A 63,800-nucleotide genomic window follows, 5' to 3' on the forward strand; every position below is an offset into this window, starting at 1 on the left:
ACCCACCCACAGTGGCTTGGCTGAGTCACTGGGGCAGAGACATTACAGTCTACCAGGCTTAAAGTACTTACTATCCAGGCTTAAGTTACTTAGTAGCCAGGCTTAAGGTATTTACTAGCTGGCCTGGCACAGAAAACTTGCTGACCCCTGCTTGATATTATGAACACAAACAGCTTTATAGACAATGAGGAAAAAAAAGGAATACTGCCCTCTTTAGGTCACTTTCAATACACTTTGAAATCTGAACACTTTTCTCAGTGTCACCCTACTCTTCTCTAGTCCCCTTGCTATCGTTCCCGTTCAACACTATCGCTCAGCTGTCTGCTCTGGCACTCATAACTGTCAGATACGACTGGTGTTTCTCAACTCCTGTGGCCTTGCCACTCATGGGCTCCCAAAAGGTTCAAAGCTTCCAGGGTTCTCTTCTCTTCTTGAGACACACATGGAGCTCTCCGCCTACTGAGGCCAGGTACGAGGACAAGGTCTTAGCTACAAAGAGAGTGGCTGTTACTTAGTCTCTTCTCAGTTACACCTCTGTGGTTCTTTGCTTGGTGTCTTATGAATACAATCCTGCTGCTCTTTCAAGTGACCCATAAGAAGCCACATTGCCCATGTCAGTGCCTGATGTGAGGGGTTCTAAAAAGTACATGTCTCTGGCCTGAAGCTCTACTTTCCAGAAAAGCTGTTACAAATGTGGGGAGCCTGCTAGCACCCAGAGAAATGTTTTCTCTTCTTGCAAAGTCCTAAGGGTGGATGTTACCATTTGTGTCTAGATGTTCCCCTAAAGCTTCAAGCAGTCAGATGGTTTTTTGGAGGTGGCCGAATCTAGAGTGTGTGACCAATTCATACTGCAATTCACAATGCTGGGATTAAGACTAGATTGACACCGCCCTAATCCAGGTAGACTGAATACAATATAAGTGATAGAACTCTTTCTGTCTCTTTCTCATGGCTTTTGCTATCTTCTGCTGCCATGAACTGCTGCCATTCTGCCATGTTCCACCCGGCCTCAGAACTGGCCAGTTATGGACTGAAACTTACACAAACTGAGCTAAATAAACCTTTCTCCCCTTAACTTTGGGTGTCAGGTATTTTGTTCCAGCAATGAGAGAAAAGTAATTTCAAGACAGTGGGCTTAACTGCCTCTAGTTTATTTTGGGGGCTGAGGGATCACATCTAGAGCCTTAAGTGTGCCAAATATACCCTGCTCCACTCAGTTTAGTTCAGAGATTTCTACAGAAACATGCTGGGCATAGCTATGGACGCACGTTCTGAAGAGACACCTTGAGGTCACAGTCTGTCTCAGAGATATAAGAAAAAGGAACCCAAGGCTTGCTCACCTGAGGGGTGGTGACGATCACTGCCCCATCGATGTGTGCTGCGGCCAGATACTGGACAACTGAGAGGTGCTCATCGGATGTGCCGGGCGGTGTGTCCACAAGGAGGTAGTCCACATCCCCCCAGTCCACATCACGGAGGAACTGCTTGATCATGCCTGGAATGGAATCAAAGCTGCTGCCTGCCTCCCTTCCTTTTCGGTACCATGGAAGGATACGTGGAAGCAGTACGTGGCCTGTCTAGGCCTGCTCTACGCTCCATGCTACCAGTTCTCACCTATGAAAGACACTGTCTCCAGGGACATGAGGTGATATATAGAGCCACGTTTGGCTGCCATGACTAGCTGAGGAGTGCTACTGGCAGCAGGCTGGGGACACCAGCAAACCTCTTCCCCACGTGGCATGGCTATGTACCACCCCAGTGAAGACTCAAGTGGCCCACAGTGCCAGTGATGTGAGGTGAGTGACGTGGCACCTGTGCAACCTAGAAGCACACCTCACACATCTCTCCCTGACCCAAATAAGCCAATTCAAAGCCCAAACAAAACAATTTCAAGACTGTATAAATATAAAGAGAAAAATTCAGAGCAGACATTAAAATTCTAAAAATAGAAGCAGGTATTTTTCATAATTTCTTCACTTTCTTCTTCAGTGAAGACAGGTTACCAGATGGTTGGGAAGAATGAATCACAGTGGCTGGGATATAACTGTGTGAAGGAACACTTGCTAACGTGCCTCCCAACACTGTAAAACAATGAGAGCAGCACACTCCTAAGCCTGGCAGGATGACTGCTGCTACTTGACAGGACAGGATGCAACCACACAAGAATGGGAGCAGAGAAATGGGGTAACAAACCGTTTTTCTTTGGTCCCCTCCAGATCACAGCATCGTCAGGGCTGCTGAGCAGGAAGCCCACGGACATCACCCCCAAGTTATCTTCCACATACTGGAGAAGGAACAGGGATGACGGTGAGATGCACTTTACCCAAGGCCACACAGAGAGGTGCTTCTCTACTATTGTCTGGGGCCTAGCTAAAAAAGTTACTTGGGGGGCAAAGTCATAGTGTGACTTGTGAGTAGTTTCACTCTGTTTCCTCCACCCATACTGAGAGGACCTGAAAGCCTGTGCTGCAATAGCAATCAACCGAGCTGCAATAACTACACGTCGTTTCCTTAACTGTCTCAATCAGGAGTGAGCACATGAAGGCTCTTGGGGACAAAGCTGGCCACTGTCTGCTTTTGTGAATATATTTTTTACTGGCACACAGTCGTGGTCATTTGGTCACATATTACTACTTTCCAGACATAATGACAGAGTACAAAGGTCCATAAGCTGAAACTATTTACTGTTTGCCCCTTGACAAACTTTGCTAAACTCCGCTCTTGCTGCATCCTCCCTGCCTGGGAAAGTATGCTAGTTAATATCTACAGGAAGGTTGGGGAAAATGTTGCCGATGCCTTACAAAGCTACGTGGTGCACCTGTCCACACGTACTACCTGCACCGTACGGCAAAGAGGCGAACACTCACCACTGGAGACCAGCCTGAGGCACTCTGGTGAACCTGTGCGAACACGAGCATTATCAGTTCATGAGAAACTATGTACCCCAGTCACACTCTCACACAAAGCACACACAAGCAGCTATAGAAAACACACACTACCACTGCACACGACAGCTCTGAATTCTTGATGGGACATGAACAGCTGGGGCACAGGGTGAGGAATAAAGGTATAGTTTGCTCCCCACGTTGGGCTGTTTTGACACTCAGCTTGGTCAGAAGTCAGGAACCAAAATGAGTCCAGTTCAAATATGACTTGGGTCTGGGGTATTTTAAAAGAGACAGTGAGCAAAATAGTCTAGAAGTTCTTGAGAAAATACAGTTCACTGTGAGCAACAGCTTGCATTTGTAAAAGTCTAGGAGTAAAAGTTCTTTTTAGTGACATGGAGGGTCCAAACCTGGCCTGGGGAATAGTCTGAGCTTTAGCCCAGGGCAAGTACCAGGGCCGTAGGAGCTCCTTGGGTCAAGTGTGAACCTCAGATCCCACCTCTGACGTGGTGTCCACGATCTGACTCTGTGGCTCCTTTATGGAGCCAGGGCTGAGCAGCCTGCAGGTATACAGCAGCCTTAGCAATCCGGCTTCTTTAGAGTGATGCGTAGCAGCCCAAAATCAAAGGACTGCTTCTTGATTAAGTCTTACCTTTGCCAACAGCTTTGCTGAAATACAGTTCAGAGACTGTATGGTTCACTCATTGAAAGTGTGCACATTTTAGGGGCCTTGTTCACATCAGCAGGGCTGTGCACCCCCACAATGAACTCCAGGACATCTGCATGAGCCCAAGAAGCCCTGTGCTCCTGGCTGTCATCTCCCAGCTCCCCACTGTCCCCAGCCTTAGGACCTAACCTACTTCTCGTCTCTATGGATTTGACTATTTTATAATTTCATATAAATGAAAACATAATACATGGTCCTCTGTAGTATTTTCTTTTAGCTATTCAATCCTTGTTATTCACTTAGCCATTGGTCTTAAAAGTGATAAACATGATGGTCCAATAGCACAGAAGAAAATACTAACATTTTATTTTTATCTCAACATTAATTTTGTTGTTGGTGTTCCTGAGATAGGATTGCATTACACTGCCCAGTCTGGCTTCAAATTCCAGAGCTCAAGTGATCCTTCTCTTCAGCCCCTTGAATAGCTAGGACTCTTAATAGGTGTCCACCACTCCTGGTTAAATTTTCACTCTCATGAACTATTTCTGTATGGTCACAGTGAGTTCCTAAAGCACGTCACTGCTCAGGGCAGGTGGTCTAGAACACCTACATGTGGCTCACTCTGGAGTGGGTCACCCCCTTGGAGATCCTTCCATGCAAACACAAGGCTTCTGCAGAGCCATCAGGACTGGTCCACAAGCCTCAGTGACTCCCCAGTCCATGGAGGACACAAGGACACAGAGGCTCAAGTTCCTACCCTTTCCCTCAGCCCACAATGCACCTCTCCGTTCTCCTATCTGCCACATCAGCCACTGCTCTCTTCGCCATCTGCTTTAAAAGGTCACTCCTTAGTGAGGGTCCTTTTAAAGGCAAGCAAACAACCCTACTGCTGTTTGCTGTCACTTGTCCTCTTCCATGCGGCTTTACTCACCTCACTATTTCCTGAGAATAGGGCCTAGCACTAAGGAGACAGTCTTAAAAGCCCAAGGACAGTGGGGCCCCATTTTTACCTCCTGTCACTAATAGAAGGGAAACCTGGCATCTGCTCTACTGTGGTAGTCCTGCCCCCATCACTCAATGCCTCACCTCAAAGTCTCACTTTTCCAGGGTGACCACAAGGGCAGAAAGATTCCCTGGCTTTCAGGGCACAGACCCCAAGCAAGTCCCAGCCCCAAGGTCCCAGCCAGAACTAAGCTTCTGTGTCTCACTTCTGCATTTCAATGTTTCCCTTTCCCTTTGAGAAGGCATCCAAACCTATGCTTCTTAAATAGTGCAGATGCATTTTATATATAATCCCACCCTTCATATAAAGAGCTGCTGCTCAAGCAGACAGGCCATGGAACACATTTCTGAGCTCACAGTGCCTACACAGACAAGCACAGCCTCTGTTTGCCTCCTTGCTTGCCCTAAAAGAACAGTGCCCGAGTTCTGAAATGCAGCTCTTACCTGTTCTCCTTCCAATCCCATGATCTTGGGAATAGAGGGCCCACATATATCGATGTCCAGCAGGGCAACCTGGAGGTTGAACCAAGACCTGGCAGTTACGTGCCAAACATATAGAAGAAAGGATGGGGAATGGAGGAGATGGCAGCAAAAAACGAGGTCAGATGTGAAGCGGGCAGGTTCTCATGGGGCTGAGTGATAACACTGACCCCCCCCCCAGGCAGCCAAGCACTGCTCAAACTCCCAGGATAAAGCTCATCAACACTGTCCCCTGCCCTGATTCTGGCTTGGCTCCAAGGCTGCCTTATGGACTGGTGTCAGGGCATCTGCTAACTCAGGCTTGGCCAAGATTTACTCTGCCCTAGGTAGGAAGCCTCATCTCTCCTTCACAGAAAAAACAGGTTCAGGGAGGCCAGGTGACATGTTCAATGAGCAAAGATCAGAGCTGAGAAATAAAGCGCAGTCTCCTACCTCCTAAGCTACAGTTCTAGAAAGGAACCTAGAGTTCGCCAAAAGCAGGCTTTCTAGCTGAGTTCTGGCCAAGTCTGCTTTCCTGAGATCCTAAAGGTTATCAACAAACTTTCAAGACACTTAAAATACGAATGAAACCTAGAAAACATGGCTAGTGATCTGATATGGTCTCAGATGATTCTTCTCATGCCCCAACCTCTTCTGCCCTGCAGTCTGAAGAATGTGAAGGTCTGGGCTGGTCTTCAGGAACCTGGGGAAGGGCAGGCCTGACACTCATCTTGAGAGCTGGGAGGTCACAGTTGCAACGTGCAGCACCTCTGGGTAACTTGGAACTTGCCTCAGGCTGCTTCTGGCTTCCTAGTTCAATCTTTTTTAACAAACCCAACCTCCTGCTTCCTCAGAACCACAGCAAGCCTCACCCCAGGGTGCTGTTTGCCTCTTGGGCCCCCTGCTGGACAAGCCCAGTAGTGCAGCAGAGCGACGCATCTGCCTTCTTTCCCTTCATCCAGACGCTTGGGTCAGCACCAGTGATGATGGTCCGGACATTTCACATCAGTGCCTCATGAGTCAGGAGAGGTCACCATCACTGCATCCCAGCAGGCTCTCCTCAGGCAACTCGGGCTGCTAGCTGCCCTGTCTCCATGCCATTTCTTCTGGGAACAACTCCACTAGCTACTTTTTGAGAAGCCACACTCCCAGGGCCAAAGGCGGGAACTGAGTAAAACCAAGCCAGGATTCAGTAGTTGGGGGAGGGCACTGACATCACCAGGGTACCCTAAGGCTGTAAGCCAGTTTCGGGTTCTTGGCGGCCCAGCCAGTCCCTTCAGACGTGCTAATGAATGTATCACTACTCCAACAGCTGGGATTACTTCCCTTTGTGCCTAGGTTCAGATGGAGCTGAACCCAGCACCTGTGCCTCTGTGGCCAGCTGGCAGGAGCTGGAGGTGAGGGGTGATCTCCTGCAGCAAGAGCGAGCAGGACCCCGTAGGGCTGTCAGAACCCTGCACCCTACTGCTCCCCTTGAGGGGCAGGAGAGGAGCGTTCTAGCCCTTGCTCTGAGTCTTCCCAGGCCGTGTCACCTCACACAGGTTTCTTCTTTCTCTGCCCTATCTGTCTGGGATTCTGGTGCATGAAACAAATGCCCCAAGTCCTTCAAGCTCTGGGCTTTCTCAGTGCCAGGGAGAGGCCTCAAACACTCCGGTTCCCAAACACCTCATGCCACTTCTTCAGTGATGCAGTTCACCTTCCAGATTATAATGTTAGATTATAAATACATAGCTGGTGACATTCACAGCAGAAAGCTGGTGCGTGACTCTTTGATGTCCCTTAGCTCTAGCTTACACTACAAAGGCTTCTCTGGCTTTCACATCTTATACATTCCCTTGCTTGCTGGCAGTCACTCACAGCTATCCTCCAATTCTGCTCTCTCCTGGTCCAAGGTTTTTCCAAATGGAATGACAGAGGGTCCATTTTGTGCAGCAAGTGAGGAGCTCCCACCATACCATGGGCAGAGCAAACACAGGGCATTCCCCAACCTTCTGCTGGATTTAGGGACAAAGGACTTAAAGAAGTCATGTTAGTCCACTCCAATCAACACAACCTATTTAGAGCCTACCCCATGGACACTTTGCACACCACACAGTAACATCTGCGGTGTCCTGAGTAGATATGCCCCAGGAAAACACACTTTCCTGCATGCATCTTTCTTTTAAGCCACCACTGCAAATAGAAGTGCAGCACACTTAGCCATATCTCCACACTAGATGGTAGATTTCCTTCAGTACACTGCTACTTGTGGCAATGAGGACTTCAGAACAGAATGCTATGGAAGGGAGTGATGGAAACAGCTGACTACTCACGAGTAGTCAGAGCACAACTTGTCTTTAGACAGCTATATAAGGATATCTTTGACAATTTCTAAAAGCAAACATTATTTCACACAATCTGAACTAAATAGATTAAAAAAAATTTTTTTTTGTGGTATTGGGAATTGAACCCAGTGCTGTGGCACGGAGCCACACTCCCAGCACACTACTGTTTTACTGAGCTAAGGTTTCACTAAATCATCCAGGCTGGCCTTGAGCTTGAGATTCCTGCCTCAGGCTCCCAAGTAGCTGAGATTACAGGCATACGCCACTACACACTTCTTGACAAGCCCACTAGGCAGTGGAAGTCTGACCTTCTGATGGCAAGACTGTTGCCCTGTAGAACAATGAACGAACAAGTATATTTTCACCAGCTCAACGCTGTGCTTTGTGTAGCCTACTAACACACCTCTAATGCAGAAATCATTATCCCTTCAACTTCCAGGTAGTACAGTAAAGCAGTAATGATTGCCGTCATGGACACTCACTGTGCACTAGCAGTTCACATGCCTCATCTCACTCAGTCCTGAGTCCTACTTCACAGATGAGAAAACCAAAGCAGACAGAGCCTGCTACCTGCCCCAGGCCACTGCAGTAGTGTGTATGTACTGGGAGGAAAACCTGGGCTGTCCTACTCTTGTGCTTTTAGTCTTGACTACCTACCACACCTTTGTTAAAGTTGATACCTAAAGAATCACAGTGAGTGATTTGTGTTTTCAAGCTCATCCATGCACTTGGGTAGAAATGAACAATTCAGGACCAAAGTCAGCAAAGACTCCCACAAAGACCAAAAGGGAAATATTTTATGTCTTAAAATGTAGGCACCACTCATAGCTCAGTGACTACAGTTTGTAGACACAGGGCTTAGAGGAAAGCTGAGAGTTTAATGAAGAGGGGAAAAAAAGCCTCACCATACTGTAATAAATTATCAGCATGCAAGAAAAGACTGCTATCCAACAATTTCTGCCCTAGGGAGCTGAGTGAAATACCTCAGGCAACTACCAGGCAGTTCCCTGTTCTCTCTGCAGGATTCAAGATGCCCAACAGACCAATTTAATTTAGTCTAAATGATCGGTTGTCTAAGAGCCATCGCCTAGGTTTCCAAGGGTCCCACCTGTGTGTTTTCATCCTCTGCTAGGCCGTGGGCGAGGTGGGCACTGAAAGTGCTCTTCCCAACGCCGCCTTTCCCAGACAACACCAAGATTTTGTGTTTCACGGTCTTCATTTTCTCTTTGATTTCCTCTATGGCTGCAAAGGAAGCAGTTCAGGTAATGAACTCCCTGCCCAAACCCTGAGGGTTGCTCTTCCAATGGGCTAGGTGAAGCTAACTTTGGGGCTGTTTTAAAGGAATCTGTTGAGACACCACCATTCCTACATCAATGGTAGGAATAGGTACTAACACACACACACAGAGCTATGATCACAATTTAACGTGGCTTATTTATTGGTTTATGTGTTTGTTTTCTCCTCTAGAATATAAATTCAATGAGCACAGGCAGTGTTTGAGGTATCTGCTGCTGTAGTCTCAGCTCCCTGACACAATTTGCAGGTTCAAAACCTGGGTAAAATCCTCCAGGGCAATGTTTGGAGACATTCTGCACGCCACAATGAAAGAGTGCTACTAAGATCTAATGAGTAGAAGACAGAGACGCTGGTAAACGTCTTGACAACACACAGGACTGCCACAGAAGAAAGATCTGGCCCCAAGTGTCAGTAGCTTATGAAGAGAAATTCTGCTTAAATAGCAGGCTGGTAATAAATATCTGTCACAGCTATTATTTACTGTGCTTTAGATGTTTCATCCTATTTCAAATTCTTAAAATGATACTAGGAGGTAACTATTTTCCTCTCTAGTTTTGATGAGGAAGAGATGTTAAAAGTCTTGCTCAAGGTCACAGTTGGAAGTGAGTTCAGGAATCAGACCCAGTCTCTCTTTGAATTCCTACAAGACTCTTCTCCCAGACTCTTGCTTTTCAAGATCTTTCTAAGTGGGTGTTAAAGAGTCCTCCCCACCTTGGAATTTGTCCTTCACAGTAGTTACCGCGGCAGTAATTTATGTATTTGCTTGCTCATCTGTTTGTCTTCCCTATTGAACTAAGCTCCACTAGGGCTGGGGCCACGCCTGTCTCGTTCACAGCTGTCTGTCCAGCACAGTGCACTGTGCCTAGGAGGTGATAACATATATTTCTAACGAATGGGTGGAAGACTCACTCCTCAAATAAAATTCTGCTCAGCTGGCAGAGCTACAATTTAAGTCCGAGGACTCTGAGTTTTCTAACGCTTAGCCCTTCAGCCCTTCCACGTTGGCTACAGTCTCTCAAATCTCAGTCCCGCATTTTTCCGAGCTCAGCCGTCCTCGGGCCCTGTCTTTCTTTAGTAGTCCTTTTGAGGCCACGCCTGTTACTGATGCTTCTGGATCACTTCCCATTCGCTCCCCCTTCTCGCCACCGCCCACCGCTCACCTTTAGGTCACGCCCTCCCCTCCGCTACTTCACCACGCCCCGCCCTCTGTCTACCTAAGCCCCGCCTCTTCCGGGCCCGAGCTTTTCACTTCCCGTCTAAGCTTTGCCCCCTTCTCACCCGGGTCCGGAGCGGCGCCGGCTCCAGAAGCACACAGCCGCTGGTTGGGGCATCCCTGACACGAGGTCCCTCGGCCCGCCTGGGCGCTGTCGGCCCCGGGACAGTCTGCGCGGAGGCAAGAGCACAGTTAGAAGAGCTCGCGCTCCTTCAGCCCTGCCACTCACGCCCACTTCGCGAGCTCACCGTGCGGCACCTCCTCCATCCCGTCGCTCTGGTAGTCGACGCAGTCGCCGGAACTAGCGGTGGCGCATTTCCGCCTCGCGGGCCTAATCTGACTCTCCAGCGCGCCAAATAAGTCTCCGGAGTGGAAATACACTGCGTCGTGACTCTGGCGCCGGAAGGGCGAGGCTGTTACAGTTTTGCTTCCTAGACAAGTGAGCTGCGGCTATCTTTAATAAATACTTGTGCATGTATCGCCTAAGAACCTTCTCTGTAGCCTAAATGACGTTTTGTGCCCAAGAAATTTCATATTGATGCAAGCACTTTTAGGTAATACACAATCTGTATTCAGATTTTATAATGTTCGAAATAACCCCTGTGCCGCTCCTGTCCTCGATTCAACGGAAAAGCATACAGTACCCGCTAAGTCTCTTCACTACTTTTTAATTCAGAAGAGCCCTCTTTTTCTTCGTTTTTGGTCTTTGATCAGCCTGACAGGTTTTGAAGACTTTTATGCAGTACCCCATAATCCTGATCTATCTGCTCTTCTTGCCCCATTATTGGACTCAAGTTTTTATTTTCTCTCCTCAGAACAGATTTGAGTGTGTATTTGCCGTTGAATATGTGGTACGTAATTTCAATTTGTCCTGCCATTGAGAATGTGAGGTTTGATGCTTTGGTGAAGGTGCTCTATGCCTCCTTTCTCCAGGGAATGGGACCCGTCTCCGTTTGCAGGTAACAAAGACTTTCTGGGATAATGCCCCGAGATCATGTGAATACCCATTGCCTCAGTCAGTTACGTTGGTATTTCCGGTCTGTGATTGTTCTGTGTCCTATCATAATTGTTATCTTTACATTTATTTATTTAATGTATTTGGTTGATATAGGGTTTCATTACGTAGCTCGGACTCATAGTGATCCTCCTGTTTTCAGCTTCCCCGGCTCCGGGATAATAGGTGTGCGCCATCAGGCTGAGCTCTAGGGGCGGGGATGGCCCGGCATGTGGTGCCCGGGATTGAACCCTGGTCCCAGCGCTTGCCTAAGCTTGCCTAAACAGGCGCTTTAGTCCATTGAGGTATCTTGCCGACCCCCGTCTTTACATTTATTAACTGGAACTTTGTTTTGGGGAGGGGGATTTTATTATGGACTTGTGGATTTTTAAAAATTATGTGTTAAAAAATAAAAAATAAAAATTCTGTGTTTTACAGTCAACCATTATTTCTGGTCATCCCCAACTTGACCAGTAATGCTTTTTAAGCCTAGTGTCATGTCCTTTGGCCCTGAGCCATATCTCCAAGGACCCTGGTTACTTTCAGTGCTAGTATTTAGGAACTCAGGTTGGGTGCTACATGTGGTCATTGCTTTTCCAGTATCGTTACTTCTAGGCTTGGCATAAATTCTAATGTGCATACACACTTTACCTGCCCCAGGCACTAAGGACATAGAAATCATTTATTGAACAGTAACACTGGGGCTAGGGAGATGGCTCAATAAATAAACACTTGCCTGGAAGGGCCTGAGTTCAATCCCCAGTTCCACAAAAAAAAAGGCTCTAAACAGTAACATTATCAGTTGCCTGTCACTACCACTGTCCAGCCCTCTGTGGGGCCAGGCCACCGGTGGCTCATGCCTCCAGACTGACATGTCCCCTGCCGTCCTGGAGCCCAGTGTCATTGGGATAACATAATTAGTCATGTAATTATAGATAAATGCTATGACCGATGAAGGCCAGGTGCAGAGGGCAGGGAGGTTCCTCGAGGGGCCACATGTGAGTCAGAGCCTGCAGGCTGAGTGGGACACACTGGCTGGGGATGGGTGGCAGATGGTGTTTCATGCTGACCAGGCAGCAGCAGCTACAGTCTGGAGGGAGGGAGGGAGTCTCCTGTCAGGTTGAGACTGTTAGTGAGCAGTGTTTCCGAGGAGTACTAGCCCATAAAACCAGTATGTGGCAGGACAAGAATATGAACAAATTCTAATATACAGCCTAAGTTTCTCACACTATGCCCTATATGCAAAGATGGATGTAAATTATTTGTCTTTATGGCAGAAGGTGGAGCTCAGAGAGGTTGGGATCACAGCCATCAGGTCCCACTGGAGCTCTTCCAACCAGGGGATCTTTTTCTCTGGCACGCTGCTGGGGCCTGAAACAGGACAACGTGGGTTCTTTCTTCCTTCTGACGCTCAAGGGACATTTCCTTGTGGGTTCCTCTAAGCTGTTTTCAGCAGTGACCCTACTTCCCATCACTTGGGTGCTGATTGCACAGGGACCTGGCCACTCAGCTCACAGCCAGCCTTTGTGTGGTGGTGGGAAGAAATGCCTCTTTTTCTAGGTTCTCTCAGCTCACCCCATCTTGTTCTTTTTCTTTTTTTCCATCTCATTCTTAACCAGAGTAATTATGCCTGCTTGCTGCAGGGATCCCCTTTTGGCTTTTTTTTTTCTACTGGGACTAGAGATTGAACTGAGGGCCTTCACACTGAGCTACATCTCCAGCCCTTTTTCAATTTTTGAAGCAAGATCTCCCTACATGGCCTGGGCTGGGCTTGAACTTTCAGTCTTCCTGCCTTGGCCTCCTAGAGTGATGGGATTACAGGTGTGGGCTGCCATGCCCAGCAATGGTCATACTTAAGGTGAGTGCCCCTGGAGACTACTCACGGGCTCCTTCTAGTCATACTTGCCACATCCTCCCTGGGCGAGCAGCTGCGCATCTTGGCATCATCCAGTCAGAGCCATTCCTTAATGTCCGCCTCTGGCCCCTATTTCTCCTCAGCTCAGATCTCTTAGGTCCCAGGCCATGCTGTGTATCAGAAATATCCAGACTTCTCGGAGCATTTCCAGTTCTGGACTTCTTACCTCTATTAATGCCCACTTGGTTAAGATCTTAAGCTGCAGATCTGACCCTGTGGCATCCCTCATTCTCCACCTCTCTCCTGTATCACTTACTATGTGCTGTATAATACGCAGCTGTTTAGGCCCACAGTGGCTTGTTCTTCATGACTCTTCTCGTTTACCTGAGCTCACTCATGTGGCTTTACTTAGCCATTAGCGCGGCAATTACTTTTATTTTTATAGGTCAGGATTACTCACGTGATTAAACCAGAAGGCGTATAGGAAGTACAGTATTCTCAGCCCAGCCATGTGCTCATCAGCTGGAGGTAGAGGAAAATGCCCGGTCATGGTGATGTCTCTCCCAGGCTACTTCTTTCGCACCCTTTTCTCACACAAAGCACTGTCGCTCTGCTGCCCCCTAATCTTCAGTGACTCCCATGGCCCATTGTCTGTGTTCAGTGGGCTCCTTTCTACCCTCCAGCTCCATTTTCACTGAGTACCAGTGTGAAGTCCGGGCTCTGCTGAGGAGTGGTTGGGTCTGCCAGGAGTGTCCTTCTCCCAGGCCTCTGCCCATCCAGCCTTGCTGGTATGGTCAGGTACTGCAGCAGCTCCTTCCCGGTGCCATTATTCCTGCCGTGGAGTTTGCTGTTTTCTCTCCCCCTGAGTGCAGTGTGCTCTAAAAGTTTTGAGCACCATGCTCTGTTCTAAAAACATCCGAAGCATGAATGTTACAAATATTCGAAATCAGCATTCCAGATTTGTGAGTTTCTTTTACATTTATGTAGTTCTATGTGTTTGAAAGGCTAGATTTAAATATTTTAAAAAAATTCAGTCCTTTTGATTAAGACAACAGAATTAGAGTTAAATGATACAGTGTTTTAAATTCACAAAAATTAGGTACCAAAGACATTTTAAAAATAAGGCTACAAAACTATGAAGATCATGAAAGGAACAGGAGTTGAGGGGTGGGAGGAAGATAGGAGTTGGGGGTGGCGGAGAAGGGGGCAGAGTGTGTTTTAGGGCAGGAACACTGCTGTAATGTCACGTATCATTGCACATGTGCTGAGTCCCATAGAATGTGAACCATGATGTAACCTGGACACTTCAGTAATGACATTTTCACACAGGAGCCACACTAAAGCAAGATGTTTAATAGTCAGGGGAGCTGGGGGCAAAGGGGAAATTGTGGGAATTCTCTGATCTCTTGCTCAGTTTTTCTCTTACACCTAAAACTACTCCCAAGGTCTGTTAAGTCTTTGAATATGTGTCTGTACAGCTAAAGGTAGGACGCCGTGTGCACCTGCTCTGAGGCCCAGCCACGCACTACAGTCACCTGGGAACTTTCCAAAAACCCTTGTGCTGGGGGCCAAACCCCCACCGTTTGGTCAGGATCAGGGGCTTGGGGCATGGGCATGTTTAGACAGCCCTTGAGGCTTTTAGCAGTGGGATCACAGACTTCCAGCAGGAAGCGGCGAGGCAGGTGATGACACAGGACTGAGAGTGCGTGGCTACGGTCAGATGTGTGCAAATCCTGACCCCTCCTGAGCTGGATGACAGTGGACAAACCACTTCCCTAAGCCTCAGTTTGCTTCTCTGTAAAACAGTCATAATAGAAACATTTGCTTCACAGGGTTCCTGGGGACAAAGTAGTGCACACACAAAGAACAAGCGATGTGGAGAGCAAGGGCCCTACATTTATGTTTAAGGAAATTTAGGGCTGTAGATTAGAGTGGCAGAGATGGGGTTCTGCACCCTCATTTACAGAGTGGGGAACTGAGGCTGAGGCACAATAGATAAGAGGGTGAAATGAGCCCAGAGTCTGGGTCAGACCAGCTACAACTTAGCTGCTGCTTCATAGTGTTTCCAGCAGGGTAGTCGGTCAGCAAGCACCCTTTGAAAACGCATTTCTGGATGCACCCGAGGTGCCTGCAGTTCCCCAAATGCACCAGTAGGTGGAGATATTCTACCTAGGATCAAGATGACACGGAAATGGAAAAAAAAAAATCTAGTGCAGGATTTTCTACCCATTTCTTGAGGTCCAGCAAAAATATCTTCTGTGTGTTCTCTTAGTATGTTAATCTTTCTTTTAGTTTCTCCAGCATGTAGAATACAGTTATGATAACTTAAAATGCCTTCATTGACTATTATGTACTATGTATTATGTCTGGTTTGATTTAAATTGATTTCCCTCTCATGGGTTGTAGTTTTCTGCTTCTTTGTACACCCGCTGAATTTTTATTCGATGATATTGCGGATTTTAATTTATTGACTCTTGAAAATTTTTATACTCTTACAAATACAGTATTCTTGATATTTGTTCTAGGGCATAGCTAATTTACTTAAAAATATTTTTATTATTTTGGGACTTAACTTTTAAACGTTATTAAATGAGACCAAAGTGGTATGAGTCTAGAGCTATTTTTGTCTTAAAATTGAGGGAAAAATCTATGTGGTTATTTGACTTGCTACTAACATGAACTATAGAAATTTCTCCTGTGGTCAGTGGGATCTAGAGCTGTTCCCAGCTGCGTGTGAGCTCCTGAGATTGTTCTCCTGGATCGTTTCGGGAGGTTCACTTCACAGCTTGCTCATGTACATGCTCTACTCAGCACCCAGCTGATGACTAGGCGGCCCTGCGCAGGCCCACTGCGGCTCTTCCCACGTTGCTCTCTGCTCCTGCACGCTGTCCTTTGCCCTCCCACCTTCCCATCTCCATCTCCTTGAGAAGGCTGCGTTGCTGGTCTCTCTTTGCTGCACTGTTCTCATGCCTCGGACAGGAGCCTCCTCCAGTCTTTGGAGAGATCATGGGGTTCGCCTCAGCTGTTTCCCATTTCATGCCATCACTGTCCTGTCTGATGCCCATGGTCTCAAAAAATCTTTATGTATTTGGGGCATTTCTTGAGTTGTAGAATATAGAATAGAAAAATTTATCCTTATTCCATCATGTCAGGAAGTAGAAAACCTTTCTAGCTTTTTGCTGCTGCATACACATATATGTGTGTATCTGTTGGTGTTTTATATATAGTATTATATGACATACGGTATGCATAAAATATATATGTGCTCTTATGTTGTTTGAGGAATAAACTTGAAATCTTTAAAAATATATAAGCTATTATATGTGTATTTTGTAGGTTTATATGAATATACATGAAACGGCATGGAAGACTTTGAAAAGTCCCTCTCTGGCTCCACCCACTCCAACCCCACCATGACTTTATCACCCTGGCATTGTTCCTCGTGTGTGTGTGTGTGTGTGTGTGTGTGTGTGTGTCTCCCTGTGTCTCTACTTCAGTGCGCACACACACATTTCTTAATGTACCTTGTAAAGCACGTTTTATCACAGACCTAGGTCTGATGTCTTTTTATGCTACAGCATGTGCCGAGGAACGGATGTTCTGTATTTTATTTAACTACTGCCTACCGGAGGACATTTTGGTGGGCTTGCTGAACACAGCTCTGCAGGAATTTTAGCATGCGTAGACGCATGCATCTGCAGGCAGCTTTCCAGAAGATTGCTGGGTGCCAGCCTACGCTGGTGTTCTAAGCACCAAAAAGATATTTTCTGAAATTCAAAGTGGAAAAAAATATTACTGTAGAATACGATTTTAGTTTCTAAGTGATACAAATGGACATGGATGTCTGATATGAAAACCAGACACCTCCCTCTGGATTTTCTCTCTTCCTTATGTGTGAGCAAGTGTGTGTCCCTGTTTTGTGGGTCTGCTCTGCCCTGCTGGGGGCCTGCTTCCAGTACCAAATATCTCAGGAAAACAAAGGTAATGAACAGACTCCCGCTGTGCTTGGGGTGTGCAGGGTGTGCTGCTGGCCGAGTCGGGGTAGAGCCTGTGCTGTCCGCAGCATCCTGCCCTTCCTGTCTTCATCCTTTCTTCCTGGTTTAGCACAGTGATCTGGTGTGGTGCTCACAGGGTGCCCAGGCCCACTGCTGCGAGCATGTGTAATGCCTGTGTACCCACGCCTGGGCAGGGGTCAGGAGTGTGTGGGGTGTTTCTCCCCGAAGGATGCTCTGCTGCGAGCTAGGACAGACCCAAATGCATCTGAGCCACCGTTGGCACTTTTTGGCTGCTCTGAGGCTCCCCACAGCCCAGAAGATGCCTCTCCAACTCCAGGCAGTGTCCTGAGCCCAAGCCGTATGAGCAGTTCCATCTTGTTACAGAGCCCCCAGTGTCTGCTGGGCCCATGGGTCAGCCTCACAGGGTCAGTCACAGTGAGTCTCCTTTGTGTTCCCAGTGTCCTCTCATACCTGACCTCACACACCACACACGCAGGCTTTCACACCCTCACCACCCCTCCATTCGCATACACACAGCTTGCACACTCTCACAAGGCACACTCTCAGCCACATAAACACATTTACACGTTCACATTTGCTCACTCGTGTGCTCTTACACATCATCTTATAAACACATGCATATACGTACGACTGTTACACAAACCCATGTATCAGCATACACAAGTGTGTACATGCTCATGCTCCTGTTCACTCACACATGCGTAGTCTCACACACTCAAACTCATTCTCCCAGAAGCTCATTGTCTTCCCTGCACCCCTGCACACACAGCCTGTGCTCTGGCACTCACGCGTGCACACTGCTGGCCCGGCTGGACCCCCAGTGACTGCAGTGATGTTACTTGTGTTGAGAGAACAAGGACACGCTAACACTCAGTGCTCTGCTACTTCTCCTGCAGCGGGCAGCAATGCTAGTAAGCTGAGCAGGGTTTGGAGGTGGTGGTCCACTGCCACTGTTTCCGATACAGAATGTACAGAAGAGCACACCCAGAAGCCCCTCTGGCCTATCCCAGCTCTTCTGCCTAGAAGCCGCCATACTGCCCGGGCCTCTGCAAACCTGTGCCACCCCCAACCCGATATCTCCCCCATGGACTGTATCAGTCCCTTGCCACTCCCTGGGTGACTATGGTCTCTTCACTGGCCATCAAGCTTCAAGATCATTCCATATCAGCACCCACAGCATTCCCAGCCCTGCACTGCAACACAACACAACACAATACAATACAATACAATACAATACAATACAATAGGCCCTAGACACATGAGTCTATTTAAATTTAAATTTAAATTTAAATAAAATGAGATGAACTTAAAACTTTGTTATTCTACTGATGAGCCATGCGTGATTCACAGCTACCAAACCTGGCATGCAGAACAGCACAGGTTCGCCATCACTGCAGAAATTAGCAGCAGCAGCAGCGGTGCCACTCCGGCCATACCTGGTGGCAGCCTCCAGGCCTTCCTCCTACAGATAGGAGGCTTTCTCCTGGAGTGACCTGGATTGACTCTTCTTAGCCAGAGAGTTCAAGACAGACCCAGTCAGGTCCCAGGCAAAGACTGAAAGGAAGTAAGGTCCCCTAAACATTGGCCTGGGGTCTCCAAAGGGTAGGTGTAAGAGTAGGCGAGAGGACAAGAAATCAAATTCCTGGAGACACAGAGCCCCCCTCCAGTGTCACCAACCCTCTGCCACCTCCATGGAGATGGGGATTCTGCCAACCACACGGCATTTTTTTTAAGTGTTTTTTGTTTTTGTTTTTGTTTTTTTCCGGAACCGGGGATTGAACTCAGGTCCTTGTGCTTGCCAGGGAAGTGCTTATTCCACTGAGCCATCTCCCCTTTTAGGGAAGGGTCTACAGGATATTCAGGGTCTCACTACTAGAGCAGACTCATAGTGATCCGCCTGTTTACAGCCTTCCAAGAGCTGGGATTACAGGTGTGCACTACCATGCCCAGTCTCAATTGCCATCTCAGAGAGCGGCACAGCAGGCCTGGGGATTGAACACCCCCCTACACACACACGGGCCTGCTTGCAAGAGCTTTAACCCGCTGAGCTATTTGGCTGGCCCTCACATGGCATTTCTTAAAGAGTTTTTCTTCCACATGATTTAAGAGAGATGGAAAACCATCTTCTGCAGGTGACAGAGTCTCCAAGCAGCAGAGCACCTGGGGCATTTAAAGTCCTAGCTAGGCATGGAGACACATGCCTGTGATCCCAGCTCTTGAGAGACTGAGGCCGGATGGTTGCTGCAAGTTCAAGGCCACACTGGACCACTTAGTGAGTTCAAGGCAGCTTGAACTGCAAAGGGAGACCCTGCTTCAAGATAAAAATCAATAAAACCTCCTCCTCTTCTGGGGGCTCCATGTGCAGTGTCGAGGGACTAAATGGCATCAAGTAAGTCACCAAATAGTTTCACGGCAGACATTTCTCCTCAGGAAGAATAAGGAAGGAAGATAAATGGCAAGCACTGCTTCTTGGACTAAAATACAGACTAATCATAAAGTCTCAAACCAAGAAACTGATTCTTATTTCAAGCCAAAATGGGTTAGTTTTCTAGCTCAGAAAATTAACCAAAAATGTGTTTCAATTTTGAGGATATTGTTTGAATTCAGCTAAAGATTTCATATAAGAACTAAAATAATCGCTTTCCAAATAAAAATTCTACTGCTTGCAGCTTGCACTCTATTTTGCTACTTGACCATGGCTTAGATTATTGTTTTTCTTTATAGCAGGAAAAAATGCAAGCTCAAATATGCATACACATATGTAACAGCTGGCCAAAAATATGCAATGGGTGCAAAGCCAAACATCAAAACTTCTGACATTCTTTCCTGTAAGGAGTCCCATCTTGCTGAGGAAAGTGAAACCAGATTCCTGAATGGCCAACAGGCAGCCCAGTTGGCTTCTTGGGTGACTCACTTTCCTTCTGTGGGGACAGACTCCCAGTGTGTCTCACTTTCACATAGCTCTCTAGGTCCTTTAAGCAAGTGACTAGCAGCCCAGGTGAGTGAGTCTTGGACGCTTCCACCCTGTGGAGAGCCATCCACCCTGGGAGTGTCCCCATGGGGCATGCTTTGCGCCCTCTTGGGCTAGTCTAAGATTCCTCCCCCTCCCCCAGAAGCCTGATGGGATAGGTCTCAGGGAGCCCCTCCCCAGCCCTGGTGTTCACGCGTGTTCATGCCTGAGCTCTCCCATAGCTAGCACTGGGGCTGTGGCCAAGTCAAACAAACAGGCAGGGGCTGCCACACCAGAGTGGGACTTATGGTATCTCAGTCAGGAGCCAATGCTGGGGCTCCTTCCACCTCTGCCCCTTCCCACAACCGCAGGGCAGTCTTTCAGCCAAATGAACCTGTGTTTTATAGGATGTCAAGTAATGCAATCACAGGAGATATAGCCCTTTGTGCCTTGCTACTTCTAGAGAGCCTCGGATGCTTGAGATTTAGTCCTGTTGCTGTGAACCAATTTACTGAGTAGGATTCCCTGGTAGGGGAGGAACATTCGAATGCCATCTTGGGAGCAAAGAAAGAAAACTAACTTTGACCAAACTGACCCTGAACTGCTTGAATTTCCTGGAATTGAACTTCAGTTAATTTTCTCCCACTGGGCTAAATTAGGTCCCAAATGATGGAGTTTGTTGTTATGGAGGGACAGATAATGATGTCACTTCTGGCATCCCCAAGTCTGTGGACTGTGACTTTCAGGTTCACTTTTTGGTTTTGTTTCATTTTGGACAGTTCAACCTCAGCTGGCCTGAAAGTGGGTGAGGGCCCCGCTCAAAGTCCTCCCCAGCCTTTGTGACACCACGGCAAGTCACAGAGGTCCTGCCTGTTCCTAAGAGAAGCCCTCTACCCTTTCCTGGTGATGCCTTACCCCCTCGGCAGAGTTGTGCTCCAGTGAGGCTGATGGGGAAGGATGGAGTTTCTCGGAACCACTCAGGCTGCCAGTTACTGCGGCCCCAGGAAAAGTTGTGACTTCACCCAGAGGCCTTCTACTGTGCAGGCTCCTGTGGTCCAGGAGTGCTACCAGCCCTATCACCTGCCCGGGTACCGCTACCTGAATGCGTGGAGACCCAGCCTCTTCTACAAGATTTCCACACCCCAGACTTGCCCCGATGAGTGTCGCAGCACCCTGCGTCCACCCACTGTCCTGCCTGCACTCCGCTCTGCACTCTTCTGTCGCTACAGCCCCCACGACTGGGACCAGTCCAACCAGCAGCAGATCCGCGGGGCCGAGGCCTCACGGTTGTGGGCCAGCCGCCTGACAGGTGATTCCATGCGGCTCATGCAGGACAAGGAGCAGCTGACGTGCCAGATGCAGGAGGGCACCTCCTGGAAGCTGGGCCAGAGGCTGTCGGACATCGGCTTCTGGAAGTCTGAGTTATGCTACGAGCTCGATCGGCTGCTGGCCGAGAACCGCAGCATGGAGAACATCAAGAGGCGGCTGGAGTGTGCAGCTGAGGAGCTGAAGTGTCCACTGCAAGTGAGTGCCGCTGCCCCAGGGCCATGTCCCTGCTCTGTCTGACTTAAAGATCAAGGGGATGGGCACTCTGCAGGTCTCTGTGGTACCTCGTGGGATCAGATGTTTAAGGTAAAAATGTAATCTTAGTCAGCCCAGGATCTCAACTGGGGGCTTCCGAGGCTGAACATTGACTTCTATCCTTTGGTTAGGGGTTCATTGAGACACTGCGCATGACTGATCATACCTGTGTGTGCCTGTCCACATGTATTAGAGGACATATTGAAAATACTAGCTTTATTTTTCTCTGTAACATTTGCCATCTTCTAACATACTCTTAATTGTTTTTCCATGTCTGTTAGAATATAGGCTTCACTGGGTCAGAGACCTTTTGTATATTTTATCACTGACATACTCAGGACTGATTTTCCATTAATTGCACCTGTTTGTTAAGTGGATCCTCAGTGACCATGTTTGTGCTGATTGACTGTGTCTACTAATGTTTTGAATGTGCTCCCGAGTCGAGGGGCCAGTGTGACCCATAACAGGCATACAGCAAACATTTGTTGAACAAATGTATATATGTATCTTCATGTGGTCATTCCTTTCATTTTGGTCTCAGTACTGGGAATTGAATCCAGAACCTTCGCACTGAGCCACTTTCTCGACTTAGTCTGAGCCCTTCCAAGCCTTCCGAGGCAGGGTTTCACTGTGGTGTTCTCAGTTGCCCAGGCTGCACTTGAACTTGTGCTCTTCTGGCCTCAATCTCCCAGAGCACTAGGATTACAAGTGTGTGGCACCGCTCCCGGCTCATGTGGACGTGCCTGACACTTCCGTCGTGTGCTAGGTTTCTTTTCATGCCCCGGATGAGCTAGGATTGCTTTTGGCTGTGTGTAACAGGTACTCCGTGACTGCGGCTTAGTCAAACAGGAATTTATTTTTCCGTCACAATCAGAATCCCAGACAGAGGCAGACCAGTCTGCTGCAGTCTCCCCTTGATGCCCAGAGGGACCGGGTTTCTATCTTTCTGCCATCCCATAGCCTGTGGCTTTTGTCGTACTGTTTGCAAGGTTTCATATTTCATATTGCGAGCGCCTGCATGCAAAGAGCATTTCCCCGTTCTCACTAGCGGCAGGAAGTAGGGCAGGGCGAAGGGCAAGCAATGTCAGCTGTGCCTGTCTCTGGATACCAGGGAATATCTGTTTTTCCAGAAGTATGTGTTTCCCTTTTTAGCTCATTTGCAAGAACTCACAGGGACTCCTTGGATGCGGAGGGATTTGGGTAAGCAAATGTTTTTCTCTGCATCTTGAAGAAATTCCTGGAAGGAGTTGGACATTGAGTAGAAAACTAGCGAGGTCTTCTTGGTCCTGTGGGAACTAATCTTGGCCACATGGGAGAGGGTTCTGCTGTTCCTGGAGTATGTGGGGGACTCAAGACCTCCTGCCTGGAGGAGGAGACTTTTCCACAACGTATGGAGACTTTGATAGGGGAGAGTCCTCCCTCCAGATCCCCGGGGAGACAGCCTCAGTTCCCAGCACTGTGGGATTCCAGGCCCATGGGGGAGGGAGTCAGATGTTTCCTCCCTTCCCTCAGTGTCTCTTGGCAGGGGAAGGCCAGGGCTACTGCTCAGATCCTCGCAGCAGTACCTAAAGCCGATTGCACTCCCCTCCCACTCTCTTCTCACTCCCCCAGCCTGTCTGGAAAGCCCAGCTCTGCCCAGTCACATGTGGCCTCCTTTGATCAGCCACATGGTGGCATGGAGACCAGAGACATTTCAATTCTACCCACTTCCTTTCTCTCCTAATCTTTCTCCTCTGTCTGTATGCCACTGTCTGGATAGCGATGACCACCTCTTCCCAAGGCTGCCAGCTTCTGCTCCTTCCATCCTGTCCCCAGCAGCAGGAGTGATTTTCAACATCAAACCTGCTCTTGGCATTCCCACACTGGCTCAAAGGCTTCCCTGCATGTGGCAACTTAATTTGCAAATTCCTCTGTCCCTCCCTTGTAACCCTCCCTGTGCTATGTTGCTCCAGCCTCCCTTTCCCCACTGCAATCCCTGCATTTTCTGCTGCTCCTCCACGGACCCCAGGGCCTTTGCACCTTTGCACCCAGCTCTTCTCCCCACACCTCTTGAAACTCTGCTGCTTATGACTGAAGTCCCCATTTGTCTCTTCCCCAGAGAAGCCCTCCCTGCCCACCCTGCTGGCTGCTCCCTGCCCACATGCAGAATCCTGATCATTTGCATTGCAGCCCCTTTCACAGCAATGGCCCTGTTTCTTAAATATGTTCTTCCTCTCTGTTGCAATACAGGCTGCATGAGAACAGGGACCCTGTCTGGCTGCTTCACTGTGTACGCCCAGCACTGCCCTGAAGCGCAACTCCGAGGAAGGGCTCCTAGACTCATGGAGATAGCCAGTGAATAACTCTCCTCTCTGAGGTCCCAGGTGATCCCTGGCTTCCCTCCCTGCCCCATTGCTCTTTGTGACGTCACAGGATGGTGGCCAATCACCATTCTTCCTGAGCCTCCTGCTGCAAGCAGAGCAGGCCTTTCTCTTCCTGCCTGTCAGGCCCCTAACAGTTGGAAGCCCAGCTTGCCTGGATCTCACTGTGCCCCAAACACTTTCTGACGCTCTCTTGCCCTCCAGAGATCTCCAAAGAGGACCTTCCCCATATATCCATTGGGAAGATTCTTGGACGAGGCAGGGAGTGGCTTTGCACTTCTCAGGCTGACGCCCACTGCACACCAATCTGAAGGGCACACACCCATCTTGCATTCATGTGCCAGTGAGAGAACGGGTGTCAGAGAGGTTGAGTGAGCTGCCTAAACACACACCATAGGAGGTGGCTCAGCCTGGATTTGAACCCAGGAGACAACTAACATTGGGGGCAGCAGCTGATCCTGTCTCATCTGAAATTACAGGGGAGTTTCGCTCTATTTATTATAATTTAGGAAGGCTTGGACAATTTATGGAGATTATGGGGGAAGAGTGTTAGTCTCCCCTGCCAATCATGACTGGTTCTCAGGACAGTGCCTTATCTTCTGCATGTGGCCTGTGTCTGCCAGTGCACTGGCCTGGGCATTGTACAGCCCCCACTAAGGGTGTAGGGGAGGCAGAAGCACATCCAAAGTACAGTGATGAGGCCCCGTGAAGCAGCTAGAGAAAAGGGCAGCTTATGGCAAAGGTAGACCTGAGCGCCTGCATTCAAGGCCCACATGCAGCTGCACAGAGAACAGACACGTCTGCACTGCTTCCTACAGGTGGCCCTGGAGTGCCTGTACCACCGGGAGAAAAGGATCGGGATCGACTTGGTTCATGACAATGTGGAAAAGAATCTTATCCAGGTGAAGTGTCTCCTGGGCCTGCCTTATCCCAAGGAGAGGGGAGGAAGGGCCAGCTGGTCAGAAAAGGCCCATGATGCCCAGTGGGCACAATGCTACATATGTTACCCTGTGGAAAGTCAGGGCTCAGAAAGCATGGTGGAGGCCAAGGAGGCAGTCAGAAACAGGGAGAAGTGGAGTTATTTGACCTTTAGTTTTGCCACATCCAGAATGGGCATAATAATGGTATGACCACCAGCAATAATAAAAGCCATCTACCATAGGCCACTTTGTATGTACTATTTATACTATGTGCCATATGGCACATAGTAGGTGCTGACTTTCCTTTTAATCTGGAAGTGTATGAAGAGAAATGAAAGTAGAACAAAACATGGAGTCTCCACAATTGACACTTAGCTGTGTTGCCCTGGGGTTCACAGACTGAGAAGAAAAGCCAGTCTCAGCCTTTCACCTGGTAGGGTCAAAGTTGGGCGGGAGGAAGAGAAGGTTGAAGGCACTGCCCTGTGCGTTTCTGACCAATGACTTCTCTTTCTGATATTTTTCATTACAGGAAGTAGATTTGCTAAAATGTTGTCAAGAACGGATGAGACAATTAGCTCAAAGAGTTGATATCCAGATGCGGTAATGGATTCTTTCTGTTGTGGTCCCTTGGGGTTCGTTTTGGGACTTCTGGGCTTCCAAGAGTAGGCCATATGAGCCCACTTATCTTGGGGTGGCTCCTTTGCCAGTGGTGTGCTCCTAAATACTTTACAGCCAGCTCTTAGGAAAAACAAGCAGCTACAGTCCTCACATGCAGGATGTGTTGACTTTTGTGAAGCCAGTGCTGCCCCAGGAGCTGAATGCAGGGTAACAAGAGGAGTTTCTTGAATGGGCCCAAGCAGCCCCCATGAGCATCGCATCGCTGATTTCTCCTGGTTGCCCGAGGGCCTGGCCAAGGGCGCTGGACCTCCCTGAAGCCCCTCTTGGTGGCTAGATTTGAGCCTGGAGAAATGGTCAAGGATGAACAGCATTAGGCAATGAAGTGAGGGACCAGGGAATCCCCAGAAAGGAGCTGCTGGACGCCTTGAGCTAGGAATCTTCAAAAGGAAACAGCTTTTTGTTCTTAGAAGATGATGTAAGCAGTATCATGACAAGCCAGGGGGCCCTCTTGTAATTAAAGGGAGGACTGAGTTTTACAGGTCTTGGGGCCCCCAGCTCCCAGAGGTGGCCTCCCCACCTGGCCCTGCAGTTGGGCACACCTTTAACTCTCTCAGGGCACGCTGCTCTGCTGGTTTTCCCTCTTCACTGCCTCTGCACGGGCAGTGTGGGGTGGGGCTGGGGCTGCTGGAGATCTTGCCAGGCTGCCTTTCCTGTTCAGCACTGGGCAGGAGCAGCTGCTAGCTGTAGAGGGCTTGGACCGCGTGCAGATGGGTGTGGAAGCTGCAGTCTTTGTTGGCTTGGCCTTGAGGGTCAGAACTGGAAGTTAGGGATAAAATGAGTTGCCCAGGATAAGACAGGGAAAGACACTGCAGAAAAGCTACCCGAAGACCATCTCGCTTGGTCAAGAACAGGCAAGTTGGGGTGACCTAGAGGGACATCAGAGGTGGAGTGGTACAGGAAAGATCCACTTAAAAAGTGACCATGGAAAGGAGCAGAGCAGGGGTTGCCACAGGCTCAGTGCCAGCCACTTCCTGGCATCGTGAGGCCCTGGGTTCTACCACCGCTGGGGAGGGGGAGTGGGGACAGAGTTCAGTTATTCCCATGTCATGATGTTTGGCCATTCCACCCACTACAACTGATTTATTTTTTTAAAAAATGGCAGGGGCGCAGTTCAGTGGTGGAGCACTTGCCTGGTATGCATGAGGCCCTAAATTCAAACCCCAGCACCACAAAACAAACAACCCCCAAATTAAAACACCAAACAAAAACAAATACTTCCATACTTGTATTTAAACAGGGAAATTTCACAAAGGGAAAGCTTTGAGTAAGCCCAGTATTTTTGTTTTATTGTTTAAGTTTTCTCTCTCTCTCTCTCTCTCTCTCTCTCTCTCTCTCTCTCTCTCTCTCTCTTTCACTCTCTTTCTTCTTTTTTTTTTTTTTTTTTTGTAGAACTGCGGATTGCACTCAGGCCCTTGCACTTGCCAGGGAAGCGCTTATTCCACTGAGCCACCTCTCCCACCCTGTTTAAGTTTTCTTGAACTTAATTTTTTTTTAATTTCAGGGAAGGGTCTACAGGGTGGTCAGGGTCTTACTACTAGAGTGGACTCTAGTGATCTGCCTGTTTACAGCTTCCCAAGAGTTGGGATTATAGGCACACATTACCATGTCCAGTCTCTCTTGAACTTAATTTTTAAAAACGATAAAAAATATATCATGCATTCCAGAATGTTTTTGAAATAGCTATACATTGAAGATAGGTTAAATTAAAATAATTAGCATATATTTTACCTCACCTACTTTTTTTCTCTTAAAATCTACTGCTTATGGTTTTTAAGGATATAAGGGCCGGCCAGATAGCTCAGCAGACTAAAGCACCTGCTTAGGCAGAGCACATGGGTGGGGGGTTCAATCCCCTGCACAACATCCTGTGCTGGCCCTGCCCCCAGGGCACACTGAGACAGGGACTGAGAATGGGTGTGGTGGCACACGCCTGTAATCTCAGCACTTGGGAGGCTGAAACCAGGAGAATCACTATGAGTCGGATCTATATAGTGAAACCCTGTATGCCCTACACTAAATACATTTTTAAAAAAGAATACAATATATTGCTATTAATTACATCACCACATTGTTATAACAGCTGTCTTTTGAATTTATTTCTTCTAACTAAATTTTGTGTCCTTTGACCAACATCAGCCCTGCCCCCTTCCCTGGTAGCCACCACTCTACTCTCTGTATCTATAGATTACATTTTGTAAGAATCCACGTATAATTGAGCGCCTGTGGTATCTACCTGCACATGGATTATTTCATTTACCACCATGTCCTCTGGTTCCATTAATACAGCCTCAAAGGACAGGATTTCATTCTGTCTTTAAGGTTGAGAAGCACGGCATTGGGTACACGTGGCACATTTTCTTCCTCCGTCAGCGAGTGGGCTCTTATGTGAACTCCACATCTTGGCTATTGTGAGCAAGGCCGACATCCCTTCAGCATCTAGATTCTACTTCCTTTGGCTATATATGAGCAGTGGACAGCTGGGTCACTTAGTCGTTCTGTTTTGGGACCTCCATCCTCCTTTCCATAAAGCCTGCACTAATTTACATCCCCACCAACAGGGTCCAAAGTTCTGTGTTCTCCAAGACCTCACTAACAGTTGCTATCCTTCATTTGCTTGATAATAGCCATTCTAACAGTTATGAGGGCTGAATTTACATTTCTCTGATAAGTAGTGGTGCCAAGTATTATTTCACAAGGCATTGGTCATTTGTATGTCTTTGTTTGGGAAATATTTATTAAGACCCTTTGCCATTTATAAAACCAGGTTGTTTTCTTGCTATTGAGTTGTATTATTTATATGTTTTGGATATAAACCCTTAATCAAATGTGTGGTTTACAAATACTTTCTCCCATTCTTTGGGTTTTCTCTTTGTTCTGTGGATTTCTTTGGTGTCCAGAAAATTTTTGTTTGATATAATCCCATTTGTCTATTTTTGCTTTTTATTGCTTATGCTGTCACACACACATACATACACACACACACACACACACACACACACACCCCTCAGCCCAATGCCATGGAGATTCCTATGTTTTCTTCTAGTAGCTTTACTAGAAGCGCAGATCTTAAAGATTTAAGTCTTTAATCTATTTTTGATTCTTCATATCTGTTGCGAGGTAGGGACCTAATTTCCTTCTTTTATGTGTGGATAACTGGTTGTGAAGTTGTTTATTGAAGAGACTGTCCTTTTCCCAGTGCCTGTTCTTGGTACCTTTGTTTAAAATCAGCTGGCCATAAGTTCATGTTTATTTCTGGACTCTCTACTCTGTTCTTTCTTGCACTTAATTTTGTGATCTCCTATTTATGGCAAGATGCACTGCATTCCTGTATGTGGCTGACATAGAGATGCTAACCTAGGTAGTGCTAGGGTGACAGAGAGGCTGGGGGTGGGGGCAGGTTTGAGCTGGCACTGCTAAAGTAAACAACAGCCTGGACTTGAACCTGGGGAGCTGGACCCTGGAAAGGACTGTGGTGGGGCACCCCATGTGTGACCCCAGGCAATGGAACCTGGAGAGATTGAGACCGATGGAGATTGGGACACACTGAATGAGTGCTGGCATCCAGAGGGACACAGAGACACAGAGGTAGAGACAGGTAGGGAGCAGAGAGGGGATAGACAGACATGCCAGGCGGAGAGAAATCTAGGGTGAGACAGAGAGAAAAAGAGCTAGAGAGGAGCAGACACAGAGAAAGGGAGAGAAGGCACTGCAGGGGTAGAGGCGGTGATAAGGGCAAGGGAGGCAGAGGGGTACAGGACGGAGGAGCAGGTGGTGCCTCTGTGCAAGGACAGGAGCCCCCCAGGACAGAGGCAGTTTGTTTTGGGACACTGGCCTATTGCTGAGAGAGGACATCCGTCACCTCCAGGGAAGCTGTTCCAGCTGCTAGAAAGACTGAGGTTATTCTAATTAACCTGGAACTTGCGCAGTTCACTAGCTGGCAGGCTCTGTGTGTCCTCCCTTCTGGGTCCGCTGCTGACCTGCGCAGGTTGGCTGCTATTGGGCCAGCGGGTGCTGGGCTGCTTGGGGTACTGCCTAAGGCCCACATCGGGCCTTGCTCAGTGCTCCTCTTGACCCTGGAGGAACCCAGCTGGGGCCCTTCCTGGCTGGCCAACCCAGGGTGAGCTTGGCACTGGCTCAGCCCTCCATCTTTTGCCAAGTAGGGGAGACGGAGGGGGGGCTGCTCTTTCTCCTCATTAGCAAAGACTGGCCAGCTGGAGCAGCTGGAGGCCCCAGGTTATCAGCTAATGTGCGGACATGTTTGCTCTCCAAGTCCTGGTCTTCCTCACTTTCCAGTTCATTAGACAGGATGGGGCCCATTTTCTCCACAACTCTGCCAATTTGGAAAGCCTGAAGGCCAGGGACAGATGGTTCCTCCTGCCCTGACATGACCTCCTGCAGATCCTGATAGGTGGGAACCCACTGTCAGGATCTTGTTTCCTTGTTCCTGATTGCCTGAAACCCCTCACCAGCAGCCAGATATTCATAGCAAAGAAAAAAAGAAACCGAGAGAGAAGCAAACAGAGAAGGGAGAGAGACAAATAGAGGCCCCGAGGTGGAGAAAAACTGAGAGAAAAGAGGCTGAGACAAAGATTAGAGAGCCACACACAGGGAGAGAGGGAGGGGAAGACAGAGACTGGGGAAAGGCAGAGACCATCTATAAATAAAAATAATTATTTTCTTTATAAAACAAGAATATAAATTTTCCTTTTAAAACACATTTATATTTGTAAGGTGATTTGAAAAAAGAAAAATAGGCCAGGCATGTTAGTGCACACCTGGAATCCCAGCACTTGGGAGGCTGAGGCAGGAGGATCTCATGGTGTTCAAAGCCAGCCTGAGCTACAAAGACAAAGTGAGTTCAAGACCAGCCTGCACTACAAAACTACAAAGTGCAGAGAGAGAGAGAGAGAGAGAGAGAGAGAGAGAGAGAGAGAGAGAAGAAAAACAGTAAATGGTGGTACAGATATCTCACTGTTTGGTAAGAATCCTGAATGCAGTTATTAAAAGTCTGGAGTTTGGTGAACAGTGGCCTTGTTAAATTTTATAGCTGAGATAGATACCTGTGAGCTGGGCCTGTGCTCTGGCTCCCTCCCCTGTCCCCCACCCCAGCCCCACCATGCCCTGCTGCCACTCCCTGTCCCTGACCCCGCCTAGCTCTGACTTCTCCCAGTCTCCCCCACTCCACTCTGCCCTGACTCCACCTCCCTTCATGAGCTGCTTTACTTAAACTAAAAATCTGGGTATTTCCAGCTTCTCAGCTTTTGCACTGTGATGTCCTCAGTATGGAATTCTCATTCCTGCATGCAGCTTTGTCCACAGTATCTACTCCTGTGTGTTACGGAACAGCCACCTTGGACACCTCCCCAGGAAGCCGTCCCTGATTACTCTGTCACCCAGAGTCCATAGTTTCTTCCTCTGTGCTACTTTACTTTCTTTAAACACTTCTACTATTTCCTCTCTGTACTGTATTTACTTTTGCTGCATTTTTAAAAATACAAATCTGAGTATCGTGAAGGTGGTGACTGGGTCTTGCTTCTGTCTTACCCTTTGTGCTCAGTCCAGAATCAGTATGATTGATTTGTGAAATGATTTGACTCGATGCAAGGTTCGCTCAAAGTGCAAATTCCTGTTCTCTAAGTTGGGTCAGCAAACAGTCGAAGGACAAATCCAGCCCACCATCAGCTTTGTAAATAACGTTTGGTAGAAACTCATGTGCCCAGGCGTGGTCACCTGTGGCGGTTTGTGTGCATGTCGGGCCATTGCAGCAGGGACCACATGGCATGCAAAGCGTGCAGCGTTGGCTACATGGCTGTCTGCAGTAGATGATTATACCCCCCTGCCTGAGCTAAAAGACAGCAGGTCTGGCTGGACTAGGGGTGCTGTGTGAGTGTGGGTGCCTCTGGGTGCATGGTAGGGAGGACAAAGTGGGAAGCGGTTGAGAAGCCCTGGGTGGATGGAGCACCTTTCCTTCTGGGGAACCCGAAGACTAGGCCTACAGTGCCGGCTCTGCACTCACCTGCTCTGTGACCTTAGGCAGGGGCACACACTCAGGGACAAATCCTTCTTCCCTACAGTGACAACCGAGATGCTCAGCACGCCCTGGAGAGAGACCTGGAGGACAAAAGCTCAGCCCAGTTCATCGACGAGAAGTGCTTTAACCTGAGGAACACATCAGACTGCATCAGCTACTTCCACGGCATGGAGAAAGTTGATGGCACGTAAGCACCAGGTGCTCTGGGCCAGGGAAGGAAGGGCTCCCACTTCTGCCAAGCAGTGGCAAAGGGTGTCGCAGGCCAGCCAAGGGAGAGGCTGTGGGGCTCACTGGGTGCCTGCGGTGGCAGGCAACAACATCCACACCTCGCGAACTTAAGACAGAATGGAATGAATTCACCTGAAAAGTGGGGATGCCACAGACTCAAGGGAAGCCCGGAGGGAAGCTTTTGTCTGGCAGTCTGGACAAGCCAAGGAGTGGGAGCTGGCCAGCCACACTGAGACTGCCACTGTCTTTCCTTCCTTGGTCTACTTCGCTCAGGATCCAAATTTGGTCACGTGGCCTCAGCATCTAGCCAGGGCCTGCTGGCGTACCTCCAGTGACAGTTCTGCCAGATTCCAAAGCGAGACCGCTGTGGCCTCATGGCCAGAAGGAGCAGGAATTGCAGCTGGGTGGGGAAGGCCGACTGAGGCCCATGGTGCTGGGAGGGGTGAGCGGGTGGATTCCGTCCCCAGGGGGTCTAGCTCCACATCCCAGGTCACTCGCTGACCCTAGGACTCGCTATCAAAAGTCTGGACTGTCTGCATCTGTACCACTGAAAGGAGAATAGACCCATTTCCGAGATTCAGAGTATGAAAAAGTGGGCAGGGGAAGTAGAAAGCACCGCGCCTGCCAGAGAATAGTAGCAAGTGGGCACACACAAGCCACGTGGCCTCCTTTTCTTGTACTGGCAGCTGTGAACTGGGCCTCTTGTACGTGTGGCACTATTGGGCATGTCACCAGATAGTGACTAAGATGTGCTTTTCAAGGCCACAGTGCAAGGTCTGGGGTAATGGGGGCCAGAGAGAGAGAGAGAGAGAGACAGAGAGGTGGGCTGAGGCATGAGCCTGTGGCGCTTGCACCTCTACCTCGCTTGTTCTCATCTCTCACACACAGCATCATGTTTCACACATCCATGTGTACCATAAATATTTGTCAGATAAAAGAATAAATGAATAAGGGAGAGGAGGGAGGAAAGGATAAAGGTGTTAGACAGCAGTTTCTTTGGCGCAAACTTAGAGTCACTCACTTTCTGGATCTGAGCAGATGTGGAAGTACTGAGATGGCATTTGGGGTTCCCGGCAGTGGCAGCTCCTGGCAATCCCTCCCCTTTCCCCAGGGCATGAGCCAGGGGAGAAAGACCTTGGGGCACCGCTCTCTGCATCTGCCCATCAGCACAGGGAGCCCAAGGGTGTCTCCTCCCGAACAGATGCCTTCCTGAAAACCCGGTGGTGGGGTGGCTGGCAAGGCCCCATTTCCACACCCAGGAGGGGCTGCTACTTCCTGTCCCCCATGCAGCTGCAAGTGAGAGCTTTTGTTTGTGGTGATTAATTGCTCCCTCGATGTGCTAGCTCAGGACTCGGTATGTGAGGTTTTCTTTTGTATTTATTTTTTTCTTTTTGTGATGCTGCAGATTGAACCCAGGCTCTCTCACCCTGCTAGGCAAGCCCTCTACCACCAAGCTGTATCCCCAGCCCATATTTGGGGTTTTCTTAGCACAAGACAATGTCTGGGTGGATTAGAGGGTATCTGGTGACTGTCTCCATCACAGGGTCTGTGTTCACTGTAGTTCTTACTGCCACGAATTAACCGGTGATTATGTTGGTGACAGTACAGGCTTTTAGCTGATGTTTTCTGTGTGCCAGACACTGTGTTTAGAGCTTTACATACTGTACCTCGTGGATAATAATCATCCATCGAGGGCTTATGTGGCTGCTGCCAAGGTAGGGACTTCACATTTAGTCAACAGCCTTGGGGTAGGTGCCATAATCATCCCTATTTTCAGTGAGGCACATAAGGCTCAGAGAGGTAAGGTGCGGTGTAAGCTCACACAGCAAGTGGCAGAGCCATAATCTGAGCGCACACTGGACTGTGGGCCTGTCTTTTGTTTCTTGTCTTTTTGAGACAGGGTTGGCTGGCCTTGAACTCCCAGGGATCCTCCTGCCTTAGCCTCCTGAGTTCACAGGTGGGAGCCACTATTTCCAGCATGGCCTGTGTGTTTTAACAGTGGTGTCTTGGGACCTCTCTAGCAAACCCCGCTGTCCCTGGGTCTTTAGAAGACATGGGATCCAGGAAGGCATTCTTTCACCTCCCCTGCACACTACGGGCAAGGAGACAGGCAGCCAGCAAGTTCCCCAAGGGAGCATGTGCCTAAGTGGGCTCTTTGTGTCCCCCTCAGCTGTCAGGGCTCGGAGCCTGGGTTCACTCTACGCACAGCCCACTGAGCAGTGTACACAGACCTGGAGTGCGTGGTCCCCTCAGCCCACCCTCCCTGCTTGGTGTTCTGAGGATGATGCGCAGCTGTGCAACCTTGACTGTGACCCTTCCCCATGAGCCCCTGCTCAGAGCAGGAGAAAGCTCAGTCCCAGGTGCAGTACCTTCCCTGCCTCAGAAGCCCGAGACACCTGCTTGCTTTTTGACTTCAACTCCGGCAAAAGCGAGGCAAAGCCATCACACACATGTGTGATTTAAAATTCTCATTGTACGATTGAAGTGAAGATATGTCTGAAGATATACGTAGTCCAGACTTCAGAGAACTGGGTTCCTTTTTCCTTGCTGCCTGAGAATAAAATCTGTTTTCTTTAAGAACTACAGTTTTCTCCACACAAGAAAAGACCCTGAGACATTATCCAGTCTGGTTTACCCAGGATGGAAACCAAATCCAGGGCCACAGTGCACCTCCTGGAAGGCTTCCTGGAGGAGAAGCCCCCAAAAGAGGCTCACTCACTGCAAGGATTTCTCTTGTCTAAACTGAGTGAGTCCTTTTGGGTCGCCACCTCTGCAAAGCCTGCCTGCCTGTCCTTGTGAAGCGGGCTCTGTTGTTTCCACTCACGCCCACCTCCATCCCCCAGCAGTCCTGCTGTGTGTCCTGTGGACAGGCTGCCCTTCCTCTGCACCTGCCTCCCCTGGCTCTCTGCCTTTGACTTTCCAGCTGGGCTCAGCCAGAAGATGCTGTGGTCCATACTGGCTGTTCCTGTACCCATACTCTTGTGTCACTCTTGCTCCCTCCCTTCCTTGCTCTTCTCAGCTGGGCCGGTGACAGTGCCACTCATTTTTGAATCCCTGAGCATCTTAATACATATCTGAGGGTACGGGCCCCATGCACAGGGGCAGTTCTAAGACCCCTGGGAAAGCCTGACTCCAGGAACAGCCCCCAACCCTAAATATATATACATCGTTTATATGATAGCATTTAGTTTATAAATGGCACAGGAACAGATTAACTATAGCAGCTTAAATACTAGGATAATTATGACATACTATGATACATTTTACTTAAAACTTATGAATTGTTTATGTCTGGAATTTTCCATGTAATAATTTTGGACCTCAGTTGAAATCAGGTCATTAAAACAGCAGCAAACACAACCACAGGGAAGGGGCACTGCTGTACTTTGTTTGTTCCCTTTTTCCACACCTAGGACACACACAGAGCCCACCCTAGTCACTGGCAGCGCCCTCTTCAGGGTTCCTGCCGAGGTGAACATAGCTCAGCATGGAAATGCCTCACTGGGCACTGTCCGCTTCCTGCTCTGGATGCAGGTGGCTAACAGGGGTGTTCCTGGTTGTGCTCGTGACTCTATTCCAAGGCCTAGGACAATGCCTGGCCTGAGGTAGGTGTGAAAAACACACTGGCAGGGCAGGCTGGGCATGTACTCAGAGGTGACATTTTTGTTTGTCATGTATGAGGACCCGAGTTCCATCCCCAGTACCTCCAAATAGCAACAGCAACACCCCACGACTACTCCCAAGCACAAAACCCATGTTGGCTGGGTGAATGAGACAGTGAGAGTGGCACGGCCGCACGCTCACCAGTGGGTTGGAGCGGGCCGCCACCTCTGTGAGCCCTGCCTGCCTGCCCTTGTGAAGTGGGCTGTGTTGCTTCCACTCAAGCCCATCTCCGTCTACCAGCAGTCCTGTTGCGTGTCCTGGGGTCACACTGCCCTCTCTTGCATCTGCCTCTCCTGGCTCTCTGCCTTTGACTTCTTGGCATGGCAGTGTTTGGGGTGGGGGGTCGAGCGCAGGGAGGAACAGCTTCCCGAGGTGGTCCCTCCTCTCCTGCCTGAGTGATCTTTGGAAGGTCACCCAGCTCTTGTAGGCAGCAAGGGGCTGTAAAAGGAAGGATTCGATCAGGACCATTGTCCTTAACAGGGGGTGGGCCGCCCCCTCCCCCAGGGGATGTTCAACAATGTGGAGACATTGAGGTGGTCACAGCTGGGTGGGGCAGCTACTGGCATCTCATGGCCAGGCTAAGGATGCTGTTGAGGACCCTACAGTATGCTGGATGGTCCCTCACAATGGAGGATTTCCTGACCTGAAGACTAAGACTGGAAAACTACAGCTGTGGAGGTCTCTAAAGCCTGTCCTAGATTTCTTGGCTCCTCACCTGTGTTATGCTTGCCCTCATACCTTTCGCAGGGTCTCTGTGCCTGAGACCTGGGCCAAGTTCAGCAATGACAACATCAAGCACTCTCAGAACATGCGGGCCAACTCCATCCGGCTGCGGGAGGAGGCCGATCACCTCTTTGAGAACCTGTCAGATCAGATGTGGAAGCAGTTCACGGACACCAATCTGGCTTTCAACACGCGCATTTCAGAGGAGACGGATGTGAAGAATAAACTGCAGACGCAGCTGGCTAAGGTGAGCAGGTGCCTCTGAGCCCTAGTGTCCCCTTGCTAAGTCTGCACCTTGCTCCCGTGGGTCTCAGCAGCACTGGATTACGTCTCCCTTCCTGGGTTGACAGGGTTCTGGTCAGCCCAGGAGCTGTGATCATGTTCACCCCAAAAGGGATCAGGGACTGTAAGCTTCCTGAGGGGCTCATGCTTCCCTTGCTCACTGATGGTGGAGCTGGTGCTTGACCTGCTATGACTGTGACATCCAGGAAGCAGCCAACACCCTATTTCTCCCTCTGAGGCCCACGTGGCTCCACCTGAGGGACACCCAGTGGAGCACGTCCCCACTGACCACAGCAGATCTCTGCCTGTACCAGCCTCCTCAAAGCTTCTGCAGTCCTCTCAGCCTGGGCTTTGTCCTCCCTACTCAACACAAATGCAGAGTCCCTCCTGGCAGCCAGAGGCTGTGCTGGGCCCCAGAAAGCAAAGCAGCTGCATGGACAAGGGTCCTGAGCACAGCTGACTTACATTCTGGCTGAGGAGCAGGGGTGGCTGTGGAATTCGGGCAGAAGGGCCCTAGGGGCACAGGCTGGCTGGAGGAGGCTGGGGAGTCTGGGAAGCAGCCTTAAGTCTGTATTTGCAAACAGTCCCCTTTCTGACTGTGTGTGTGGAGCTGGGGCTTGGTGGCCTGCAGACAGGGTTAGATGGAAATTAGAGGGGCAGTTTATGCCCCTACACATCCATACCAGTGTTTCTATGACATACCTACAGGGTGTAACTTGTGTGATGGAGCAAGCAGCAAGGGGCGCAGACAGTGCTCCTGGTGCCTGTGCCAGCAGAGTTGGCAGTAGGGAGAGGCAGCCATGGGAGGAGGAGAGGTTTTCCAGCATCTGGGTCAGAGTCTGGGGTGTGGCTGGAGGAAGTGACAGTCTCAAATCATTGGGCCCTGGTAGGGAGTTTCATTGCAGACAGTGGGGAGCTTTTAAAGATTGTAAGGGGGAAGGTGTTTGGATTCAGTTCCATCTTGGCTTGGCCTCTTTTCCTCCTGGGTAGAGGAAGGTTGCAGGAATCAGTTCACACTGAGGCAGTGGCATCAGATGGGCAGGGGAAGGGGAGGCGCGAGGCTTCCTGAGAAGGCCGAGTTGGCATGTGTGCCTTCCCTGCAGTCTTCGTGGTTACCTTCTGGTGCATCCTCTGGAACACACTTAGCAAACGTCGTTTTACTAGGGACAGACAGTGGATGCTTCAGCTCTGCAGGCCATGTGGGCGCCAGCCTCATAACTCAGTTCCATGGATGGATCCCACAAGCAACTGTAGACATCATGTACACAGATGAGCGTGGCTGTGTTCTGATAAAACTTCGTTTACAGAACCAGGCAGTGGGTCAGAGTTTGTCCATCCTGGCACTGGAACATAGTTCACGAGTCCCTTTCTCCAAGACCCCTTCCTGACGCCTGCAGTTGATTCACATTTGCCGCCTCCAGGGAGCCACTGCCTCCTGGCACCTGGGCCAGTGCTCGGAAGAGTGGACTCTGAGCCGGACTTCTCAGGTGCAAAGCCTCTGCACGCTGGACCACTTTCTTAACCTCTCGGGGCCTCAGTCTTTTTATTTGTAGAGTGCGGTTGAGGACAAACCCCACCTCTAGGCTGCCATGAGGATAATTGGACCTAGAGCACCAGAAGTGCCATGTCTCTGCCAGTGGCTGATTTCACTGTTGTGTTGACTCATGCATCTGAGCCCTTCAGACCATCCCAACTGAGCCCTGTACCTGGCCACCTAGCACACGGCCTGGCTCTCCCAAACCTTTGTGCAGTGAGCGAAGGGAATCTACAATGCACAGCTTTGTGCTCATGCTAAAAAAGACATAGATTGGTGAATACTTTCAATGTCACATTTATTGTATGTGAAAAAACATTTTGGCTAAAATATATATTGCATACAAATTAAGCACTTAGCCACTTTTTAAAAGTGTACAGTTCAAAAAAATAAAGTAAAAATGTACAGTTCAGTAATATTAAGCATATACTCACATTGTTGTGCAATTTTTGCCATGATCTCTAGAGCTTTTTTTGTTAATGAATTAATTCATTAAATAGTTTTTAATGTATTTGGTACAAGGTCTCACTACACAGCTTGGACTGGTAGTGATCCTCCTGTTTTCAGGCTCCCCAGTGCTGGGATTATAGGTGTATACCACCATGCCCAGATTCAGTAGCCAGCTCAGTGTGCCTGGGGGAGCAGGGCCAGCATGGCACACGGTGCCGGGGATTGAACCCCAGTCCCTGTGCTTGCCTAAGCAGGCGCTTAGTCTGCAGAGCTACCTTGCTGGCCCTCCAGAGCTTTTATGATCGCCCCAAATTGCGACTCTATAGCCCCTAACAGCAATTCCCCTTTATTCTTCCTCCATTGCACTTCCTGCTTCTGTGAACTTGACTGCTCTAGGTACCTCAGGAAGTGGAACCACGGGCTAATTGTCTTCTTAGGACTGACCTGTTTCTCTTAGCACTGTGTCTTCAGGACCTACACTCCTGAGCCACAATTCCCTTCAGAAAGGAGAACAGTCTGTGGCCATACCACCCTGAACGCGCCCAATCTCGTCTGATCTCGGAAGCTAAGCAGGGTCGGGCCTGGTTAGTACTTGGATGGGAGAAAGGAGAACAGTGTCCCATTGTCTGCTACGCTACAGCTTGCTTGCCGCTCATCCCTCCATGGCGCTTAGGTGGCTTCCACCGTTGGCTTGCTTTCGTGGGGCATTTCCTGTGGTGAAATCAATGCGGTTCGCTGTGGAGCTGGTGGCACAGCGTGCAGTCTGCTGCGTGAGGGCGACGGGAAGGCTCCTAGCGTTGCGCGGTCCTTAACTACTTTCTCATCTGTGAAACAGAGCCTAAGAATCCCTACCTGTAACATTCTGTTCTTGTGAGCACTAATGAGTTGATATCCCGGTATTTTTAGAATAGTGCTTGTCACAAGGTAAGTCTAAGTATTAATATTATCAAGGGCAAATAAACAGAATCTTTTGGGAGGAAGTAGTTGAGCAAAACCTTTTCTCTTTCAAAATTTCTCCTGGGGAGATTGGAGTTTTAGTAATGGCCTCATCACTGCAGATCAGAGGGCTTCTGCCGCGGCATGGATTTTTATTAATAGTCATTGCTTAACACCAGCCGCTTCGCAATAAGCAACATCATATGGAAGACATCAAACCGCCATATGACACTGTTGACATTTGCCTGAGCAGCGATTTCTCTTCTGGTTGGTGACTGTCTTTCTAGGATATTAATAAAAGGTGATGCAGGGAAGATAAGCATACCATTTCACCTTTCAGTAGCCTGCTTTGGCTAGAAGATTCGAAATGCTCCCTTTAAATTATTAACTGTTCCGGTTGCACTCAGCCCCCTGATGCCTTTCCGCAGGAGGTGTTTCTGGAAAATTCCGAGCACCCATCCTCACTCAGGCAACAAAGCAGCAATTTCCTGGATAGGCAGGCATAGGAGCCCATTTAGTTAGGTCAGATCTACACAGCTGTCCATGTAGGCAGTAGTTAGAGCTGTGGAGTTTCATCCCTAAAGCTATTTCCTAGCTCTGGAAAGTGCCCTAGGGCCTCATTCCCTCAGGAGCACTTTGAGGCTTTGGGGTGTCGCCCAGCCATCCACATCATGGTAAGAACAGGGACTGCAGCAGGTGAGGACCACAGATGGGAGCAAGCTGAGAGCTAGGGCCATGGGAGCCCCAGATAAACCCCACAGCATCCAGGCACACAACTGGATGTGCCCTGGGATAAGGGATGCTTCCTGTTGGGGGAAAGACGTTTGGAGGAGAAACACTAACCTGCTTAGAAAGTGCTTATTCTAAAGACATGGGAACCAGATCCCAGCAGGCAAAATGGCATTAGACACCTTGCACAGATAGAACATGAATGTCACTGAATCACACAGGGAAGAAGGTGTTCCTCCTGTGATCCTTCTGTCCCTTTGGGGGTGGGCATGAGGTACTGGGATGCCTCTCACCTCTGTAATACCCACCCATCTCCCTGTACACAGAGAGCTTACCTTTGGCTGAGAACTTTAGGCAGGTGGCCATAGCCAGCCAGGATTAAACCAGCATGTTTACTAGAAGCATCCACAACTCAAATGAGAACATTGGCTGCTCATATTTTTATATTATAATCATATATTATAATGGTCTTCGTTATTTGTAGAGTCTGTATTTACAAAAGTGCATGTTTGCTAAAATTTATTTGTGATACCCAAATTGACAAATTTGGTGTTTCTATGGGCTTTTTTTTTTTTTTTTTTTTTTGGCAGAACCGGGGATTAGAACTAGGGCCCTTGCACTTGCCAGGGAAGCACTTACTCCACTGAACCATCTCCCCAGCCCCAAAAGGCAGAAAGATTTTTTTTTTCTCCCAGTGCCTTCAGGGCAGGTTTGGCTGGCTTGAGTTGTGGGGATTGAACCACAGCAACCTGAGCCTGACTGCTTTGTTGAAGCAGCCACTTAAAGAACTGAGCTAAAGGGCAGGACCCCTCTATGGGCTTTTTTGGACACAGACAGAGTGGCAGAAATTTATCACTCATCTTGCCTGTTCTCAGTTGAATAAATAAGGCAACACTCTTCCTCTTCTCTGGAAAAAAAAAAAAAAAAAAAGCAGCATGCTTGTAGTTTTGTCCTTTCTTCCTGTATTTTTAATTATTATTATTTTTCTACTTATGGCAAATAATATTAATGCTTGACTTTCCACTATTTCTGTTTCTTTTTAAGTAAATTGGTCTGAAGAAAAGGTGACACTCACAGTGTTACTAGGGGCATAGGTTATGACAAAAGTGGTGAGAGTAGGGCTGGCCTGATAACTCAGCAGACTAAAGTGCCTGCTTAGGCAGAGCACAGCAGCCGGGGTTTGATCCCCAGGCCTGCCATGCTGGCCCCACCTCTGGGGCACCCTGAGGCTGCGATTGAGACTGGGCGTGGTGGCCTGTGCCTGTAATCCCAGAGCTTGGGAGGCTGAAAACAGGAGAATCACTACAAGTCTGATCTACATAGTGAGACCCCGTAGACCCCCACAGACCCTGTCCTAATTACAGGGAAAAAAGTGAGAGTGCTTGTGGAAAATAGCAGAACGGAACCGTGTATTTCAACTACTGTCATTACTGCATGTGCATCAATCATCATGTCATCCAGGAATTTTGTTAAAAAACGGATTCTGGCTATGCAGGTCTGATTGGGCCTAAGACTCTGCATCTTGAACAGGCCCCCCTGGGATGCCGATGCTCTGGTGTGGAGTGGCTGGGCTGCAGATTATAAAAACATGTTGTGGCTGGGGAGATGACTCAGTAGAATAAGCGCTTCCCTGTTAAGTGCAAGGGCCTGAGTTCAATCCCTGGCTCTGCAAAAAAACCCAACAACAACAATAAAAACATGTTGGCTTTGAAAACCTCTAGGTACGCAGCTGCCTTCTTCTCTCCCTCCCTCGCTCCCTCCCTCTTTCTCCCTCTTTCACTGATTCAGATTATTGGAGGAACCGTATCTTCCCAAAAGGCAAACCTCAGTCATTTTAATTCTAATCAGATTTTCTTTAACTGCATTTGGCTTCCCCTATCACAAGCCAAGCATAGCCATTCTTCCCTCCAGGGATCAGGCCACATCATGCCATCACATAAAGCATGCCCAATTGGTGCAGACACAGGCTCCTGGTCCTCTGGGGTGTCTGCTGCCCCTGGGGAGACAGTGCAGACCTTTTAAGTCAAGACCTCATGTTCCCATTGCCGAGTTCAGAGCCCTGGCATCAGGGCTGCATGATGAGGCAGACACAGGAGAAACAGCTTGCTGAGGTTGTCGGAGAGAGCGGTGAAGCTGCGGGCACAGGGACTCCTGGGAGGCTGAGGTGGGAAGACTGCAGCTTTGCACCTAGCCTGGACAACTTAGTGACCTAGCAAAACTGCCCCAAAAGAAAAAAATGAAAAAGGCAGCAAATAGAGAGTGCAAACAGGAGGACATAGGACAAATAGTGTGGGTGGCTTCCGGAGGGGGCAATCATTCAGCAACCAGGGAAGGGACTGGATGATCATTTTCTGTGGTGCACTCTCCAGAAATCATGGCCAATCATAGCTCTAGCTGCTAGTTAGGAGTTACTAGCCACTAGCAGCAGTAATTAGCATTCACGTCTCCAGCCAGATCATGCGCCTGGCTTGTTGCCTCTGTCTAGCTACACACTGGCGTGTCCACTGGATATCTTAAGATGCATCTTACCACGCTCAGAGCCTAATTCCAGAACTCTCACCCTGTGGCCTGCTCCACGTGAAGCTGTCCCATCCCACCCGATGGCTCCAGTTTCCAGGAACTTCCAGTGAGATAGGCCTCTGTCTGTTTCTGCCTCTTTCTCTGTTTTGTCTCTGTCTCTGTCTCTGTCTTTCTCATGTCTGGAGGGGGAGGTGGCCCTGTAGAGCCGCATCACTTCTTACCCACTCCCACCTCTGTCCTCCACCCTGGACCTTACTCCTCTCTTGCCTGGAGTGTTACAGGAGTCTCACTTACTCCTGAGATGTCCCTTCTCTGAGTTTTTCCAATCTTAAGGTCATCTGGCTCCTGACTGCTAGTTTGGAGGACAGTCCATCCTTGAGTAGGTGGACTAGACTGGTAGGAAGTCCAGATGCTTTAAATTCTTCGGAAAACCTGGAAAGTTAGTCAGGTGCATGCACGACGGGCTGTCCTTCTCATGCCCCCCAGGGCCCGCGGCACCGCTCAGCTTGGTCATTGTGCTGTGTGGCCAGCCCAGGTATTTGCCATTGCCCTCGGCAGATTCCTCGTGCCTCTCTGTGACCCGAGCACCTGCCGGACACACAAGCACAGCAAACAGTAAGAGCCAACTGAAATCAGAGGATGCTGACCTCAGTCCACATAGTGCTTGACTTTCACATTGTTCTTTTAATAGCTTTACTTATAGTTGCCATATGCCTGCACATATTTCAAGTATGTGATTTAAGAAATTTTGGCAAAAAAAATATCATAAAGCTGCCACCTCACTCAAGGTGGTAACCATGTGTCACCCTGGAAGTCCCTTGCGCCCCTGGGTAATCTTTGCCTCCTGCCTCTCCCCTTTCGCCTACAGCATCCATCTGCTTTCTGTGGCTGGAGACTAACTCCATTAGAGATATACCCTTTCTTACCATTGGGCTTTGTTTCTTCATCGTGATTTTGAGATTCGTGGATTTTTTTTTTTTACTGGCTGAGCAGTATGTCTTGCACATATACTGTACTGTGTGGATACAACACCCTGTAGGTACTGTACACGTAGACCAGGACTTAATCTTCCATTTCTGCATTGATGAACATTTAGGTTGTTTCTAATTCAGTGCTGTTACAAATAAAGCTGCTGTGAACAGCTACTTAGGCACATTTGTATGTACTCTGCTAGAGTGTTTAAAATATTTTGGTAAAATAAATGGAGATTTTACATAAAAATTTTACCAAGTTGGTAGCCATTCAGAGCCCACATGTCTGTAGGAAGGTAGTGGGTCGGGATTGAGTGCCTGCAGCTTGTGGATGGGCTGTGCTCAGGCGCTGCAACTGCCCCAGGCCCCACGGCCCCCTACTGTGTTCCCCATGACACATTTGCAGCGCTCCCCCTGCTCTGGTAGCCCTGTGTGCACATTCTGCTTTGTGTCCCAGAGGAAATCTAGGGAACCAGATGTAGAAAGCCAGGCATGGAAAGAGTTTAACCAGACCACAGAGAAGCTGTGATTTTAAGCCTTAAATGCTTCCTTTTATGTTGAAGTTTCTTGGAGTTTTTGACTTTTTAGCAGCCATTGGCGTCCGCAAAACCACCCCCTTCCTTGGGAGGGCTGGGTGGGAAGGTACGGCATCTGAGGGGTTAGAGCCAGGCTGGTGTTCTGACGCCCCAAGTGCCAGCTTCCAACCCCTCTGTTTGTCCAAGGAGGTCTGGAACCCATTGTGGAGTGGGAAATGCTTTTGTGCTTTGCAAGCAGTGGATCCCATCCAGCTCTGGGGTCTCGGCCAAGCTACTGCTGACTTCTAAAATTGGCCGAGCCCTGAGCAGTGGAGCCCCCAGCCTGCCCCCTGCTTACTAGGCTATCCCAGAACACACTGAGCCCAGGTGAGAGCTCCTCTCTTCTCAAGTCCTCCTGAGCACCATGAGGCTGATCTGACTTTAATACCTCCCTTCCTTCCCAACACAAAGGCATCCAGCCTCAGCCTCAGGATCTTCAGAACGTTGGATCCTATTGAGAACTGTTTTCCATTTTGTCTACTGTCATGGAAGCCTGTACTCAAGGAAAGGTGTGCTAGGTTTCTGTTTGTGGAAGTAATATAAATATTTTATTTGTAATGTGGAATGAGGACAAGGCTCATTGGTGGTGCACTTGCCTAGCATGCTTGAGAACTTGGGTTTCACCCCCAGCACCTCCCCTCCCCAGTAAGAGTCATTTGTTAAAGGCTGGAGTGAGAGTTGATGTGAAGAAAAGTAGGAAATGTGCAGTGTGTCGTCTGAGAAATATGATGCCACATGAGTGAAGTTTGGGGATCCCCAGTGTAATGGTTACCCCTGCCTGCCTTCCTGACTCAAAAAGTATAGTGCACATTTAAACTTTTATAAAGTTATTGCAGTAAAAGATATTCAGCCATTAATCCCCCTTGAAATCCCCCCCCCAACACACTTATTCCTTCATTCTTGTCCTTTCTGAAGCAGGTCTGTAAGGGTACTTTCGTGGGTGTGTTTAGTCGTGTTGTCATAGCTGCCTTGATGTCCCGAATCCATTCAGAAGGTTCTCTCTTTTTGTTCTGTTGACTTGGGGGAAAGAATACACAGTATTCCTCTTGGGAAAGCATGGGGGAGCTTGTAGGCTTAGGCTTAGCAGGACTTAGCGGTTGTGTGGAGCCAGATCAGGGAATAAGGTGGATGAGGACTGACGGTGATGCCTTTACAAGCCTGTCTTTCTTGCTGGATGTGCTTTGTCGCAGCATTCACTGAATTTTGGTCACGCCTCACTAAGACTTGTAGTGTGAAGACACTGGCAGCTGGCTTGCTCTGGTCGTCCTGACTGCCACATTTCAAAAAAACAAGCCCATTCTGTCCTAGTATTCAACCAAGGGAATAGCCATGTATCCCAAGGCAGTGGCAACCAGGTTTCAAAGGCTGTTTTAGGCAGGCACTGTTTTCACCCATGAGCTGGCATCATCATCATTATTATTATTATTATTATTATTATTATTATTGAGCTGGCTTTGGAATAGCCACTCACTCCTGGCCTCACGGGATGAGCTTTCCAGAGCCCCTCATCCTGTGGACCCTGCAGTCTGTGGTGGCCGCTCCCCTCATCTCTGGCTTTCCCCCTCTAGGGATCCAAATTTCCACAGAAGTTGAAACCTGAGTAATTTTTACTGCAACTTCAGGGGACTTTGTCCCCCAGAGCAGTGCAGCAATGTCTAAAGGCATCGAGTGGACAGTGGCTAAGGATGCTGCGAGACAGCTGATGCAGCACAGAACACCCCTGCACCAAGGGATGATTAGACCCCACAGACCAATAGGTTGCAAAGTAAGAAACTTTGATCTAAAGGAATTTCAGGCCAGGAGCGATAGCACTCAGGGAGGCTGAGGCAGGAGGGATAGCACCCACAATCTCAGCATTCAGGGAGGTTGCAGCAGGAGGAAGGCTGAAAAATGAAAATTCAGGCACCAGCAAGGAATATTTTAGAGGCAAGGACTCCTAGAACTCTCAGAGGCAGACTGGGTCCTCCACTCAGGTAGGAAGAATGTGAGGCTCAGCCTGGGTGCAGGCCAGCGGCGGAGTGTCTGGTACACGTAAGACCCAGCAGGCTCTTGGCTTGTTCCACGTTAGAACTTTCCCCTATTGGGTCTTTATTGCTCACCTGCCCAGGACCTGCCTCTTGGCCTCTCTTGTGTCCTAAGCTTTAATACGGGTCTGTCTCCTGCAGCTCCAGCTTCCCCTCCATTACTCTGTTCCTTGCAAAGGTTTGGCTTCAGTTCTGGCTCTTTGATCTCCATGATTTGACCGTGGAGGAAACAGAGCTTGGCAAATACTTGTGAGAATAGGAGCGCCGCATTAGTTACTTAGTGAGTGGTGGGCGAATCTTACCTATAAAGATGCTACTGAGCCACTGTCTTATTTCTGACTGGGGAGACAAACAGACCAACTGAAGACACGTGGGCTAATTTTTGGTACCAGTAAGGCAGTAGTGGCAAAGCTATGGCATGCATTTGTTTTTCTTTTAAGGCAATATCTGAGTTGTCTTTTCTAAACTAAAACCTCAGTATTCAGGTTCTTTGCAGTGTTGACACTTTGCAAAACAAGTGGAATTGAGCTTCAGCTTGGGTAATCGGTCTCTAAAATGTTCACCATTACTGCAGTAAGGGATCTTGGGAAAGTCACCCCTCTGAATTGCAGTTTCCTAATCTGTATGAGAATGATCTGCCTGCAACTTTCCTCTACAGCAAAGTTTCTTAGCCTTGGGACCTATTGACGTGCGGGGTCTAATGATCCTCTGTTGCAGGGGTGTTCTGGGCCCTATAGGCTGCTAGCAGCATCCTTAGCCACTGTTCACTAGATGCCAGGTGCTCCCCTCACTTGGCTGCAGCAGTCAAAGATGTTTCCAGTGGAGAGGAGCGTGCGAGAAGGTACAGGCAAGCAGGTCTCCCCTAGACGCACACTGCAACAGTGAAGATATCTATGTCTGTCTCCAGGACGCTTTATGTAATTGGTCATTGTGGATGAAGGTGGACATTCTGGAATGTCCCCCAAATCCCAGCACTTGGGGAGTATTGCAGGCTTGAGCTCAGCTTGAAGGACTTAGTGAGATCTTGTGTAATATAAGACCAAACAAAACAACAACCACCCCCAGAAAGATAGATAGATATAGATATAGATATAGATATAGATATAGATATAGATAGATATGATGTAGCTCAGTGTAAAAGCTTTGAGTTCAGTTCTCAGCACTTTAAAAAAGATACCTGGATGATTCTAATGGGAAGGCAGGACTGACACCCATAGGTCTGAGTTCTGACCAGTGGTTAGAGAAGCCTGGTCCTGGGGCCAGCGTATCATTGTCATCAGGGGCCTTGTTAGAAATGAGATGATCAGGTCCAGGGCCCACTAAAGCAGATACTGGGAATGGGGCCCAAAGGCCTGCACTTTGTCAGGGCCTCCTCGTGTACAGTCTTGGTGTAGACACGCGACAGACATTTGCTGATTCCCCCCCCCCCTTCCTACAGCAGATGCACGCTTACAGACCCTGTGTAGTAGACTCAGCTAGGGTTGGGGACACAGTAGCAAGCAGGAGAGCCAAGATCCCTGCGTTCAGGGGCCTTAGGGGCTAGCAGAGAGACAAGGTTAAAAACTAGGTCCACATAAGTGAGTGTTGAGAAGACTTTTGAAGGTGTGAGACAGTGGGTTGGCATGAAACTTCCCAGGAGCATAGCAGTGCCCTACCTAGCAGGGAACTGCCCTCAGCCTCCTCTTCAGACCCCTCCTGGGTTTTCAGGACCCCTCTCAATGCTACTGTGTCTATCAGCCTGGCCTTATCTGATGGCTTCCATAACTTGCCTTTCAATCAGCTTCTCAACTCAGGCAAATTTTCCACCCAGTGACAATGTGTGGAGACACTTTGTATTGTCACACTGCTCACAGGGTGGAGGGCTGTTGCTGACATAGTGGGTAGTGGCCAGGTCTGGAGCACTCGTGTCCTGAATTCCCTGCCAAGTCCCTCTGAAGCCCTCTTCTTCTCTCTCCTTGCTTCTGGGCTTGGCTGAACTTGAGAATCTTCCACCATTTGACCAGAAAGAGAATTCCAAACTGCCTACCCCTTCCCAAGCTGGGGAGCCTGCCCTGCGCCAGGCATCTCCTTGGAAACCCCTTGGCTTCATACAGTTTGGAAAACAATAAATTTGCAAGGTTGCACAAAGCATCCAGAAGCGGGCAACTGGCTGGAACTACTAAATCCATTTTTCAAAAACCCCTCAAAAAAAAAAAAAAAAAAAAAAACTTTCCTGGCTTTAGAGGCTCTCTCTGCTGTCACAAGACAAGATGCAGGCAGATAGTTTTACATGGCAAACAACCCTGCCAAATGTAGCCCCCCTTGCAGAGCTGTTGGGTAGATTTCTGTTCCTGCCAGAAATATCCCAGTGCGCTTTTCCACTGAGCTAAGGTCGATTTCATCTGAGGCAGACCTGATTGTTGCCTTCCATATGCCATACATGGTCAGCAACCATCCCAGTACTGGCCTCACTCTCTCTGCATGCCAGGTGCCCCAGCTGGGCTTTTACAAGGGACAAAGGTAGAGAAGCATGGTTGAGTTCGCCTTTCTGCTGCAAACAGGAGGAAGAAACAAAGACTTCTGAGTTAGCCTCACTCAGGGCAGCCAGAATTCTGGGACCTTCCCTTCAGTTAACTCATCCTTCCTCTCTAAAATCATATGAAGAAAGGTTTAGTCCAAGCATCACTTTACGGGTGAGGAAGCAGAGGACCAGTGACTTGCCTAATGTTCTTACTCAGGGAGCTGGGAGCTTAAGTTTCCATGTGAGTTTGAGGCTTTCAGGCAGAAGCTGTGATGCCCAGAGGTAGGAGAAGAACACTGCAGCACAAGCAGGAGAGTGAATATTCTCTCTCTCTCTCTCTCTCTCTCTCTCTCTCTCTCTCTCTCTCTCTCTCTCTCTCCCTCTCTCTCCCCTGTGTCTTTCTATTTTTCCAGTACTGGGGATTGAACTCAGGGCTATGTCCCCATCTCTATTTTGTAATTTTATTTTTTAGAGACAGGGTTTCACTAGCCATTAAATTCCCAAGGCTAGATTTGAACTTGTGATCCTTGTGCCTCAACCTCCCAAAGTGCTGGGATTCTGGGATTACAAGTGTGGGTCACCACACTCAGATTCCCCATGTTTTTGTTCAAATGGGTCTCCCAGTAGATTGGATGATGCCCAGTCATACTGGACATGCCCGTGCAGTTCGACTCAAATGCCAGTCTCTTCCAGAAATACCCTCCCAGAGATACTGAGAAATAAGGCTCTACCTCTGAGTCTGGACCAGTGGCCATGTACTGTAGAATTCAGCCTCACACATGCACAATCTCACCACGTCCTCCCAACCACCACGGGGGCAGGTTGCTCCTCTGGCAGTTTCACACCTGAAACTGCACAGATGTGGAGTCCAGTTTGCCAGAGGCATCGAGAGCCTGTGATCCGGGCTATCACACAGCAGATAAGAGCAGGCCCTGGAGTGGGCACCCACCTCTGTAGGATTGCGGGGGCTGGAAGGATGTGGATGTGAAGCCAGGTGCCCCCTGCCCTGGCTCATCGCATTCAGACCCACAGGCAGCCTGCTGGGTGCGACAGCGTTGGGGGTGGGAAAGGGAGGGAGGTGGGTGCCACTCACGCCACCCCCTTCTCAGCCAAGTTTCTGCTCCCAGCCAGGGTGGCAGGGCAGGCTGCCACAGGCAGGGTGCCAGGACTCCTCCCATGGGGTGACCTGGGCCAGTCCCTAGCGGCGCCGCCCAGCCTGTAGGATGAGCCAGGCTGTACCCCGGGAGCCTCTTCCCATCTCCTGCATACTTCTCCAGTTTTGTCGGGGACAGAGATTAAATACAGTCCTTAAGATGAAAGATCTGGGGTCCCAGGAAGCCCCTCAGAGCCCAAGGACCAGGGAGAAGCCAGCTCTGTGTGTGTGTACACGCATGTGCATGCTCCTGAGCATGAGCAGTCACTATATGGCCCAGACACTATACAGGATTTCGGGAGGAACCAACACACCTTGGGAAGAGCTGAACGTGTCACCGTTGTTCTGAGTGTGGCTGTAAACATGCTCATGCCGGCTCAATTCTGTGCCAGGGCAGTGAAGGGGTTCCCACACTGCTGGCTCAGGTTTGTGGGGGCTTCTCTGCCCGGGGCCTCTGTAATAGGAAGATCAGGGAAGGCCTTCTAGGCATTTTAGCCATGTCCTGAGGGAGGTAAAGGCATGAGTCCCTTGGGCAGCAGGGAAGGCAGCCCAGGAAAAGGGCACAGCTTGTACAGAGCCCCTGCAGGGACAGGGTGCTTGATTTGGTGGGAGTAAGTGGGTAGAATGACTACAAAGTGAGGCAGCGGGGGTGCCTGCACTGTGCCTGTGTGTGCGCACACACCTGTGTCTCGCTGGCACTCTGAATCTGAGGCCCCTGAGGAGCGTGTGCAAACTTGCCCAGACCCTCCCATCGGAGAGCAGCCTGTGCTCCCGGCATCCTCCCTGCCTGGACAGAGGTCTGCATTACTGCACTTTACTGAGCAACAGGCAACCCTGACCTTGGAGGCTAGAGTGCCAAGTCCTCAAAGTCAGGGATGTAGGTTCCCCTGACCCCTAAAAAGCCTGTGCTGACTGATGGGAGTCCCCTGCCCAGTGCTTTCGTAGCTATGCCTGCTGTATCCAGCAGGTCACCCACGTGCACATTTCCCAAACCGCCCCCACCTCCTCAGTCAGTGCTGGAGGTAACGTGACTCACTTTCCCTGAGTGGGGTTTCTGTGAGCCCACACCACACTGACTCACCACACATACCTGCACCTGCAGTCCTGAGCCCATCTCCTTCTCCTGCAGCGCCGTAATTGTTTTCTGTATACCCTGCATTCTGGTCCTTCACTGACTTTCAGACCACTTAGGGAGGTTCTGAAAAGTCCTGAGGCCCGTGCTACAGCCCCAAACCATGAAACCAGAACCTTTATGGTGTGAGCTCAAGAAGCAAGATTTTTAAAACTCTCCAGGGAGTTCCAGTGTGCCATAAAGTTTAGGAATCATTGATCTTCGCTCTTAGGTCGTATTTCTTAAAATCACCCCCTCTCCAAGAAAACAAACTAAATTATTTTAAAAGGAAATATTAAATCTCTCAGGGCTGCAGAGAATTTGTCCTTTCTGATCTCTGGGGAGTTCCACTTCGGCCCGTGGCCATGGCACACACCACCTGTGCAGAGCCCCTTGCACCCGCCGGGTCTGCCCACCCCCTTGTCTCTTTGCTAAGTTACATCGTGCTCACTCCATTGCTGCTACGGAGCTCGTGACTTACATGCGCTCTTACAAATGCGTTTGGCGCTTTATGCGTATGGATCTTTAACACTCTCCACAGCGACTGTGCCATCTTGCACCTTCTGCTTTCTGCTTCTTCACCTGGCACCACTGCTATGCCCACCCCTGTGCCCATGCATGTCTGGTCCTTTGATATGAACACTGCGAGGTGGTTCAGCACCTCGTCTGGCTCCTTGGTTCATGGACACTTGGTGGCTGCCAGCCAACCACCCAGCACCACTGTTACTGCACCCATCACCCTTGAGTTCTCGAGTCCCCTGGTGATTTGGTGGGAAGATTGCTATAGTGTACACCCAGAAGGGACTCCTGGGGCCATGCGGGTCCTCCCCTGGATTGGTCTTCACACACTGGCTTGCTCTGCAGAAGTCCTCATTGGTGTCTGCTTGCTCCCCCACTGGATAGGGTTCCTCCGGCCTCCTCCTCAGGAGGTCCTGAGCTGCTCTGCCCCCTGCTGCTGCCTCCCAGCCCTTGCTTAGGGTCCCGCACCTCAATTTCAGGAGGCCAAGTCACTCCAGGTCCATGGGTCTGCAGGAGTTGGGTAGGCAGTGGGTGCTGTCCTTAGCCACCATGTGAGGGCCTTTTTCTCCCCTCTAATAGAGATGACCCTAGCTGTGAGCCACAAGGTCTAGACAAGAAGTGGAGGGGACACTTTGTGGCAGTGGGCCTGGGAAGGCTGGCCTTGTGTGTGAGTCTGTAGTTTGTTCTAGAGCAGCCAGTTCTGGAAAACCCACAGGCAGTCTACTCAAAAGGTATAGAAGGCCTCATTGGAGACAAGATGTGGAGATACAGCCATGAGCATGAGCAGGAATGGGAGGAAACAAGCTCCGGGAGGCCCTTGTCTCTCAGCAGCCCCACTGCCACACATCACTGTCCATGCGGCCCCCCAGCAACGCCCTGTCCCCTCAACTGTATCATTTTCATACCTGAGGATGCAGAGCAGGGTATGAGGTTGCCCAAATTCAGTCACTCTGGGCCCTCTTTGCATTGTTGTCATAGCCATGTGCTACGTGGACCATTATTTGCTGTGCATATTGGTTTAAGTGGAATTGACTAAATATTTTTAAAAATATATTTATTTAGGAGAGACATTTATGTCCTTCTGTTAAATGAAAACCAACAATGGCACTTTAAGAAATGCCATAAATAGAGAATGGCTAGAAGATTAACATGGCAGCAGGGTGGAATATTAAAATATACTTGGACCCGGGTATGGTTGCACATGCCTGGAATCCCAGTTACTGGGCAGGATGAGGCAGAAGGATCAAGAGTTTTTTAAGGTCAGCCCAGGCAACTTAGTGAGGCCCTATCTCAAAAAAAAAAAAAAAAAAAAAAAAGTCACTGGTGCCTGTTGCTTATTGAAACCTCTCAATCCCACAGCTGTTCTTGACCCTCCATAAGATGACAAGGGGCTGGAGAGGAACAGAATTGGGTGGGCTGCACACCAGGCATGCACCTGGATATGGCCAGCAATGTGGAAGGGGACTGAAGAGGCGGCAGTGGTCTTGATTATTTATCAGAGAGCAGGGCATGTTGCTAGAACCTTTCACATAGACTGGTTTGCTCCTGTGACCGTCTGGACTGGGAGAGTCTGTGTCCCTCTGCAGCACTTGCACAGGAATTCCTGAACCAAAGTGGGCCCCCTTTGGGGACTATGTCCCCACCCATGTGCCGCACTCCAAAGGCACTTAGTAAATGTTTAGGAGTTGGAAAGGCTGGTGCCCTGTGATGCCCAGAGAAAGCGTCTGTCCTGCTCCCGTCCAGCGCCGCCGTAGGTGTCAGCGGTGTGTCGCCGGAAGAGCACAGGAAAGCGCACACCCGAGTGTGAGGCCGTCGGACAGCCCTCCACACCTGTGCCCTGCCGCGCCCTCTGCCTAGGACAGTCGGTGTTCTTTGAACATCAGTGGTTCACGGTAAACCACTGAAATGGTGATTTAGCAAGAGAAGGGATCTCACCCTCCCTCAGATCCAGGCTTTTAGGGAAGCCTCAGATCAAGCTCTGAGGAGGGGGACAGGGAGTAGAGAAACACAGCAAGGAAAGAGATGAGGTGGCATCAGGGTCCCTTGAAACAGCCCTCAGGGTCTCTGTGGGTGGGCTGGGCCTGGCAGGTGTGGCCAGGCCAGCAGCTTCTTTGCCTCACTATACCCTCAGGGATGTCCCTCCCACTCCACCCCCACCATAGGCTCCCTGATAGCACGGGGAGGGGCTGATTCCATGACCCATCAAGCGTGGAAAGCATTATTTTGTTCTATGTCTGGCTGAGGTGCAGCCTAGGGAGCTTTGACATGTCCCCTGGTCCCCACCCAAAGGGCAGGGTCCTGAGGACAGTCCCCAGCACTCCTAAGAGGGGTGAGGTGTCTCCCACTTCCGTGTTTACATGCCAGTCCCTACCCTTAATGGGTAATGTTTAACCAGTATGCGGTGAGAGTCACTCTGGTTCTGGTGGCCTAGGAACCAGGGGAGGGATTTGTCTTCCTCCTTGGGGGCCTGTAAAGGACTCTGAGGTCCCCTGCTACTCACTAGTTTGTTGTCTAAGTGACAATGCACTGTCTTTCCAGGCTCTTATCTTAAGCTGATAGGAAATTCAAGGAGGTATTTTTAAAATTTTTCTTTTAAGCAATTTCTTGGTACCTATAGATACCCTGGGTATGGGCCCCACCTCACTGAAACAGCTATCCCCACATCAGTTATGATTTGTGAATATTTTATAGTGTATAAAAAGGGGAAAGCAACACACAGTTGTAAAATGCTTAAAAAGAGGAGTTGAGTGAGTTGGGTGTCACTAGGGCACTCATCCCATTGGCAAGCACTGACGTAATCATGTGTGCCAGTTTTACCCTGTATTGAAACCTCAGATAGATGGGATTGTGTAATTTTAAGGGCAGATTGGTGCCAGACTTTACTGTGCACACGTATTATTGGAGAACTGGTTAAAAATCTAGACTTCCAGATCTCACTATGATTCATGCATCCAGTTAATATTTATTGAGCTACTACTATGTGTAGGGCTGCCGGATTTGGCAAAAAAAAAACCAAACAAGATACCCAGTTAAACCGGAAAGCTGGATCAACAAGACATAATTTTTTTTTTTTTTTTTTGGCGGAATTTTTTTTGTTGTTGTTGGGGGGATTGAACTCAGGCCTTTGTGCTTGCCAGGGAAGTGCTTATTCTACTGAGCCATCTCCCCGGCCCAAGACATAATTTTTGTATGTCTCACAACAGCTGGGCCTTGTCTTGGTTGCCCGGGCTGTTATACCATAGCATAGTACCACAGGCCAGGTGGCAGGCACACAGTGCAAGGTTATTGCTCTCAGTTTTGAATGCTGGAAATGTACTGCTGCTGAGCTCAGGTAGGGGTTCTCTTCTGGGAGGCCCATACTGACTTCTCCCTATTTCTTCACATGGTGGGGAAAAAAAAAAGCAGCTCTCTGGCTTCTTCTCATATGAGCTTCAGACCTCCCCCAAATCCCCCACCATGCCAGTTCATTGAGCCCAGGATTCCAATATGTGACCAACATTTAGTCAGTCCTCTGCAGACAGGACACTAACATACACCTTGTTGCTTATCTGAAATTCACTCATCAGCGTTACCTCGTTCCTTTGTATAGTTTGTCTGTCCCTGCCTCATGGTCATGGTGATGGAGTTTTCTTTTCTTTTCTTTTTCTTTCTTTCTTTTTTTTCCAGAACTGGGGATTGAACTCAGGCCCTTGCGCTTGCCAGGGAAGCGCTTATTCCACTGAGCCATCTCCCCGGCCCCTGGAGTTTTCCAAATGGGGTTCTATTAGTAGTCTCTTTGAACAACACTCCTCACTCATCGCACAGACAGGGGAGACACCGTAAGACATATGCTGGCTGGCACCTTGTTTCACAGTGGTGGGCATGCAAAGCAGAATGCTGTCACACAACAGTGGGCTGAGCCCACGCAGTTGTCCCGAGTGAGGCAGTATTGGTGGCACAGGTGGGTGGCCTCATTGAGTGGTGTTGAAGCTGGGACAACTGAAACTGAGCTCTTCGTGGTAAGGGACAGTGCCAGCACATCCTTCTGGGCCTTGGGGCCATTGGGACAGGATATCAACTCTATGCTTGGGTCCCACTGGTGAGTTTCCAGACAGCCCTTGTCCCCAAGAATGAGCTGTCTCATGCCTTACTGCAGAGGGACACCATGAGAAACCATTCCTCACAGACCCAGGGCCACAGAGCAACAGTAGGGTAGACAGTGGATCTGCCTTTCACCTCGAGGCCTCACTGGCTTAGAACTGTGGGCTCAGTCCTAGGCTGGTTCTGGTGGGCCCATGCAAGGCCAGCCCCTTCTGGCAGTGACCCAGCCTGATGTGCCCAGCCTGATGTGCCCCATCTTTCTCCTCTCTCTCATTCTTCTGGTTTTTATTATGCAAAATTTCAAACACATACAAGTGCAGAGAATCCCATGAAAGATTGCTAGGGTCCCAGCATAAATGTCAGTGCTCTGCTGATCTTTTTTGTGACCAGTTTTTGATTTTCATTTTATTTTCTACTGAGGCATAACAGTCTCACAATAGAGTACACGGCCTGATGAATTTTAGTGGAGACTTTTCCCTCTATTCACACCTCTGAAAGCTGCATTTGGAGAACATTTACCTTCCTAACAGGCTCCGCTCCTTCCTAAGCATGCCTCTGAGCTGTATGTCTATCAATTATAAGGCCCCGTGGTGGCATTGTGTAGGGAAAAGTATGCTACAATAAATAGAAAAATGTTAAAGATTCTCTCTCTTTTTCTTTGTTTATTGACCTGGTACTAGAAAATTCTAAATTGTAAAAATGTACAGAACAACACAAATAATTCAGCTGAGAACAGCTTTAGAGATTGGCTATTGTTTTGATTTGGACTATGTGTATTAACCTTTTTATTTGGGGGAAGGGAGATATTAGGAATCAAATCCAAGGACTTCCACGTGCTATACAAGCACTTCAGCACTGAGCTATGGCACCCTAGCCCTGCAGGTGGTATGTGTCTACCTTAAAGTCTCCCTCTCTCCTCTCTCCCGCCAAACACTAGCTGACTCCAGTGGCTACCAGAGACTCAAAACAAAACCATCCCCAGCACGTGCCCAAACTCAGTGTGCACAGTGCCCTGGTGGCCAGAGATGCCTGACACGGTGTCCCAGGATCAACCTAACTAGCGCAGGGTCAGTGTTCAAGGCTGGGAAGGAGTCATCTATGCGCTCGACTCGAGGCTGCCTAGGTAGCCCTTGGCCCCTCCACACCCAAGTCGCAGGAGGTCAGACAGCCCTGGGATGGTGACAGCCTCTCCACCTCCACAGACGCTGCAAGAGATCTTCCAGATGGAGAACACCATCATGCTGCTAGAGAGGGCCATCATGGCCAAGGAGTGCCCACTGAAGGTGGCCCAGACGCGGCTGGAGTGCCGGAGCCGGCGCCCCAATGTGGAGCTGTGCAGGGACATTCCTCAGTTCAAGTGAGTGTGGGTGCATGGGGGTGGGGCCCTCTGTGCTCCCCAGAGGCCAGGGTGGGCCTCGGAGCCTAGGAAACCTGGGCCTGAACTACAGAACCTCCATTAATCAGAATGTCCACTCTTACAACTCAGCAGCGTGCTGCATGGGGCTAGAGTTGAGCCGCCCCAGCCGTCTCTCTCTGCAGCTCCTCTGCCCCCGCAGGGTGGCCGTTGGCCGTGCATCTTACCAGGGGATGCTTTTGTATCTCTGTGCTTGGGAAACCTTCCTTCTTGGCTTCCTGAAAGCCAATGAGATGCCAGGTGTGGTGATGTACACCTGTAACCTCAGCTCCTTGGGAGGTTGAGGCAGGAGGATTGCAAGTTCAAGGCCAACCTGGACAACCTAGTGAGACTCGGTCTCAAAGTAACAAATGAGCGGGTGGACTGGAGATGTAGCTTGCTGATAGAGTGCTTGTCTGGTATATACAGTGCCCTGGATCCAATCCCCAGCATATAGAAAAGAAAGCCAAGGGGACAGAGCGTCCCAGGCAGAGACTTGGCATGGACCCATGGCTGCTTCATCGTCCCTCTCCAAGCTCCGGAGGAAGAAGTGCTGGCTCTTGCCTCTCTTATTTCACCTTCCTCCTTGTTCTCCCTAATGAGACCCTGGAACAGCCAAAACCTTCCCTTGCCAGCTGGACCCCTCAATCCCACTTAACTAAGGGGCTGCATCTGTTGGCAACAGGGGCAGCTGGGAAGCTCGTGCTGGCCCAGGAGGGGGTCCTGGAGCACAGGGTAGGACCCTAGGCCTGTTCCTGTTCTGGCATCCTTAGCCTGTAGGGTTTCTCTCCAGTCTCAGCTTCCACCTTCACCTGGCCTTGTTCCCTGTGTATTTCTACATGCTGAGCCTCCCTGGCCTTTCTCTCATAAGGAGATCTGTCACTGGATTTAGGACCCACATTGAATCCAGATGATCTCATCTTAAGGTCCTTAAGGACACCTGCAAACACCAGATTTCCAAGTAACACCACCCCCACAGGCTGCAGGAGTTAGGACCTGGCCAAAGCCTTTCTGAGGGACACTGGCAGCCACTGAAGCTGGCAGTCGTGGCCAGTCCTGAGTGTGTTCCTGCTCCTGCATTTGCCCTTCACAGATGAATCTTTATCCAGCAGCCTCCACATCTTCCCATTTCATCTTCCCCTTCCACAACTCCTCAGGGAAATGGGGACAAAACTGAAGTCCTTTGCTTTTGTATGTGCTCTTCTCTTTAGAAATCCACTGTCCAGTGGCTGGCAAGATAGCTCAGCAGACTAAAGTGCCTGCTTAGGCAAGCTTAGACAAGTGCAGGGACCGCAGTTCAATCCCCACCACCACATGCTGTGCCAGTCCCACCCCCAGGGCAGGCTGAGCAGGCCAGAGTCTGGGCATAGTGGCACATGCCTGTAATCCCAGTGCTGGGAAGGCTGAAAGCAAGAGGATCACCACAAGTCCAAGCTGCTTAGTGAGACCCTATAACAACCAAATACGTACATACATACATACTTCCATACATACATAAACATAAGTCCACTGTCCTTCCCAGCACTTGGGAGACTGAAGCAGAAGGATCACAAGTTCAAGTCCCATCTGGACACTCTCATTTTTACTCTCTGCTCCAAAGTCCCCTCCTCAGAGAAGCCTTTTCAGTGCCTTTGGAAAATTTCTCAGCAGCAGAGAAGGGGGCTGAGGCAGCCTGGCCTCCAGCCTGAGGCGACCCTGGAGTTGTTCCAGTCACGAGGCAGGGCAGCCTTTGGTGTTGGAGTCTGTCGGCCTTGGGCCATCGTTCCCTGAGCTGTGGACCAGTGGCCCACAAGCAGCCAATGCTCAGAGCTGCTGGTGATGGAGTCCCAGTCCATAGAGGAGACAGCAAGACTGCAAGAGTCACCGCGGACCCAGCCTCCCTATCAAAACGAGACTGGCCTTGTTTGTCATCTGCAAAACCCAATCTCCAAATAGCTAAAACCTATTTAAAATACACGTAACAAAAACTTCCTTGTACTGCAGCTGGCTGTTTCACAGGATGCATATGACACACGTCATGTTCGTCTGTTCTTCTCCTGGTGGGAATTAGTTGCTCCCACCTGGGGGGCCTGTGAAGCATGCTGCTGTGAACATTTGTGCATCTGTTGGCGCGACACCTGTCCTAAGTTCTGCTGGGCATGGATTCAGGAGCAGGACTGCCTACTGGTGATGGCAAACCTGCAGCACACGTGCCACAGCAGGCTGCTTGCTATCACCGAAAGCTCTGCAGGGTTCACCATCACCAGCAGCCCTCACTCTCACCCCTACTGAGGAACCACCAGCGCTTCCCATCCTGTTTCATGGTTGGGATCCAGTGTGTCTCCTGAGAGACTTGTCGTGTGGAGAGCTTGGATCCTGTTGGGCTTTTTGGGAAGTGCTGGGAGCATGAAGACTGTCTCATGAGGGTTGTGAGAGCGAAGTTGGCGGCAGTGTCCGGAGCTGGTGGAACAGGAGTAAGACCTGGTTAAAGGAAGTGTGTCATGGAAGGGTGACTTGGGGGACAGTATCTGGTACCCAGACCCATCCTCTCTGGCTCATTTCCTCCTTTCTGCTTCCTGGCCTACATAAGTTGTAGGCTGTCCTCTCCCCCTCCTCCTCCTCCTCCTCCTCCTCCTCCTCCTCCTCCTCTCCACCATTCTGCCAGAATGTTTCTGCCTCACCTGGGTCTTAAGCCATGGTACCAGCCACCCATGGGCTGGAATCTTTGATGCTGTGAAGTCAAATAGACCTTTCTTCCTTTAAGTTGCTATTCTCAGGTGTTTCGTTATAGCTATAGAGTGCTAACTTACCATACTGTGTCTCCCATCCTGTTCCTTGTTTATGTGTCACCTTGGTGACTCCCAAACACTTGAGCCCAGCATCCTCTGCAGGCCTGGGTCTTGTTGTTCACTCTCAGGCACAGTTCTACTGCACAGCAACTGTGTCTTCACTGAGTGGCTGAATAAACGATTTCCTGTCCTCTTCCCACTCCCCAGGCTCGTGAATGAGGTGTTCACCATCGATGACACCCTGCAGACCCTGAAGCTGAGGCTGCGGGAGGCACAGGACACGCTGCAGCTGCTGGTGATGACCAAGTCACGGCTGGAGCACGAGTTGGCCATCAAGGCCAACACCCTGTGCATTGACAAGGAGAAGTGCATGGCCATGCGCAAGACCTTCCCCAGCACCCCACGCCTGGTTGGCTACACCTGTGCTGCTCCCTGCGTGGGCCCCTGCACCCCCTGCTCCACTCCAGTTTGCTAGACTGCATGAAGTTCGAAAAGGCCAGAAAATAGAAGAGTCATTTTCTTCCTATCATGAAAATATATATAAGAGGCAAAATAAATGTGCCCAAATCAAAGCTCCTGCAGCTCATGCTTATGTGGACAGCTTCACGGGAGGCAGGTTTTGATCTCTGGAGAAGCCTGGACCTTGTGAGGCTTGGAGCTTTTCAGGGATGGAAGAGACAGCCCCTTGCTTCCTTTCTTCCTTCCTTCCTTCCTTCCTTTCTTTCTTTCTTTCTTTCTTTCTTTCTTTCTTTCTTTCTTTCTTTCTTTCTTTCTTTCTTTTTTCCTTCCTTCCTTCCTTCTTCCCTCCCTTCCTTCTTTTCTACTGCCTGTCTTCCTTCCTTTCCTCCTTCCCTTCCTCCCTCCCTCATTGCCTCCTTCTCTTCCTTCCTCTCCCACCCCAGATCTATCCATTTAGAACAGAGATGGTTAGAACCCAGAATCCAGAGCCCAGCTCTGTCACTTAGCTGCTGAGTGGCCTTAACAAACTCTCAACCTGGGTTTGTCATCCTTGAAACGTGGTCCATCTAAGTTGGAGGTGATTGTCATCACTGAGGGACAGTGCCAAAAATTCTTTTAGAGTTAGAAATCCTGACTTTGAATCCCTGTGTCAGTAGATAGGTTGTTTTATAAATTGCTATGGGGAGAAAGGGGGAAAAACCAATTCTCTAGGCCAGTGAGAGTTGGGGAAAACTCTAGGAAGAAGTGGAATTGTCTCAGACAGACATAAAACTGTCCTGTGTCCCTGTAGCTCATCTCCCAGGTACATAGCGAAGAGAACTGAAAGCAGGGGTAGAGTCCTGCATGTGGGTGTAATTATTGCCACAAGGTGGAAACCACCCAAATGTCTATCAGTGGATGAATGGGAAAACAAGATGCATCTGATGCATGTCATGGACTATTAGGGGACCATAAGAAGAAAGAGGCTGTGGGCTGTGTCTAGGGATACAGGAAGGGATACTGGAGGGATGGGCTGCTGAGCAGGCAGAGGACCACGGGAGCGGCTGAGAAGGCCTAGAGGGGCAAAGAGAACCTGGAGGAAACAGTGGCAAGGGCACAGGGAAAGTTGCAAGAGAGGCTATTCAAAACATTCAGAACCTGGTGAGGAAAAGTGAATAAAGAAGAGAGAAAGCCCTGAGGAGACAAGCATCCTAAATAAACCATTGGCTAGGTACCATGGAGCCCTCTTCTGGATAGTGAATTGATAATATGCATATAAATGTCTTTTTGGGGATGTGATGCTAGGGATGACTCCAGGGTCTTCACACTGAGCTATATCCCTGGATCTTTTTTAAAATTTTTTTATTTTGAGACAGGATCTCACTAAGTTGCCCAGGCTGGACTCGAACTTGCAATCTCCTGCCTTGGCCTTATAAATTGCTTCCTTAAGGCTTTATCTTTAGAAAACAACCCAAAATGCAGACTCAGATGTATTTATTAGTTTTATTTTATCAGGAAGTCACCATAAATGATGTCTAACAGCAACACAATGGAGCCACGGACTACCAAGGAATTTAAAAATGATGCTTGCCAAATGGTCGAATGCTGAAGAGGCATGCTTAGAAAGCTAGAAAGAGGGTAGGAAATGGTGATTATAATCTCTTTCCAGTTGTGTCAAAAAAAAAAGTGCCTAGGAAGCAAGGTTGCATTGAAATCTAGCAGAATGTTAACAGAGCGAATGGCAAGCATCTGCTGGCTTTTCCTGTGAATTTTACAAACTTTATGCACTGAAAATGTATTCCTTTTTTGATCGAGAGGAAATGCTTTTCTTAAGCTTCTTACTTTACAATAGTTCTAGATCTGCAGAAAAGTTGCAAAGACAACACAGAGTTCCCTTAGACCTTTACCCAGTTTCCTCTGATGTTAACATCTCATGTAGCCATTTGCTATGGAACTTTGTCAAAACTAGGAAATTAATCTGATACATTGCTATCAAGTGCACTCCAGAGTTTATTTGCATTTCACCAGTTTTTCCATCAATGTCCCTTCTCTGTTCTGGGGTCCAGTCCAGGTCAACACACTGCACTGAAACCTTGGGCGACCCTAGTTTTCTCTGCTGTGACAATTTCCTAATTTCTGTTTTTTGGTGACCATGACTATTTTCAAGGACATTTGTCTGTCATTTGAAGAATACACCTTAATTTTGATGTTTTCTCATGCTTTGATGGTGTGATAGTTCATTGTGTTGTCAGCTGAGGTAAAAAAAAAAAAAGCCTAGCTGATTGGTTTAGCATAGTCATGGTTGTGCCTGGGTGTTGAATTTACCGAGAAGGGAAGACCCAACCTGGGTGTGGGTGGCAGCAAGCTATAGGCTTATATCTTGGATGCAATAGAAAGAAAAGAAGGCAGTCTGACTTCTGCTTGGGAGGAGGGGCTCTGGTCTTCACTGTTGCCCTTGCATATCCACCACTAGGCTTCCAACACAGACCCTTGGGCTTCCAAATATAGATTCATGTGGAACTCTGCAGTGAACGCCCAATCTTTGACCTTAGACTGGATCCCTAGCTCTCCACACACAGATGGCGGCTTTGCATTTGTTTACATCTAATGCTGCAGAGGACTATATAAGCCTATCTTGTAAATCCTTTCTATATCATATATTTTATGTTAAATCTGTGTCTCTAGAAAACCCTGACTGGTATCAATTTTGGTACCAGAGAAGTGAGGTTATTGCTGTGACTACCTGACTCAAAAGTCTGGAAATATCTGTTTTGTACTATCAAGAACAATGTAAAGATTTACTTAGCCTACAATTTCTTCTTCTTCTTTTTTTTTTTTTGTGGTACTGGGAATTGAACTCAGAACCTCATGCTCATGAGGCAGGCACTTGTGCCATTGACCCGTAATCTCAGCCCCAAGTCTGGAAATATTTGGAGACATTAGCTGAAGAAGCAGTCCTGAAATGCTGGGAGCCAATCTTGCTGGCACACAGTAGTGTCCTGTGAGTGATTAGTAAATGGCCATGCCAGTGCATACGGAGGCCTGGGGTTCCCTCTTGGACTGATGGCTGCTTTCTGAGTTGTAGGAGACAGAGTGCAGTGGCACTTGGGCTTGGAGAAAGTGAGTCCCTCAACCCCTTGTGCTCTTTTCAGCCCAGGGGCCAAGTGATGTGTGACCACACTGCGGCTCTCAGAAGCTGGGGGCTGGCTGCAGCTCCGTGGGGTGTCTCCATAGCCAAGGCACACTATCTTAGCATGACTGCAAGGGCTGGCTCACTGCCAGTGAAGGCACTGAGTGGAGACAGGAAGATTTCCCAGCCAAGCACTTGCTTTCCCTGTTAACTTGGAGGGATGTAATCCAGCTGGCTCCAGGGAAGGCATCACTCCCCCAGGAAGGAATGTGTGCATGTCATTGTGTGTGTGTGTGTGTGTGTGTGTGTGTGTGTGTGTATGTGTTCATGGATGTTTACAGTCTTCTGTTCTCATGGCCTGACCAAATATGGAAGCATTTTTCTGAACACCAGGGCTGGTGCTAGAAACTCAGAAGCTTTGGAGGGAAATATGAAAAAGAGAGGAAGTGTAAGATGTGGGGACTGATAAAGCTGTGGGCATAGACCCAAGCCTCAACCAAAGATAGTCTTTTCCTTCTAAAATCAGAAATAATACAAGGAGTCCACTGTCACCACTCCTATTCAACATGGCCTTGAAACATTAGCAAGAGCAATTAAGCATGAAAAAGAAAATAAAAGGATACAAATAGGAAAGAAAAAAAATTATCATTATTTGTATATGACATGATCTTCTGTCTAGAACATCCCCAAATGCCACAGAAAGACTGTTAAAATAATAACCATATTCAGTAAAGTAGTGAAATACAAAATGCACAATGAACCCACTAACAGTAAAATAAATTAGGAAAAAATACCATTCACAATAACAGTAAGAAAAATTAAATACTTAAGAATTAATCTAA

The 63,800-nt window shown here is 49.0% G+C and overlaps 2 protein-coding genes across 3 annotated transcripts in view; one reads left to right on the forward strand and one right to left on the reverse strand.

The window, feature by feature from the left end:
* The window catches only part of Nubp1 (nucleotide binding protein 1), a 16,551-nt gene extending 5,612 nt beyond the window's left edge, over positions 1-10,939 (reverse strand). Inside the window, exons 1-7 of one of the 2 annotated variants that reach the window (XM_004627761.3) lie at positions 10,095-10,923; positions 9,912-10,016; positions 8,446-8,579; positions 4,999-5,067; positions 2,868-2,900; positions 2,194-2,284; positions 1,341-1,495 (exon numbers count right to left, since the gene is read on the reverse strand). In XM_004627761.3, coding sequence (XP_004627818.1) covers positions 1,341-1,495; positions 2,194-2,284; positions 2,868-2,900; positions 4,999-5,067; positions 8,446-8,579; positions 9,912-10,016; positions 10,095-10,113 — 606 coding nt within the window. In that variant the 5' untranslated portion in view covers positions 10,114-10,923. Of the gene's footprint in view, positions 1-1,340; positions 1,496-2,193; positions 2,285-2,867; positions 2,901-4,998; positions 5,068-8,445; positions 8,580-9,911; positions 10,017-10,094 lie in introns of both variants that reach the window. The other variant, XM_023711660.1, reaches the window with a different exon arrangement.
* Positions 10,940-20,498: 9,559 nt separating this feature from the next.
* On the forward strand, positions 20,499-59,931 carry Tekt5 (tektin 5). Its single transcript, XM_004627762.2, has 7 exons — positions 20,499-21,185; positions 24,421-24,504; positions 25,052-25,122; positions 31,275-31,418; positions 35,870-36,092; positions 56,432-56,586; positions 59,598-59,931. The coding sequence occupies exons 1-7, from the start codon at positions 20,619-20,621 to the stop codon at positions 59,863-59,865; spliced, it is 1,512 nt and encodes a 503-aa protein (XP_004627819.2). The 5' UTR covers positions 20,499-20,618; the 3' UTR covers positions 59,866-59,931.
* Positions 59,932-63,800: the final 3,869 nt, after the last annotated feature.

Source organism: Octodon degus, unplaced genomic scaffold (assembly GCF_000260255.1).
Source record: "Octodon degus isolate 3935 unplaced genomic scaffold, OctDeg1.0 scaffold00021, whole genome shotgun sequence".
NCBI lineage: Eukaryota > Metazoa > Chordata > Mammalia > Rodentia > Octodontidae > Octodon > Octodon degus.

Excerpts from the sequence above, each read along its gene's own strand:
- Tekt5 (XM_004627762.2), top strand. The coding sequence starts at position 20,619 with ATGGAGTTTCTCGGAACCACTCAGGCTGCCAGTTACTGCGGCCCCAGG. Across the intron at positions 24,505-25,051 it reads TGGAAAAGAATCTTATCCAG|GAAGTAGATTTGCTAAAATG; the intron begins GTGAAGTGTCTC and ends TTTTCATTACAG. Across the intron at positions 31,419-35,869 it reads ATGGAGAAAGTTGATGGCAC|GGTCTCTGTGCCTGAGACCT; the intron begins GTAAGCACCAGG and ends TACCTTTCGCAG.